Source organism: Chelmon rostratus, chromosome 14 (genome assembly GCF_017976325.1).
Source record: "Chelmon rostratus isolate fCheRos1 chromosome 14, fCheRos1.pri, whole genome shotgun sequence".
Lineage (NCBI taxonomy): Eukaryota > Metazoa > Chordata > Actinopteri > Chaetodontiformes > Chaetodontidae > Chelmon > Chelmon rostratus.
Genome location: NC_055671.1, coordinates 730,268 through 791,215, shown reverse-complemented (window position 1 = coordinate 791,215; position 60,948 = coordinate 730,268). Strand labels below are relative to the sequence as shown.

Below are 60,948 nucleotides of genomic sequence, written 5' to 3'. Positions count from 1 at the left end.
ACGGCGCCATTCATGCGGGAGGCAGACTTCACGCTGCCGCAGCCCACCACCTGTCCCACCGCTAAACTGGCCTCCTCCACCGAGCAGCTCACTGTGGGCAAAAGTTTGACAGCATGACGGCGAGTCAGCTTCTCAAACTCCGCACCACCCTCCACGACGGGCATACTGCCCAACAGAGCAGGTAGCCACGCTACCAAACACCACACACCTGATCTACAGTCAGATACACCTGAGATAAACCGTGTAAACCAATAATCAAGGTGAATAAACACCGAAAGCACAGAGAAAAAGGTAGAAAACTCACTCTCACCGAAGCACACGCCACAACTCCACACTCGACTCACTCCACCATCCACTCAGAGAGAGAGAGAGAGAGAGATAAAGAGAGGTTCGAGAATTGACAGAAATCACAGTTTTGACAGCTGTAATAGATTTATAGGTATAAGAAGTACATATGACATGGTATATGTCTATGTGATATATTTATGTATGTGATGTATTAACATATTAATAGCAGATAGTATATGAACATAGCACAGCACTAATGATCTAATAACAATGGTAGCAAAGCTAATAACAATAAAAGTTGCAGTGGATGTCCGGCAGGTGAGCTTAGTCGTCCAGGCTCAGCTGCTCTCCATCTGGACCTGCAAGACGAGAAAGCACAAAGACTCGGAAGAAGCCGAGTCAGTTACATGCCTTGATAGGACAGGAACGCATACAGATGGAGAGGGAGAGAAGAACAGAGGTTTGGGTGTCATTGGAAGTCCCTTGGCAGCCTAATCCTATGGCAGCATAACTAGGGGCTGGTCCAAGGCAAGCCTGAGCCAGCCCTAACTGTAAGCTTTATCAAAAGGAAAGTTTTGAGCCTGCTCTTAAATGTAGAGAGGGTGTTTGTCTGCCTCCCAGACAATAGCTGGAAGATGGTTCCACAGGAGAGGAGCTTGATAACTAAAGTCTCTGGCTCCCATTCTGGTTTTAGAGACTTTAGGAACCACCAGTAAGCCTGCATTCTGGGATTGCAATGTTCTACTGGTGTAATATGGTACTATGAGTTCTTTAAGATAAGATGGTGCCTGACCATTTAATGCTTTGTAGGTAAGAAGAAGGATTTTGAATTCTATTTGGGATTTTACAGGCAGCCAGTGCAGCATGGCTAATATCGGAGAAATATGGTCTCTTTTCCTGGTGTAGAGGCAGGGATGTATTTCTCACCTGTCACTATTTGTGTATGTGTGGGTGGGTGGAGCTATGGGTGTGGTTGTGTGTGTGTCACTGGGGTGAGTGATTGCCTGATGAATATCACCTGCACCTGCCTGTGAATTTGTTTGCTTGGAGAGAGGAGGCAGGGGCTGATATTTCTGTTGACCACCAAGTTTTACTGTCATATAGTCCAGTAATGTAAGTCCATCTGCATAGGCTGTATGTTGAAGGTAACCTGGAACTGAAAGGGTCAAATAAACAAGTCAAACTGCAGCAACGGCTCTGTATCTCCCTCCTTGGATTCAACGCGTCAGACACATCCCTGTATTCCCCTCTCTGTGACTAATTTAGTTTTGATAGTCACGCAACACCTGTTTTTTGTCAGAACATGTGTTGCAGCATTCTGGATTAGCTGGAGAGTATTTAGCAATGAATAGGGACAGCCTGATAGTAGGAAATTGCAGTAATCCAGCCTGGAAGTAACAAATGCGTGGACTAGTTTTTCTGCATCATTTTGAGACAGGAAGTGCCTGATTTTTACAATGTTACGTAGGCGGAAAAAGGCAGTCCATGAAATGTGTTTTACATGGGAGTCAAATGACATCCTGATCAAAGATGACTCCCAGATTTCTTACAGTGGTGCTGGGGGCCAGCGCTATGCTATCCATAGTTACTATCTCATCGGATAGTGAGTTTCTAAGGTGTTTAGGCCCAAATACGATAACTTCAGTTTTGTCTGAATTTAATAACAAAAAGGTGCAGGTCATCCAGGTCCTTATTTCCTTAAGACACACTTGGAGTTTAGAGGTTTCCTTCATTGATAAATATAGCTGAGTATCATCTGCATAACACTGAAAATATATGGAATGTTTCCTGATTATGTTGCCTAGAGGAAGCATATATAGAGTGAAAAGGATCGGTCCAAGCACAGAACCCTGCGGAACTCCATGACTTGCTTTAGTGTACACAGAGGAGTCATCATTAACCTGTACAAACTGAAATCGTTCTGAAAAGTTCTGTGCTATGGTGCACCCTCAATCCTGACTGGAAATCCTCAAATAAACTATTGTTATGTAGAAGGTTGCACAGCTGACTAGCAACTGCTTTAGAGAGAAAGAGTAGGTTAGATATAGGTCTATAGTTGGCTAAAACCCCTGGATAAAGAGTAGGCTTTTTGAGGAGAGGTTTTATTAGAACTACTTTAAAGGACTGTGGTACGTAGCCTGTTGACAGAGACAGGTTGATCATATCTAATAAAGAAGAGCCAGTTATGGGTAAAACATCTTCAAACAGCTTGGCCGGGATGGGATCTAAGATACAGGTTCATGATTTTGATGAGGAAATTGTTGAGATTGGTTTGTGAAGCTTGACAGGAGAAAAGCTGTCTAAAATTAAAAGAGGTTTAACAGCTACTGCTATGGTTTCTGTATTTGAAGATAACTCAGTGCCCACTGAAGTTCGTAGTTGCTGAATTCTGTCTCTAATAGTTAGAATTTTATCATTAAAGAAACTCATGAAGTCGCTACTACTGAGGCTTAAGGGAATACATGGTTCAATGGAATAATGACTGTCTGTCAGCCTGGCTACAGTGCTGAAGAGAAACCTGGGATTGTTTTTATTTTCCTCTATTAGTTGAGAGTAATAGGCCGCTCTGGCTGAAATACTTCTAGATAGGAGGAACGCCATTTTCTTTCAAGTTGTTGTGACGTTTGCTTCAATTTGCGGGTTTTGGGGGTATACCATGGAGCTCATTTCTTCTGTTTTTTTAATCTAAATTTTTTTTAATTTTTAAGGGGGGAATAGAGTCAGATAACTTGGAATATCTTTGATATTCATTTAACTGCACCATCATCAGCCCAAATTGAATTTTCTACCAGGCTACTGCAAAACTGCTGACATTAGCATCAGCCTCAGGTTTACTTTGTGTTAAATGCTACTTGGCAAGTTTTAGCACGCTAACATGCTAAACAAAGATGGAAAACATGGTAAAATTTACCAAGTCTGCCTATTAGTCACTATGTGGATATTAGCATGTTGACATTAGCATTTATCAAAAAGCACTCACAGAGCTGCTCGCATCTTGTTTTTCAGATATTTATAGGTTTTAAAATTGTATCTCGGGAAAATGCACTGTGTCACATTATATATCACTTTTATGATATAAAATAGCATATAAAGTGATTTCATCCATTTCTGAACAAAAAGAACAATCAAAGTGGATCCAAGTGCACAGATAATCCAAGTAGAAAAGTAGAATGAGACAAATTTTCAAAATGAAGGTCCACATTTTTACCAAAATAACTAGCCTCTTGCTAGTTATTTCTCTTTGGAGATGAATAAAGTATCTATCTATCTATCTATCTATCTATCTATCTATCTATCTATCTATCTATCTATCTATCTATCCATCCATCCATCCATCCATCCATCCATCCTGAGGGCACTAATAGCAAGACTAACTGAACTGATGAACACACTATCTCCTAGACTGAAACTGTTAAGGACACATTGCTTAAATTTTACCAATGGACAAACAATATGGTATGATGAGTATTTTGAATAACTAAGAAGTCTGGGGAATCTCATTCTATGGGCAACTGTGGTGCTCCACTAGACCTGTTAGATGAACTCAGGGCCGGAGACACGTCTACCAACTGCCTTACATTTTTCAGGTAACGGAGGTGGCTTGGAACCAATCAGACACTCAGAAACAATCTAGTTGGCGAGCTCCAGAGGTTACTGTTGGCATACTCTTTTCAAGCAAGTGTTGGGTCTGTGGTTAGACAACATAAGGCACTGGTTGGACCTGGACTCCACCCTGCAAACATAACCTAGGTGGCCAAGCAGCTGCAGCAGACACAACTTACTCAGGGATTGGGGGATGTTTCTATGCAATGCTCTTCATGCTCAACATGTGAACCACTGGCTGAATGACGGTCACTACACGTTTACATTTTTTCAAGTCTGTCTCAACACATAAGTCAGGTTTCTGTGTGAACATCGACAGTGTTTGCTTGCACTTATCATTGCTTTGGTTCATACCCTCCTGATAGGTGACCCTGATAGGTGACCCTGACTCACATGATGGTTGGGAGGAAAAAGCCCACCCCTTCACACCAGGACCCACACATTGTCGTCTATTGACCTGTTAACACCCTGGCCCATGTGACCTTAATGACTCACATGATAGCCAGAGGTCCATGACCCTGCAAGAGGATAAATACCTGAGACTTCCCACCAGTCAGTTAGAACTGAAGAATGAGAGGCGAAACATCTTCTAGAATCTCAAACAAGTTCAGCTGCCTTTTGGAAAAACCTTAAGAGTACCAGAAGGAATGATTACAGGAAAAAATGTTCAGTGTTCAAATAGGCACCTGACTATTGTTTTAAGACTGACTGGAACATGTCCTTTAAGTTCCAGAGCTTAGCACTGACCTGTGGTTGAAATGCTGCTTCCTATAGGTAAAACCTGATGGACAGACAGGTAACACATCTAAGACTCATTTCAAAACATAATTGTCAGTCACAAACAAGTTTAGAATATTGACAGCATTGCAAACACGGGGTTTCAGCTGCTTGACGTGAGTGATACCTCTGTCTTTTTCTAAAAGAGGAACCTTTGCATTGAAGTAGAGACCGCTCATCTCCCTGTGCAGGCCACTGCCACACAATGACCATGACCACCAGATCATATAAAAGCAGAAAACGCTCAAATGAATCAGAGATTTTGATGGTGAGAATCTGTACTTCGGCCATCTTTGGAGAGTTTATGCTAATTTACGCACAAATCTACGCTGGTAAAACCGGCAGTTGGTTGTTTTATTTGGACCTGTGAGCATCTCTGATATGGCGCATCTCAGGTGCGTCAAGTAAAATATGGGTAGACAGTTCCGGCAGGAAATGAAGACATATGTTTGTTTCAAAATAAATGTGCAACGTTTGTTTGAGGAACTGGAACATCCATGCATATGTGTGGAGGCTATCTGCTGATTTCTCCTCAGGGTAAGGGGTAGTGATGCCTCTCCCAGCATCCATGGAGTGAAAGTTACTTCAAAGTAGTTGGTATTATTATCTTAACAAAATTAATATTAATGAAGCTCTTTGTTATTTTAGTGTTGAATAATTTTGAAATTAGAGATTACTTGGATCCAGTAATATATTTTTTTTATCGTCAGTTTAGTAGAGCATATTTCTCTATTTGTTTATATGCAAAGGTTAAAAAAAGAGTTCATTGTGAAGTTGCCTGGTCCTAAGTGGCCTTTAGTAACCCAGTAGCCACATGGTCATGCGTGAGGAGCTCAGACAGCCATGACATGTATCATCTTTAAGTCACTAAAGTCATTTTTATACACTAATTTTCAGAGTGGTCTTTTGTTTTTGTCTTCCCACTCTATGGTTTAACTCTTCTTACTGCTACCTTATGTTTTTTACCTTCTGTTGATGAAGCCATGTGTCTGTACTTGAAAAGCGTGACTTTTCAGTATTATCATTTATCAAGAGAGGTGCTTCTGATATTTAGAAGCATTGACATAAATGGGGTGTGCAATAAACAGAAACAGCTGTCAATAGCGCCATAAACTGCAGTCATAGATCATAGAAGAGTTTGAACCACAACTGAAGGTTGGGATCTTCGCGAAGGTAGGGTTTCTTGCAGGACAGTTGTTTTAGCTTTTAGTTTGATTGTCTGTGAAGCTACTATGAATTATTGTTGATTCACGAAGGCTTTTAAATCAAAACCAAACACCGGAACTCCCGTGTCTGCTGATTCTTCCTGACTTGATCCTGGTGCGCATCTCAACGACCGGGAGCACCGATTGCTGAACGCTTCGGCCTTTTTCCCCGCTGCACCGTGAGCTGTGTTTTTCTGCGAGCGGCTGCAAAGGGGGGCGGTTTGCATTTGCGTCGCGGGTTAAAAGTGAAAGATTACATCGGTCAGTATTATGACAGACGGAGGTGACACACATCCAGAGGGAGCCGTGTTTGTTTTGTATGCCGAAATGAGGCAGGGGGTGGAGAGTCGCCACAGAGACGCTGGGCTCCGGCCAAACATCACCGCATTTTAGCACTTATTCGATGTTCTGGATTTGCATTGCATTGCATTTGCTGCATCGTTGATCCGCCGTATTTTTGCAAAGTGCATGGTGGAAAATGCAGCTTGTTTGAGGACACCCCCCCCCCTCTCCAGATACCCATTGCTGCCATGATAGGCAGAGGTCTCCTCTCGACCGAGGCTCGGCCGGCTGGTGAAGAGGCAGATTGATTTGGGACGGTGGGTTGCATCTGCGGATGTTATTCTGTCTGTGGAGCCTGTAAATACTATCCGCGCAAACACACCGTGATTCTTACTCAGGGAAAAAAAGAGAACGAAAACAACATGTCTTCTCGATCTGCATTACCGTCTGGAAACGACAGGAGTACTGGAGACCATGTAAGTGCAATTACAGCCTATAGCCTCCATTTGTGTGCATGCAAAATGCATCTTTGAAAAAGATCTCCTCAAAATGTGGCCTTTGGCAATCACTGCGTTTGTTCACAGTGTAAACGGGGGTCATAGATGGAGCTATTTTCCCTCATTAGGTGAAAGGACTCTGCAGGTGATAATCGACAGATAATTTAGCAGAGCGGGCTCTTTCAGAATGGGCTAACCTTGAGTGTCTGCGCAGAGAAAGAGCTGATGGCAGGCAAACAGCTCGGAATGAGTCCATCCGCATACGATAACACTCGGCGGATATGCGCAGAAAGCCTGAAAACCAGCCGTCACCTCTTATTATAAGGCTGTGGAGAGATAGTGATGTCACGTTATACTCGTTGCTGCTGCTGCCTGTATGTGCGTGTGTTTGTGTGTGTGCGCTCGCGCGTGTATTCCCCAGAGACTGGATGGGTGGGACGAGAGCAGAGAAGGCCAAAATAAATGTATAGAAAATATCTGGGTTGCTCGCATGAAGCGAGGGGATTACTGCGTAAAATGATGTGCAGTCTATTGCTGCGCAGCCTACAAAGCGCCCAACGCCAGAGCCAGTGGGTGTCAGACAGCGCCATACATTCAGTACAGGGGAAAACAGTGGCGGCCTGCTGGAAAGACACAAGCAAAGGGGATTTGTTCATGTGAGACAGACAGAAAATATCGGGTGTGCATATACATGTGCAATCTATCTATCTATCTATCTATCTATCTATCTATCTATCTATCTATCTATCTATCTATACACTCCTTCTTAATGTACATCAAAATGGTGACATGACTGACGTTGCATTATGTCATTTCTCTGCCCTAAACACTTCTGGCAAGCCCCCCCCCCCCCCCCCCCCTTGTTTGTTAGCACAGAGGGATGTTAAGCCAGTAGATGTGTGTGTGTGTGTGTGTGTGTGTTTGTGTGTTTGTGTGAGAATGTCTAACTGGATGTGCAGAAGTGTGTGAGTTTACGAGGTGCATGATTGATTATGAATGCAGATCCATTCCTTCCATTAGAACGGATCTCGATGTGCTGTCATCACTCTACAATCAAGCGATGACAGACGAGTGAATTGACTGGCTGAAATGTTGTGTTGCCATATTGGCACAGGTGAGGCTTGGCTTGATGTGCACCGTACAGTCGGTGGATTAATGTACTCCACTGCTTGCTGTGTATGCCTCCAGTGCTGTCGGTTGGGGCTTGTCTCGTCGGTGTCGAGATTGCAGAGAGGGGGTCCAAATTGGCTCTAGGTGGGGCGTGAGAACAGGAATTGAAGCATGCAAAGGAAGGAGTGTCTGAAGGTGGGGCTTAAGGTTGCGTGGTTGTGTGTGTGTGTGTGTGTGTGTGTGTGTGTGTGTGTGTGTGTGTGTGTCTGTGTGAAGCTGAGAGCAAGATGACATGCTGGGGGGATGGAAGTGTGATGCCTCAGGGCCTGGGACTGGCCAGGGACCACTGTGCCAGCATCTGCTCCCTTTTTTACTCTTTCCTGCTATATTCCTCTCTCCACTAGCTAGCCTTTCTCTGGTTGCTTCATTTTTTCTGCTCCCTTTCTATCAGAAATCCTGGTACGTATAGCTCCTGGTATTGCCTTTTGTTTTTTGTTTTCCTCCCCCCACCATGTATTCTTTGTCTTTTCTCCTCTGTATCGATGCTTTGTTTGTCACATGACAAGAAGCTGTTTCAAATTGTAATACATCCAGCTTTTGTTTGTGTAAATGCACATTATGGTCATCCCTTCTCTTCTGCTCTGACTTCCTGGCTGAAAATTATCTGTGACTCAAGCTTTTGACTCAATCATTACTGCACAACAATGCTGTGAGGCACTGGGGTCCAGAATCAAGGTGGTAACATGCAGCAGCAGCAGCAGCAGCAGCACTGCTCATAGTTTTCAGGCCTGTAAAATCTTCAGGGCTACCTCAGACTGCAGTGAACTCTGTCATATTCCAAGAAAACATCTTCCAGCAGTCGAGTAGCAGACTCCTAAAGAAGATGATACAAAACATAAAATGGAAACAAAATGTTCATGTGCTGGACAACAGCTATTAACCCAGGAATAAGGGTTGCGTAGTCACATGTAGCTTAGCTCAGCATCCCTCCTTTTTGAGTCTCTACAGGAAACATCTGGTGGAATGATTCTGGGCGGCTTATTGTAATCATGTTTACCTGTGCAGTGTATGTCAATGATACACACTCACCTGTGAAATATTTTAGCTGCTCAGTGACTTCACCAAATACAGCAGATTCTCAGTGTTAGCAATGACACAGCGCACGAGGGAGTTCAATGGACCTTTGCCTTAAAACAGTTTAGTTGCTGCTGAAAGCATCATATTGTCTGCTTATTCTTTGGCGAGCATAACCAGCTTGCAGAGACAATCTTGATTTTGCTTCTGGAAACCGTTTGCACTCCCTGGGTACAGGCAGTCCTGGAGTTCCTTTGCCAGCTTGCTGCTGCTGTTCTATGTGATTTTGGTGTTGTCACAGTGAATAACCCCCCCTCTACTTTTACTTGCAGCATGTGTCGCTGGGGGCCAGCCGCTCTGACAAGGCCACAAGCCAGTCCAGCCGCTCGCTGGGTGCCCGGTGCAGGAACTCCATCGCCTCCTGCTCCGACGAGCAGCCACACATTGGCAACTACCGTTTGCTCAAGACCATTGGAAAGGGAAACTTTGCTAAGGTCAAGCTAGCCCGCCACATCCTGACGGGCAAGGAGGTGAGACAGGGGGCAGCAGAGGTCCAGTGTAGGAGGGTAGGAGGAGGAAGAAAGGAGTTGGATGAGTAGATGATGAATGATTAAAAAAAAAATGGAATTTTAGTGGCTAAAAGGCAAAAGGCAGCTGATGCTGCTTTTGTGATACATCAACATTTTATTTTTCAACATAGTTTGAAAGAACTAAATCTTGTTATATCATGTTGTTATATCACTTTTAATATCTTAAAGATGCATATTTCTCTGTTCAGCACATTTTTTATGAGACAAACATTGTGCTAGTAGATGGCATGAAATATTCTGTGAAGCCATCATGACATCATTGAAGTTCACAGGTCCAGGTGATTGATTTCAATCCACTGTTCAGTTACTTTTAGAATGACAAGAATGAGACACTGAATACTAAATGATGGCACAAATGGGTACCACTTTATGATACGGTAAACTTTATAAAAGGTTTATATGTTGTAAGTAATAGCCTTTTAAATATTTAAGAAGTCTTTTCATTAAGCTTTATAGATCAGGTAGAAACCATTAAGAAAAACTTTTGGGATGCCAAGTTCTGTGACCACTTACTGTCTTCTTAATGGACCACCAAAATATATAACTGCATTATTAACAAAGAGAAAGGATGTGTTATTGTAAACAGCTTATGACTGATCTATAAAGCTTGATTATATGATTTATTAGTCAGAAAGCCATTGGTTCCAAGGTAAATACCATTTACAAAGCATACTTAATTAAAAGTGGTACTCAAACAGATATTATTTGTACTCTTTTGAGCTTGGACTCTACTGTAAAATGTGGTGGTGTTAATGATGTGTGGAGGCTGTACTAAGTCTAATTTTGATGTCTACTTCCTCATCAAATATATCATTCACGTCTCTTCCAGGTTGCAATAAAAATCATTGACAAAACTCAGTTGAACCCAACCAGCCTACAAAAGGTAAGTCTTTCCTCTTTATTCTGAATGTTTGTTTGTGGATGATTAAGTACATCTTGACCTCAGGTGCAAAAACGAGACACATGCTACACAGTTTAATACAGTCTGCCTGCATAAACAGTGGCCAGGCATAAGAAATGTGGATGAGTTGGTTACATGAAATTCAACAAAATACTGATATGCTGTTGGGGTCTTGGGGAGGTTCAAGTTTATCCTCAGCTGTTTCCTCCTCAGAGGGGGCAGGAATGAGAGAGCAGCTAATAGAGAGAGGGTGCATGGGATGTGATGCTGTTTGGCAGGTGCTAGGGACTGGATGGGAGCGAGAGAAGACCTCTGCTCCAGAGATCATCTCTTGTCTCTCTCTGGGCTAATCACTGCCCTGAGAGGGGGGGTGACTCATCTCGGTCACCCAACCCATTCTTTTTTTGTGTTTGTGTTCTTAATTTGTCTTCCCCGAACACATGTTGCTGTGGATAACGAAGAAAACTGCAATGCTTGTAGCTGTTTAATGGTTGCTGATGTTGAGTTTGGTGGCCATTTCATTGTGAGAGGTGTCTTTAGATAAGCTCAGGTGTATGACACAAAGAAGGCTTTTGATTGACTGGCGTCTTTTTTCATGCTGGTCAGTATGTTGAGTGCTGAGCCTGAATAGTGGACACTCAAGGTTTGTTGTGCATGAAGGTCAGAGACAGAGCAGTGCACACTTTGGTTTAACCGGCAATCAAGGGCAACCTCAGCATGGCGCAGACACACACTTGACTCTGGTTCAGGAGTGGCATACATCTGGAGCAGGAGACCTGGACTGGTAGATATCCAGACACAACATGGCTGACATGAAGGCCATTTGATCATGTGTCCATGTGTACCACATGCTCAGATATCCCCATGTTATCTTCCAACCACGCCAAGAGCTTTTCTGCCCTGTCATGTGTGCCTCATGCAGCTGCATCACACTAAGTCAGGTAAAGAACCATCACATGGTGAAGGAATACATGTGAATAAAAGCACAGAGAGACAAAAGATGCAGACAACCTGTCAATCAACTCACATTCTCCTATAATGCTGCTTGTATGCACATATAGGTCAACATGTCTCCCTCATTTAGCCTGTCCCTCCCTCTCTCTTATCTCTTTATACCTCCCTCAGCCTGCGTGAGCTCCTCTGCCTGTGGGCAAGAAGTGAACAGAGCAGAAGGATCAAATCAGGGATGAAATAATTGTTCCTTATATATGTGTGGTGTCTGTGCAATTTCATTTGACTGAAAAAGGACCGTATGTCTTGGTACATACATCAAAAAGACCAGCATTTCTTCACTTGAGATATTGATATGAGAATTAAAGTAGCAGGAGCATAGGGCCCGCTCGAATAGGGACTGCCTTAGTTATGTCATACATCCTTCTGGAAATGTTGTTCGCTCCCAGAATCTGTCACTTTACTGGTAACAACTTAAAAATGTCCAAGAGGATTTGCCCAGAGGAAATAGCAATTAAAGAAAATAATCCTTTCAATTATATTTAGTTTCTTTTCATTTGACTTCTTTTTTTCTCAATCCGTGTATTTACAATGCACCAAAAGCAATGACCTTGGGTGGTTACAATGTTATCAAGGCTTTAGTGCATAAATGAAAGTTCTCAGTGTTTTCTCTTCCAGTAGTTGTGGGGCTGTTGGCCTTTTGATCACAGGCTTTCTGTAATCCTGATCCTTTGACTCGTCATATTTGTGGTGCTTATATCATGACAGAGAATGGGTTTTCTGTACCTTACCTGGCGAGAATATCAAATGAAACTGTAATCCCAATTTTTATGTTATCCCATTTTCCTGCATTGTGCTTTTCTTGGACTGGACTGGCTGCTGTGAGAGACAATAGTGCAACATTTAGGACAGGACTGAGAAGAGAGGCAACGGATTGGCCACTCGTGGAGAGAATACTCTACAATTGGCCGGTTATGATAGCGGGCTTTTTTACATACCCGTGGGCAAGAGAAAATCCTTAGCAGTGAAGACATGAAAGAGCCCATATTAGCATAATCTGGACGGTAATGTATGTAGAGGGGAGAAGGAAAGAGGGAGATGTATTGTACAGGAGGGGGGAGGAAGGAAGGAAGGAAGAGGGAAGTAAAATCATAGATGAGAAAATCAAACCTCGGTGAAAAAACAGGAACAGCAGATTACAGGAGGAAGTTTTTACGCTGGCAGGAAACCTGGAACCAAAAAAAATAGTCAGTTAGAAATGACATTTTGTCACTTTTTAATAGTATGTTTTTTATGACACATCAAAGCTGAAACCTAAGTATTAATAAAATGTGTTGCTACATTTGTAATCAATGCCAGGAGCCTTGGTGCCACAGAGCACATGTGTCTATCCAGTCAGCTTTATTGTAGGACTGCTATTTATTTGCGGTCATTAACGATGACCAGGGTCGAGCATGTTGCCAGGGGATTGTTTATTGTTTTGATGGATCTGACTACTCAGCCCTGCCATGACGAGCAGGGAATTAAAGGGACGCCTGGATGATGAGATGCTTCAGCACTACGTATCCCAAGATTCCTTCTAACATAGTTGGAGAAGCTGGGAAAGAGCCTGGTCTTAATACATGGGTCGCTATGGCAACAGTGACGTTGGGGGCACTGCTAAAGGAGAAGACTGCTCGAGGAATTAAATGGAGGGAGACACATTGGAAAATAGGAGAGAGGGAGGTTTGAGAGAAGGATGGAAAAGCTTATCACACCATCTTTTTTTTCCAATTCAAGTTGACAGCGTAGAGAAGAGTCGCTGGTTTTCTGGATGGCTTTTTGTTGAGGGAGTGTACTGTTATATACATGAAACCAGGGGAGCTGGCACAAATTTAATCCCCTGCTCTGCTCTGACAAAGTGTACAAATATATCCCTCAGAGTAGACATCTCATACACAGTGAGAAGTGTTTCGGCAGAGAGTGGAAGTTGGTCTGTTGTTGGCTACAGATTCGACACTTTTAATGGTGAAGCGGTCTTGTTGGTTCGAGTCACTCTTGCAAATTCTCAAGTGATATTGTTTTTTTTAGGACAAAAGTATAAACTTGTCTTCTTGTACTGGCCGAACACTGATCTCTCAGGGGTTCTTTGTTTGAGTTCAGCTGCAGAATTGATTGCACATAGTGTGTTACAAACGCTATATGAAAAACAACCAAAGCAAGATGTTTAATGTAGCCTCCCTTCACCAATCTATGAAGTGATGTAGTAAAAGAGTACTTCACAAATTTAACATGGCACTCCTTTAAAATTCACAATCATTCACATTGCAATGAACAGTTTAAAAAACAGGGTCAAAATCCTCCTTCCTTGTCAAAAACCTTAAATTACCCATAATGCAACTCAGTGTCCAACAGTCAGGTCAGAGAATGAAGTGTATTAGGCTGGTATCGGCTGTGGCCTCTTTCCAAAAACCTCCAAGATTTTTTTCAGTAAATGTCATATGTTTGATACCACAGTGAAGAACTGTATGGATGTCAGATTCTGTACCACAGTTGAAATTGTTCTGCAGGTCTTTGAATGCTAAACTTTGAATTGAGAAAACAGATTAAAATTTCAAACCAATTTAAAAGCCTGATCTGCACATTTACTACAAACAGAACAACTCTGAGGATTCATAAGACACTTATCACTCCCTGTTTGTATGTCAGGAGGACATCTTCAGGTAAATTTAGTGCACAGATTGGTTTTTGGCCTCCAACATGTGATGATGAACATTTTGGTCCACATTTGAGATTCACTTGACATTTGTTTTTCAGTCAGAACTGTGAAAATAATAGATATTAAGAGATTAAAATAGCATGTTGACCAGTGGTCATTTGAGTCAATTTACCAGAAGTCATTACTTCAAATTTGAATAATAGGAATCAGTACAAACGTGATTCTAAGTTCTGCTGTTTCCATTGTAATAAGATTAAAATGAGAAGCCTGAGAAGGAAATGGAAAAATAAACCATACATACCATTTTCACATGACAGCTTGACAGCTAATGTGAACTCTGGGACCTAAAGACAGCGTCACAGGCCAGAAAATCCTGAAAAACCTCACCTCAACTGTATTTCTTGCCATGAAATTGTTGTCCTCATTGCTACACTTTAAAGCACAGGTTTACGGTGATGTGATTTTTGTGAAATTGTTAAACACTCAACGGATGCAACACAAGAGTTTTTATGTCTAATATGATCAGGTCATTAAAATTCTTCTTCTTGTTCCCAGCTTTTTCGGGAGGTGCGAATAATGAAGGGCTTAAATCACCCTAACATAGGTAAGGCACATACGTACATCTCAATGGGCTTCATGTTTGTGTCTGACTGTGCGTCTGTGCATGTGTGCTTTGCTTTCAATGTGTGTGACCAGACAAGTATAAAGCTTTGAATGAGCTTTGGAGCATTCATTGACCAAGCTGTAGCAAGCAACATTGCAGGCTTCATATAGAGGTCACGAGGTTGGATTTTCTAAAGCTGAAATGCCATATGGATCAAAACCCCCACAGCATTAGCAGTGGGTTCCTTGGTATTAAGACAGACAGGCAGACGGCTGTGCTATTATTTATAATGTGGGCAGGATTTGTTGATATATATTTGATTTTAATCTGATTCTGTTTTGGGCTACAGTGCAGCTGTTCGAGGTGATTGAGACTGATAAGACCCTTTACCTAATCATGGAGTACGCCAGTGGAGGTGAGTACACCAGCCGTCACGTCTAGGAATTGTTAATGAGTACAGATGGTGCAGAAGGTTCCTTGGTGGAACTGCATCTTGTGAATTCAGGTCGTAAAAGAAATTCTTGTGTGTAAAATTGCAAAGACTGGTACATTTGCATTTTTTTCCCTCTTTATCTGAAGTACAGTTTAAAGTAATAGTTTCTTAGTTTAGCATATTTGGACATACACGTATTTGGGTTGGGCGATTGATTCTAATTTCATATTGTCCAATTGTGGTCACTTGAGACTGGTATTAGGATGGGTTAATATGTGTTTTATGAAACAGTATGAACAGTTTATTAGAAATATTTAAACATTAAAAAAACTAGTTTGTAATTAAGGATTTGGAATTTACTTGTCACTTGCACTGATTCATGGGCCTCAGATATCACTCAATACAGCGTAGGGTACACATTCTAGAGATTATTTTCATAACATCTTAGTTCTGATAGATACCTCAGTATTGGCGTAGGAAAAATCAATTGTCAATTATTCCTTCGTCATTGATATGTGGTCCGATCACCAATCGGAACACAATATATATGTGGAGATTCCAGGAAGTCACTGTACCTGGCCCACAAATAATTTTCATGGCCATTAAAATGACAATAACTGTGTGCTGGCTGTAGCCTTTACAGCACAGATATGATATGACAGTGGTGTCAAACTAACCCTAACCCTAACCCAAAGCTATGTTAGCTCTCAGCTAAAGAGAAGTAATCGAGTGTTAAATAAAAATGTAGTCCTTAATGTGAAATTCAATGAATTGATTGGATGTTTTGGAGCTCTGTACTTTCACTAGATAATTGATTTAATCTTTGGCAATGCAAACACTCGGAAAGTGGGACCCTGTAGTCACCATAATATGACTGTGGACTCTCCTCTTAGGTGACCTAATAGCGTATGGACCCACAACATAAATATCTGAGCAGCCTCTGTGCAGTAATGATACTGCTGTTTAAACTGACTTTGAACACAGTCTCAGGAGTAACTGTGCAGGTAGCACACCATCTGATGCTGCTCTTGTTTGCTTTTTGCTTGGATTAGTCTCATTTATATTTCTATTTGTGTCTGTTTCTTGTCATCAAACCCTTTTTTCTTTGTTTTGGCCCGAACCGTATTGTTTGCTTACTGTGACCTTGGATAATGTCGCTGGCACAGTTTCAAACGTGGCTGTCTTTCAAGCCCATATTACTTTAAGTTGGGGGGAAAAGAGTTGTAGTGTTGTCTGAATGCCTGTGAAGACCAAACTGTCTTCATATACAGTGTATATAAGTGATCATACTATGGTATTCAACTACAGTTCGCTCTGTTCATACGAAATTTAGCAGGTACTCGAACATAATGGTGGGAAAACAGCATCTAAGGGACTGTACAAAAATTGTTGCCAGGGGTTGGGTTGGGTTCTAATGTGTTGTGAATCTGTCTGCTCTGATGAAAGGATGACACCAAATTTGTATAAGATGAATAGTGATAAACTGTATGGGGGTTCAACAGTTATGCATATGCACTCTGTATAGTCTGGAGTCTTGATTTGAAAATAAATGTCACAGTTGTGAAACTTTGAATGATCAGTTTTGTGTAAATGAGTACAGCTCTGAACATGTCATGTGACAGCTTAACCTAGAGTACCTCCAGATGTCATGACTGGCATGGATGCTAATGGCCAGATGTACTCAATTTCTATATCAGCACTATATAATCAAACAACAATAAGTCTATATTTTGCTTCTGGCTTTTTGACCTGACTGATCCATTTCTGCTGCGCACACTCATAGGTGAAGTGTTTGACTACCTCGTGTCTCATGGCAGAATGAAGGAGGTTGAAGCCAGAGCCAAATTTCGTCAGGTACAAATACACCGCCTTCTGATGACCACATTGTACCAATCATCATATTGTCAGTACTTCACTACTACTACTACTACTTCCTGCTTGTGTCTCCTTGTGTTCGCAGATTGTTTCCGCTGTCCACTACTGCCACACGAAGAACATTGTCCACAGAGATTTGAAGGTGAGAAAGCACAGAGGATGTTTTGGGCTGCTTTCAGAGATAGCGGATTAAGGCTAGTCCAAGACCAGGACATTTCTCTCACTGACAGATTACACTGAACAGAAAGTTATAATCTGGGACTAGTCTTAATCTGTGTCTGTGAAAAAGGGCCGTTAACATCTTAATCATACAGTAAATCACTGGAACTCTCCAGAGAGGCTGACTTTTTACCAAGCTGGGAAGGGTAGGAGGCAGTCAGAGCCTGTTCCTGTTCTAATAGATTATTACATTCCTAAAAACACGCAGTGACATACATACAGTATGAGTCATGTCCAGTATCTATGTTGTTGGACAACACACAAGTACCGACCCCCTCCCCATCTGTCTCTGATTTGCACTCTCTTTTTTCCCTTCACACAACTCCCATTCATGTGTCCTCCTACTTTCTCATTCCTCTTTTTCCTTCCCCCATGCAACTGTATTCTCCACTGCTCCCTCCAACATGTTGCTCTCTGTATACATCTTTTTTCTTCTCTCCCTCCCCGCTGCTGCCCATCCCTTCTCTTCTGCATCAATCTATGTATGTATGACTCAGGCAGAGAACCTTCTGCTGGACGCCGACGCCAACATCAAGATCGCCGACTTCGGCTTCAGCAACGAGTTCACGCTGGGTAACAAGCTGGACACGTTCTGTGGCTCCCCGCCCTACGCTGCCCCTGAGCTTTTCCAGGGCAAGAAATATGACGGGCCTGAGGTGGATGTCTGGAGTCTCGGAGTGATCCTCTACACACTAGTCAGCGGCTCTCTGCCCTTTGATGGGCAGAACCTAAAGGCAAGTGGATGGTGGGATGGACTGTCTGTCTGCCTTAGTCCATTTCCACAGGGTGTTATGGCAACAGTAATGGGTTTACATATATTGAAATGCATAGTTTCCAACAATCATCTGATTTAGACAACTGAAGCATGCAGTGCAGTTCTTAAATGCTTAAAAGAATCTTTCCTCAGATACACAGTGTTATGTGTTGTCACTATCTGGAATGTCAGTGCACCCCAGAAGACATTTTTCATAAAGGATGTGATTTTCTTTTTCAGTATTCGTCCTATAACTTGTGTATATATGATTTAATTGGCAGTTTTCTATGGTCTATGTCAAAAAGTAACCATTCTATTGTACTGTATGAAATTTTAAGAGTGCCTTGCTGAGCAGAAATTTGGGGCTGCGTGATTTGCTTTGCTTTAAACGTTATCTTATGCCGGGATAAGACTACACAGTTTTTTTTTAGTCATTGACGACAGTCACAGTGTCAGATCTAATTATCACAACGCCATAAACTCTTGCCGTGTCTTGGTTGGGTGACTGGCAAAACTGCAAGTATAACCCCGTCCAATCACAGCACGTCTCAGAGTTCTCAGAGTTCAGATGTAGTCAGGGAGGTGGGTGAAGCAACTGTCAATCAAACTGAAAGAAGCATCGTGTGTAATGCTGGCAGTCTTGTGTACCAAAAAAAAGAAAAGAAAAGAAAGAAAAAACAGCTATGGATGTGCTGTAACACTAAAAGCAAATGCAAAAGGTGGTTAACTTTGGCCCACTAGTTTATCATTTCTACATCTACTGGGTGTCATCCGGATAAAAATTAGGACTAGTACAACAAGTTTCACATGTCCCCCAATTAAAGTGATTTTATTTCCATAGTTATTTATTCTACAAGGAGCAGGCTTGGCTGTGTTGGCCGCATTAAACAGGCTACTCTAACGTTACATCTGGAATTAGTAATGTTAAGCATATTCCTGCTGGAAGGACAGGGGAAAATGTTATGACAGCATAGGCAGCTACTCGCCTGGCTGATGAAGTGCTTCAGCTATTTCTTGCCAACATTTTCTTTTTTGACTTGGACATGGTTCTCCCTCGAGGAAAAGTCACATAGGCAGGGGTACTGTTGCCACAGCTCAACGAACTTTTCCTCTCTTTCGTTGTTCCACCTGACAGCAGCAACCTCTGCATCCTTCCTTTTGCCATGGTTACCTGACTGCACTCTGGAGAGAGAGCACCTGATTGGTAAACGCTCAGGAACATGTCGTGGGAGATGTCACAGTAGGTGTGTCAAGACAAAACATTCTGACATGCTAGTCTTTTCGTTGGGGTTTCGTGGGGTATCGTGGGCCGCCCCAGACGCCGCATGACAAGTTGTTTAGCATGTTCTCGATCGGCAGTGATGCTGGTAATTGGTCGACCACAACAAAATTGTCTCGAAATCGGGCTAGATTCGTGTAGTCCAGGCAAGGGAGAACTACGGCCTGCGGGCCATATATAGCCCTTTGGGCTTTTTAATACGGCCCGTCGAATATTGGTACAAAATTGTCCAAATTATAGTAAAGACTGCATTTATTTTGCTGTTTCCTGCAATACCCGCGTTTCAGTTAATCCCACTACTATGGCGCACTCCTGACACAATTGACCTTAGCTGGAGTCTCAGAGGGTGGCAGCCAATTTACAGACTCAGCAAAATACTTTTCTCCGACAAGCTACAATTCAAGAGTCGAGCATCAGGCAAGTTATTTGCTAGCATTCAAATTAGCAAAGGCCAGCAAGCCTTTCTCCGAAGGGGAGTTTTTGAAAAAATGTATGGTAGAGACAGCAGGTCTCTTGTGTCCAGAGAGCAAAAACAAATTTGAAAAAATGAGTTTATCAATGAGGACTTAACCAGCAAGCTAAACAAAAAGGCTGAGTCATTTTCGCTATATTCATTAGCACTGGAAGAAAGTAACGACATAAAAGCCACTGCTCATCTTTTCAGAGGGATTAATGATAATTTTGAGATAACGGAGGAATTTTTGACCATGGGATCCCTAAAGGGGAAAACACAAGGAGAGGACTTGTATGACAGGGTGTCTGGTAACATCGAGAGGCTAAAACTAGCTTGCCAGTGTCACCATGGATGGATCGCCAAACTTAACAGGAAAAAATGTCAGACTGCCGAAAAGAATCCAGGATTAGATGGAAGAGGAAAAACCCTGAGCTGGATGTAATTTTCCTACACTGCATAATCCACGAGAAAGCCCTGCGTGAGTCTGTATCGCAGCTCGATCAAGTCATGAAGCCAGTTGTGAAACTCGTTAGCTTTATACGAGCAAGGGGACTTCAGTATCGTCAACAAACAAAAGTTCCTGAAGGAAACTGATGCTGATCACCAGGACTCTCATGTCTGCTGGTTAAGTTTGGGAAAACGAGTGTGGGAGTTCAAAGGGCAGATTAGCTAATTTTTGGAGTTAATAAGGAACGCTGATGATTTTCCTGAGCTTAGTGACACAGATTGGTTTTGTGATGTTGCTTTTGCTGTGGACATAATGATATACATGAATGACCTAAATGTGAAACTATAAGGGAAAGATCAAATTGTTCACGAAATGTACACAAATGTTACAGCCTTCAAAGTCAAGCTGACTTTATTCTCAAGACAATGTCAAACAAATCAGTCGCTCATTTCCTTACACTAGCAACACTGAAAGAGGGCCCTCAACACTTGAAGAAGTACAGGAAATCACTGGACAACCTGCATGGAGAATTCTGCCGTCGGTTCTCTGATTTTGAAAAAATGGACAAGTTCCTTCAGCTGGTGTCATGGCCCTTGTCACCGCAGGAGCTGCAATTGGAACTGATCGAGCGTCAAAGTGACTCCGTCTTAAAGAAGAAGTTCAACTCCTTTAAACTGGATGTGTTTTATGCTTCACTAAGCAAAGCCAAGTTTGGTTTGGCCTGGTGTAGTCTGATCCAGGCGCTGAGTGTGTGATAAATTCTGTTTACAGTAACTGGATGATAGAATTTGAGGCCAACATCAATCAACATTTGAAACCATAAAAATCGGATAACAATGCTTTGGCCAATGCATAGTCACATAACTTGAATAAATATTTTTGGTGAGGATTGTTTTGAAACCTGCATTAACTGATTGACTAGACGTGTTTGAATAGGCATGAGCATGAGCAGCATCCATTTGAAATAATGCTTCTGGCCATCTGATAAGGTCCAGTATTCACTCTCCTTGTATTTCTGTTTTGGTCTCCACCAGCTCCTGCAGTAAGTCTGGCTCTTAAGCTGATAAATGCTCTGCTCTGCTCTAACTTGTTTCTAGCTGTCTTTGTCTGCTGTTTGATGCTGAGCAGGTAGTGCACAGTGGGTTTATTAGAGTCTTTTCACTAGAAAACATGTTTAATCGAGCCATGACAGTGAACTAAAGCAGTAAAATCAAACAGTGTGCTGGAAGAGGTTAAAAAACTCTGCAGAGCTAAGTTGAAATGCAGAGTCAGACAGTAATTCTCTGTCAGCTCATCATTGCAAGCGACCGCCTTTCAGATTCCACACAGGTAATTGATCCTTTGCTAAAATAAAATATTGATTAGAGCAGCTTTAAAGAATTATGGCGAAGATATACATTACGTCATTGATTCCTAACCAACTAAAGCACATCTTTCTGTACTGTAATTTTTTGTTACTTGTCAGATGATATATTTGTCAATGAAATGTTTCTGCGACAAGCCAATTTATCAGTCAAGCTCTAAAACAAAGGCAGAGATAGCATTTTGTAGGCTATACACATACAGTAATGCTGGAATGAAAACGGTCTAACTTCAATGTACTGCAAGGTTTGTGGTTAGTGATTCCACAGGCCAAGGATAAGGCAGTTGAGTCGCAGATTGCTGTGTTCTAAATTATTCAATAAATGCCAACCACATACACAAGTCACACATAACAGACAGTACAGTATTACTTGTATCAACTCATGGATCTAACAGAAATTTCTCTGGCATTTTTGGCAACTAAATGTCCTCTAATCTTAATCTACTAATATTTCATCTGATCCAGTTTGTTTATGTACACAGACTGGGACATCAGGTGTTCAATAACCATTACTCTTTAAAGCCATTCGTGTGAGTCTGGACATGTAAAAATCAGCCAGTTCTGATCAGAAAAACTGGTCTCTGCGTATGTGTGGAACAGTGTAGAGGTACAGTATGTACAACGTGTTCTGTATGCGTCTAGGTGGGAGGGATTTTTATTTTTTGAGTTTGAATGGAGGAAACAGAGTTTGTCTGCATTGTCCCCAGAAAGGTGGTCCCTCTAATTGTTGTATTGGATCCTGAACTCACTGGTGACTGGTGGAGGCTTCACAGCTATCAGAACCAAGCTCCACTGATACCAATCACCAATACTGTTTGTAAAACATCTTATCAGTGCTGATTAATTGGCCAAACCAATTAATTAGTCAACCTCAAAAGCATCGAGTAGGTTTTTCAGAAAGACAATGTTTTTTGTATTTAAATCAAATAACAAATTTAATTTTATTAATGAATTGATTAATGTAATGTCATTGTATCCTGTAGTAGAACTGCTGCTAAAAAAATAAATTAAAACATAGTATTTTAATCCAAAATCCAGCAGATGGCAATGAATGCCCCCTGGAGCTCTACCAGAGAGTGGACACAAATGTGTATTTAACCCCTGTTATATCTGACTGCACCCCAGCATACTGCCTGCAGTGAGGGACCTGGGGATTTAAGTTTTTATGCAAAGACACCATCGCATCAGGCGGATCTTATCAGAGAACCTCAGCATGAAATACTTTCATGTAGTGATGTTGTAATTAAAGTAAACCAGAGTGATGATTGTAAGTGGGATGAGTCAGAAGTTACCCTTCTGAGTTCCTTTTCTTGTTTTGACCATGTTTGTCTCAAAAATAGATTTAATGGCATCTGAAGTAGGGCTGTCCAGTAGCTGAGTAGTTAAGACACAAACCATAGTGCAGTGTTCATGGTTTGATTGTGGCTGGAGTTTTTTGTGACATGTCATTCTGCTGTCTCTCCCCACTTTTCCTGTCTCTGTCTCTGGTGTCACTATCAAATAAAGGCAAAAATGGCAAAGGAATCATTAGAAAAACAACCGTATGAAGTCGTATGAAGTGTATATGTAACGTGATGGATGTTGCCAACAGGAGCTGAGGGAACGCGTGCTGAGGGGGAAATACCGTGTCCCCTTCTATATGTCCACAGACTGTGAGGGGATCCTTCGCCGATTCCTGGTGCTCAACCCCGCCAAACGCTGCACCCTAGAGGTGATACACAGACACAAAGCACTGAAGGCATAACTTAACCTCATGACAAAGTCACACACGGCTGAAGCCTCTCTATTTCTGCTTTTACAGCAAGTCATGAAGGACAAGTGGATAAATACAGGGTACGAGGGGGACGATCTGAAGCCCCATATAGAACCTGTTGAAGACTACAGTGATCCAGCCCGCATTGGTGAGTCAGCTGGGCCACTTTTGCTGCAGCTTGGCCTTTGGCCTCAGGGGTCTTCACCACAACAAACCAGGCCAATGGTCAAGACACAAGATGTTCTAAATCTCTGCTTCTTTTCTTACCTTTCATATTTGGTTGTGTTTGTGTTCCTCAGAGGTGATGGTGGGAATGGGTTTCACTCCAGAGGAAATCAAGGACTCTCTGCTCAATCAGAAGTACAATGAGGTCACCGCCACCTACTTGCTGCTGGGCCGCAAAGGCGATGTGAGTTATATAGGCCTTTACAATATTTATTTAAGCAATTTAGGTATTTAGCTACCTTACTAACCAGAGCAACTGGCCATGAATGAAATACCAGGCTGACCTTTTCCTTTATGACTAATTGTGCATGCTTGGTTGGGTATTGTTTAATATTTACCATACCTGTGCCAAATGTAGTTCTTTTTTGATACCTAACTTTGACAAACAAACATATTTTCCTCCAAAATCCCTTTTTAATAAAGCAAAATAAACCAAACTTTTGGTTAAACTAAATGCTTGTGTTTAATGTTGTCCCAAAACAGACAGTGCTTTGCAAGTAATGATTTAAATCAGAATATCTGGAGTATAAATCTCCACTCTGTCTTTCTGTATCTTCAGCCATCGCCATTCATCTGTGTTAGCTGCTGTAATTTCCTGTGACAACTCAACCATGCATCCTTTGAAATCTCTGTTTAACAGATTGCAAAAAATACAAAAGAGACAAAAGCCCTTATTTTTAATGAGTGATCAAATTGCTTACAAATATCTTCGGCTGTCATTGTACAGATGTGGAATAAAGATGTTCCTCATTCATTATACTTATAGTACAGTCAAACATGTCAAAAAGGATTAGTACATTATCACATTGTGTTTTATTTATTTTTTATGCAGCACCCTTAATTTTTGGGAATCAGGGTTGCACATATGATGTGTTGATGCCCCTCTGTTGTTTATTTTTGAATCTCTTTTCCATTCTCACTAGTAATGTTATTATATGGTGATTGTAATTTGAACTTAACCATCTCTTCACCATCACATCTCCGTCCTCTCAGAATCTCATCTCAGAAAATATTGCACTTCAATACTCAACCCGTCTTATCGGAATTCTGAATTCAAAGCTTTTTTTTCTTGGAAACTTATATTATAATCAATCATCCATCCTTTCTTCATGCTGTGATAACTCAACTTTTGAAACCCAATATTAGGCCACACGTTCTGACACCTTTCTATCGAATATCTCTGGGATATTAAAGGAGGGCACAGCTAGTAGCCTGTCCCTGAGGGTACGACCCAGCCCCATCACCAACGGGACCAACAAGCACTCCTCAGCCACTGGCTCCTCTTCCTCCTCCACCTCCTCCTCACATAGCAAGACCCAGCGCAGTGCCTCCACCTACCACAGGCAGCGACGACACAGTGACTTCTGTGAGTCTCTTCTCTAACTTCTTAATTCTTTCTCTGTCGAAGCCATACATTTATTGAAACCTCACATTTTTCATCTTAAATAAAAAGTAGTTGTAGTTCTGTCAGCTATTTAATCAACTGATAACAGCACCTGAATAGAGCCATCAAAAAGACTTGCTTTCAAGAGCTGTTACTTGTAATAAAGACAGGTACGGAGTTTAATAATAAAAAATGGTAACTTGCACTGTTTGCCTGAATGATGGAAAATATCTTCAACTGGAGTTTCATTACTCATTTGGGTTATGGCTGTGGGCTGTGACTAGCTGTGTGGATCAGCACTGCATATCCTGCTCTATATACAGAATATTCCTTATATGAGTCCTTGTGTGTCTGCGCTCTGCTGTCCTCCACAACAAAGGCGGGCCCTCCATGCCCGTCATGCACCCCAAACGGAGCCCGACCAGCACAGGTGACCGGGAGCTGCGGGAGGGACGAATGCCTTCACGTAAGGCTAGTTGCAGTGTGATGGGGAGCCACAGCCTCCCTCCCTCCAGCCCAATGGTCAGCAGCGCCAACAACCCCAACAAGTCTGAGATCCCAGACCGCCGCAAAGACATGACTGCCACCACGGTAAATGACAGACTACATCCTCAGGCATGGAGCAGACTGCAAAGCTCAAATGATATTCTTGTACATGCACAAGGTTTTTTAAATGAAGACCTAGCAGTGGCTGAAGGCATTATGTTTTCAGGTTTTCTGTGTGTCTGTATGTCTGTACGTATGTCCTTATGTCCCATTCTCGTGAATGTGATATCTTAGGAATACCTGGAGGCAAATTTGCCGCAACTCACTTGAACTCAACGATAAACTGAAGGTCAATGTGACCACGTACAATACATTTTTGCCATAACTCAATAATTCATACATGAATAATGGCAAATTTCACAGAAATGAAGAAGTGGTGATATTTTGTTCAAAGGTCAGCATTGCTGTGAAATCACAATGTCCTGCAAAAACACCTCTCTGGCCATTAGTCAACAGAAGAGAAGGGGAGATTGTGACCATATTTCACATTCGGTCAGACACTGAATTGATGACACTAATTACACTAATTAAAGATGTATTTGAAGGATTCATGTTTTACATTTTGTAGCTTCTTTGAGGCAACTTTTATATTTGAAGCACTGTAGTCGACCACAAGCTCATTGGTTCTGCTGATATTGAGTTTCAGGTGATTGTTGTTGAACCATGTGATGAAGCTCTCTATCAGGCCTCTGGACTCTGTGAACATCAGTCTATACAGCATGATAGGCAGCATGTTTCTCACTGGAAACTTACACTCATGCATGGCAATGTAGTGATAACATCCATTTCACCAAAAACAAACTTTACTCTGTTCTTTCTTTCTTTGGAGGCGCACAGTTCATCCTTAATAATTTGATTAATGTAGGTACATGTTTAACATATTATGCTATTTTGTATATTTTATGAGCAGCTTAGGTTATACATATACAAGGACTATAAATGGCTGTCGAAAACAATTTAACACAGAAAATGAGTCAAGTCGGTTTCCAACAACTTCAGGAATTAAACTGCTTCCAGTTTAAATCCAAATACAGATACTTTTGCAGAATAAACAGATAAAGATAGTAGCTTCATGTCACATCCCTATTAGTTTATAGCATTGACAGTGTGACTTTGTTAACAGGCATATTTTGAGACATGAGACATTGTCCTCATGTATACTGAATGTGGCCCTGTAACATATCGTTTCACTTCATATCAAAGTGACTAGGTGATATCTGCCTCTTACCTTGCTCCTCTCTCCCTGAAGAATAACATCCCTGGAAGCGCCATGACACGCAGGAATACATATGTGTGCACAGACCGCTCGGGCGCTGAGAGACATTCTCTTCTGCAGAACGGCAAAGACAACAGGTATCGCTTTGTGTTGGCGGTTTTAATATTCATATTTGTCCAGAATTTCAAATGGCAGTCAAAGCAGGTGCCAACTATTTGATGGAGCCACATAAAGATCATAAAGATCTGTTGTGAAAGCAATAACATTAATATACGCGAATCATACATTAACTTTAAAAGGCAGGTGCTGTATGCTCCTGTCATTTTTGCTGGAAATATTTACTTGAAGAGGTAGCAGTTGTCACCTTCAGCTGTTGTTAGGGGGATGTGTGAAAACTGAAATAGAACTTTCCAGTACATTTTGTGGCTTGGAGGCTTGCCTGCTCAGTTTGTAGAGTTCTACTAAGATTATGCCCAAATCTTCAGAATCAAACAAAACTGGACATACTTCTCCCATCTCGTTGCTGTAAAACCAGTGTTGTATAGAGATTCTGCTACTGATGCCAGTACCAGAGGAGAGTGGATGTGTGTGAAAGCTTTAAACTAGAATAATCCATGAATACTTCAGCTTTTTACTTAAAGGGTTCTTATCTAATAAAATTATGAATTGCACAATTTAAGCAAAAGATATGTAAGTGGGGAGTTCATGTAAATGAACTGTTCATTCAAAAAAGCCACTTCCCTTTTTCTCTGCAGCTCCCTGGGCCACCGCATGCCTGCAGCCTCTCCATCCACACTCAGCATCGCTGGGGCTGGAGCTGCCTCCGCCTCTTCCTCTTCGGACAGATGCCGCCTGACCCGTGGCTCAACAATCCGCAGCACCTTTCACGGGGGACAGCTGAGAGACCGTGGGCCCCCGGTGTATTCAGCACCACCCACTTCACCCACCTTGTCCCACCATGACGCCAGCCCTCTGCCACACGCCCGCACTAGGGCTACCTCCAACCTCTTCACCAAGCTGACCTCGAAACTCACTCGCAGGTAGATGCGCACCACATGTCACATATCACATCGGGAGAAGATAGACCACAAGCAGTCATCTGATGGACTGGAAAATGCTCCAATTTAAAACCCTTCAGTAACTGATGATGTAATCAGTATATACTGTAATTAAATAAGTGTGAAAATGCCACAAGAATAATTAAATATTTTTGGAAGATTGATACCAAATTATCAAATCTCAAATTATTCCTTGAACTGCAGATGTCATAAACTTGGCTGTAGATTCATATTTGGCATACAGACATGAGAGCTGTATTGATCTCCTTTTCTAACTCTGAGCAACAATAATAACCATGTGTTAAACTATTCCTTTAACTGCAGGTGTCATAAGTTTAAATAGGGGTGGCCATAGGAAACAGGGTACAAAGGAATTTCTTGTTTTTGGTTGCGTTTAATTTTTGCAATTTAGGATTTGAGGCATGTTCTGTTGTTGCAGTGAGTATAAATTGTTCTGTTGTAATTGAGCAACAGCTCAAATGTTGAATATGTCTTCAGAAGACAAGATTCACATGAAATCACATGGTAACCAAATATATAATATGAAGTCATGTAGTGGTGAAAGTTCTTCCTTTCAGCTTGAGCACAGCCTGGATATGGATCCATGCTTATCAGAACATTTTATTCACCCAGGCCTTTTGGCAAGCCCTTCTGTGGCCCTGGATTATCCTCTGCTCCCCTCTCCCTCCCGGTCGTCATAATCACACATGTCTAATCTTTTCAAACCTCAGCTTTATCCTTGCCAATCAGCTCCCACGCTGCGCTCTTTTCCACCATTTGCTCTCCTGTGATTCAATTATATTCTCTCTTACCCCACCCCCTGCTCTTACCCCATATTCTCTCTTTTTCTCCATCTTTATCTTCTTGTGCTTTCCCCTGTCATGGCATCAGGGTCAACCTTGACCCATCCAAGCGCCAGGGCTCAAACAAATCAGTCTCGGGTTGTACTCTGCCACAAGGATCAAAAACAGTTAGTAAGTTCCCATGTCTCTCGCTTCTTTTTGTCTGCCTGTGCTGCTACATCTGTCTGTGTGGTCACACAGGAATTTGCTGAAGTCCATGAATGCCTGCCTGACTTTTTCATACCCCTATCTATGAATTATGACTTTTCTGCATGACTTGTTCATCATCCTCATACTTTCAAGTTCCCACACACTTGGTTTCAAGCATGGTTGCAATCAAAGGAAGGTTCATTTGATTGTTTTTTAATTTCAGTTTCAGGATCAGTCTCATTGACAGTAGAGACTGGTTTTAACTAGTCTTTTATGGTCTATTTCTAATCTGCCCTTAGAAGTGGTGTTTCATGTTTTCATTTTGTATTTGTGATTAATGGGTTGAAAGTCATTAAATGTTTATTCCATGCATTGTTGGAAAGAATGGATGGGAATGTGTAGTGCTATGCACAAAAGTGATTTAAAGTCATGGACTGCATTTATACATGCATGCTTTAAACAATGTTAGTGAGAAAGTGGGAACGTGCAGAAAGGTGAGGCCACACCATTCTGCACATCACGTTCTTGTTGTTAACGCTTGCTTGGTCTCACTGTATGATATCCACTGCTAAATGCCATCTCATCTGAGAGTTGTGGGTTGGTCATAAGGCTTGTTGTACACTAGTGGATTGCCTCTTACCCTGCCTGTTTGTCCTACAGGGTCACAAATGAATCTGAGGGAATCAGGAGATTTGCGGTCACAAGGTCAGTACACCAGCTGCATTGACAGCACTTAAAAATAGCCGATTGTTTATTTCTATTTTCCCGGTCCATTGCTTGAGCATTTTTCTGATTTTTACCCTAGTTGCCATCTACCTGGGTATCAAAAAGCGTCCGAGCCCCGGGCCATCGGACGTGGCTGGGATCTGAGAGGTGGTGGGCGGCGGGACCCTGCGGAGGTGGTACTGGCTCTGCGGGAGGCGGCGCTTGGATGTGGCTGCCAGGTCCACCATGCCGGCCCCTTTCTGCTCTCCTGCACCCATGGTGTGGCAGGGGGCCGCGTGGCTTTCGAGGCCGAGGTGTGCCATCTTTCCACAGGCACCTCCGAGACTTCTAATGGGGTGCGCTACACGCGACTCTGGGGGGCACCGCTAGCTTTTCGGGACATTGCCACCCAAATCTCTAAGGACCTTGAACTTTGAACAGAGGGTGTGTTTGTGTACCAGTGTGTGTTTTTGTGTGAGTGAGTGTTGTGTGTGCGCAAAGGGAGGGTGGTGGAAATAAAAAATAGCAGAGAAGGGGCGAGGGGCTGGACCCGAGAGAAGACTTCTCCTTCTGTCTCTTTCATGACTACCCCCCCTGCACACGCACACATACACACACACACACAGATACACACACACCGGACCCATAAAGTCACACAGACTTGAAGCACCCTCTTCACCCAATCACCCCACCCAGCTCAGCCGACTTCTTCACTGAGCAACTGCACCCACTGGACCTGGATCAGATGGAATCTAGTTGAATATTTTTTATTGCTACTCTAGCCATAATGACTCTTTATTTTGTTATTTATTGCTCTGATCATTGTTTTTCTCCACTGTCACTTTCACCACTACAGAAAAAAATCATCTCTCGTGTATTGGACATCATTGACCAGCCAGTCCTTTTTAAAAATTGTTTTTATATGTCACCTTTGCGCACACCGTTTTTTTTCCCTTACCAATGACGTGATTATCTGTTGTCCTTTCATCACCTGGAAACAATAACATGCACAAATGTGGAGATGGTCCAACTCAGTGCTCAGATAAGCAGCCACAGAGGGTGGCATTGCTTTGATTCGTGTACATACAGCAGTGACGACTGCACTGGATTAAGGTCAGTGGGAGCAGGGTTGACAGGCCTTTGAAACAGCCAATCAGAGGCTGAGCTGGAATGCAAAAAGCCAATGACATCTTCCACTTCATAAACTAGTTGTCGACTCTCAATCACATTAGTTTCTCTGCATGGGACTAGCAGAAATTAGAAATGTAAATAATATTTATTGAGAAACAAACCTCTGGGTTAGCAAAAATTTTCTGCATACAGGACAAAGTAAACATTTTGGTGCAGTACTGTTATGCTCAATTTAACAGTCTACACCAATGTCAAAATGTTATCGATACAGCTGATTTGGTTAAATATTATAAGGGTACAATATTTTTCATACTATTGTTGTCATTGAATACTTTTTTCTATGCTGGCTCTCTAAAAAATGAATCAAGAGTCCTGAAAAGACTTAATGTGCACATGCTGCTTTCTGGTTGGCTGGATTCATTGTCTGTCAGCTCTGGTCACTGTCAATAACACTTGTTCATTCACAGCATTTGGATTTTCCAAAGTCTCTCCCTGTTTCATTCCTTGACCTTCAAAAGCATTGTACTGAAGACACAACAACAGACACATATACTTGAGAATAAGCCCTCAGCTGTTAAAATCTTTCAAGCAAGCGTAAGCAACGATCATGGTTTGTCATGAAAATCTTGAAATCTGTCAGTTGTCCTACCACAAAATAACAGAGATGCTGTACGTCTGGTTTATTTTCAGCGCAATGCAGTTCTTTGGTTATATTCTGTGCCATGTGATCTCACCTCAGCCATCATCTTAGTATGTTGATGGGAAGCACCAAAAGCAGATCAGCCAAGCAGCAAAACCTCTCAGATTCCACACCCACCTTGACACACACATAGATAAACATACACTTCCAAATGTCCATCCTCTTCTTTTGGTGGCACAGTCTATAAACTGGTCTGTCTATTAGTGATGACTGTGGACTGTGGAAATGGGGGGGAGTGTTGTGAATCTGGAAAGGCACAATGAAGGCAGTGTGTACAATGTTTTCTTTTCGTTAGTCCAGTTGCCTTTAAAGTGAACAACCCCCAGCGCCTTCATACAGTACATATTTAATGTATAAAAAAAAAGAGAGACAGAAAAAACTGAGTACTTTCTATTCTCCCTCCCTGTTTTTAGTGAATAACGTACTGTGATATTTACGTAGGCTACAGAGATCATGTTGTTTGGCTGCTGATTTACTGTTAATAATATCTCTCAGTTGTGGCTTTGCTCATGGTGACCCAAAACACCCTCTACCCACCCTCATTTCCTGTCCCACTGTCATAAACTCTCCAACTCCCTAAATTTAACAGGGACGCCAAACTTAGCTGTCCACCATCTTTGTATGTACCACCCACTTTTTCCTATCGTCACAATGAGCGTTTGGCTTTCCTCTGCTCTTTGTTTGTGACCCTGTTCTCTCGCAGGGAAGCACTCAGCCATCATCCACACTCTCACATTGTAGACCCACATATGACATCTTCTCAGTCCCGTTTGGTGTGTGCTCTTTCATGGAGCCTGACAGGGGAGATTGGTGTTGGCCTGTCCTCCTCCGCAAGGTGTGAAGCAGACACCAATATGGACACAGGAGTCTGTCCTTGTCCTATCCCTGGACGTTTCTCATTGTGGTGTATATTAGCATTAGGTAATATAGACCTCAATGCACTTTGCTTTGACTTGAATCAGCTCCTTCCAGTGTACCTGTATAGGTAATACCCAGAACTAGCCACTGGAGGGCGCCAATGTCTTAAATGTGAAACACTTCAATTTGTGGATATTTGCACAGGTACTTTATTTATTTTTTAGAATAATATCATTTAAAAAACGGGATTTATATCAGTCACTTGATGGCTGTATATAAAGTATATGAATATAGTATATATCTTAGAGCTCAAGGTTTATTTATAGCTAGAGCAAGGGAAGTAATTCTAGTTTAAAGCAATTTCTTTCAGTGACAATGGGAACAAAACCAACCTGCAATCCTGCATGACTTCAGAGTTTGGGTTTTAGGGGGAAAAAATTAAACATGATCCACGCCTAGAATTGAAAGCTTTGTGAACTGCAGATACGATCGTTTTTAGTCATGAATTGATACAAAGAAATGGTGCTAAATGTAGCACCAAGTCCTTCCCCATTTCACAAAAACAAACCGGAAGGCTTGGGTGAAACAGAGTGACTTCACACCACCTTGTTTGATAGAGGATAGGTTCAGTATACTAAAGAGAAGTGTTTAGATATTCTATAAAACATACCACAACGTACAGTCTGTAAGAAAAAGGTTCAGTTTAAGATCCTGCAAGGACACTTACATTGGGAAAAAAACTGTGCAGTACGGTTCTATTTTCTAACTTGAATTACACTGATCCCAGTAAGTCCCTGGCGTGTTGAAAGCCCTGGGTTGCATTCAAGCCATAGAAATGTTATATCACTGTCTCCTGATCGCAAATATGAATCAGGTTGTTTGCAAAACATTTCAGAGGAAATTACAAATGAAATGGACTAAATAGCAAATAACTTAGTGTAAAACAACTCACTGTTAGAATAAGATGGATGAACATGAACATGAATCTACTGTGAAAAGGCTTGAAAAGAGTTTTGTTGACCTGAGAGTTGATTGAACACATGTATACCTGCTCAGAGACAGTGTGTTGCTGGTCAGGTTTAGATGGTGAATGGTACAGTATTAGGACCCCAGGGGGCTCAGTATTTAACATGCACTGTCATTTCAAAACTGATTTTGGAAACAGTTGATGTTATATGCAAAAGAGACACATACAGTTTGACCTGTTTGAGTAAGTCTGAACTGCTCTGCTACTGTTTAACTCCTCCCTCAGAAACAAAGTGTAAACTGAGATTGAGTGGTTGTGGTATATAAGGAGAACTGGAGCTGAAGATTAATAAAATTCACTGATGTTGGCATTTTTTCCTTCATTTTGGTGTCTTGATTTTATAGTGTGATACACAATCTGAATAATTGTAATTGGATTTGATCATGTTACAAGGTGAGTATTAATATGTGAAAACTCTACCCTTTAAGATGCTCTTGGCCTTAATGTTTCTTTTATTTCCCGTTTGTTATGCTGCAACACAAAACACCAAAGATTCATTTCATTGTTTCGTGGGGCACTATTTTATTGAGCAGTATGAACAGTGTCAATAATTATTACTTTTTATAACAAAAAGTAGGTGATGCCACGTCTGCCAGGCGAGCCCAGCTCAGTGGAGGCTGATCCCAGGATGTTAGCAACCAACACTGGAGAACGTGAAAAAAAAGGGCAGAGAAAAGAAAAAAGCTGGAAGGAAGAAAAGGTGAGCAGAGTCAAGAGTCTCTAGGTGAGCAGCTGTTTCCTCTGCACACCCATCAGATGGCTCCATTGCACATGAATGGTCACAAGAAAAACATAAAATTGTTCCTCTTTACTTCTGGGCGGGGATCATGCTGTCGATGGCTTCTCCCTTCTCCAGCTTCTTCTCCATCTCGACCATCAGCTTGACACCATCAACCACCAGCTGGACCTGCTCCACCTCAGAGGATCCCAGACGGTCTGCATTGGAGATGTCAAACACACCACCCACGGAGGCAGTGTCCACACCACCTAAAGAGGAAAAAGGACAAGGGAGAAGGCACATATTATACAATGCACCTTCCAGTTCAAAATACTGTCGTCTTTGTAGAGATCTTAATTAAACTGCAGGTTGATCCACAGGCACACAAGCTAAAAATTGTATATATTGGTACCTGTGCCACGCTTCTGCAGACGCAGCCTGGTGAGGATCTCCTCGAACTTGGCATGTGTGCTCAGCTTGGGCAGCTTGACGTGGACGCCACCACGCAGACCGGTACCCAGGTTGGAGGGGCAGGTCAGGATGTAACCAAGATGCTCGTTCCACATGAAGCCGTGGTTGTGCTTCTTGAAGATCTCCTCAATCTGGCAGATAAAAAACAAGGAGAGTCAGAGGAATACCCAGAGGCAATCCACACTGCTTTCATTTTCATGGCTTGTGTTGAGCTATTATCAATGTGTACCTTCTGCAGCCCAACGCAGAAGCGCCTGAAGACCTCTCTCATGTTGCCACCCTTCTGCATGGAGATAACACGCAGGTGATCCTCCTCGTTCACCCAGACCAGGAAGCTCTTGTTGTCATTGTGCCTGGATGGAGTTGAATGAAAGGATCGACATACAGTAAAGCACACAGGCGATGCAAAGGTACAGATACTGCAAGTTTTGAACAATGTTTTCGCAGCTGGCCTGCTGACAACCATTGGTCATATTTACCAGATGCCTCTACCATCGGGCCAGTCACGGGCCATACCGGCGCAGGTCAGCAGGGGAGAGACGGGCTTGTCAAACAGGAAGTGATCAGCAATCAGCTGCTCCTGCTCGGCATCGGTCATAGACTTCAGGGGATAGTACTTTCCCTTGAACTCACCATCCAGACTGGTCAGGGCTGCAGAGACAAGTTAGGCTATTTAGTATTCTTCTCTGATGTGTAGTTCTTCATGGGGAAATAAGCAGCTTTTTTAACTGCTCTGTCACTTACTGTGATCATTTACAGCTAGCTAAATGAACAAGCAGAACAGGAGTGTGTTTCCTTGTTGGGTTCATCACTCTTTATTCTGGTTCTTATCCTTAAATGACGCTTTTCATTTCTTTGGAACAGATTATTGTTTGGGACAGGCCAAGCTCACTGTCCAACCCTATGCACACTCACGCATTCAAACTGTGAATAGCTTACCCTCAACGGACAACTTCTCAATATGTCTGCGCTCGCCACGGCTATTGTGGGGGGGCAGGGTGAATCCCTTGATGCTGCGGCCAGTGCGGACACGGCTGGACAGAACATAGTTGGGGTCCAGGTCGTCACCACCCTAATGAAGGAAAAAGTTTGATTACAAAGTGAAACCAAGATCACAAATGTATCATCTGATGACAAGTTCCTTGTGCAACTGTTTCTCCAGTGTTGTGTTCGGTTTAACATCTCAAAGTCAGTCTTAATACACTAAGTCTTATGTTCTCTCTAGTGATATCTACAGTGTTTTCTGTTCTTTTTTGAAAACTGGGGTACTGCACCTTCAGGTTCTCGAAGTTCAGGTCGGTCTTGTGTTTGTCAGTGGGCTTGTATCCACCATGACGGTCAGAGATGACTGGGTCAAGCAGATCTTTGAAGACCTCATAGGACTCCTCATCGCCAGCAACGCAGCCAACAGTCATGATGAAGGGGTGACCTGAAGGCAGGGAGCAATAGGAAAGCAGGAGTTGAGGATAGGAGGGAAGATGATCGGTGTTGTACAGACAAGCTTATGAGTTTAATTTAATTTGTGTCTTAAGGATTTTATGACATATAGAAACACTTCTGTGTCTAAATTTAAATATCTCTCTGTTCTCACCGGGGTTGTCAACACCAGTCTGGATGACATCATCCAGGGTGTAGCCACTGGGTGTCTGCTTGTCCCTCATCTTGCCATACAACTCCTTGGTCAGGACCTTGGCCATATGGTTGTTGTGCTTGGACAAGTCGGGGTACTCCTCCTCAACTTTGTAGTTGAGCTTGAAGTTGTTGTGGGTGTTTCCGAAAGGCATGATTGCTTTCTAACACTGAAAAAAAGAGGGACATACAGGATAAGAAAACCTAAACACAGGCTCAGGATGATCAAAAACCAGTTTATCCTAACCTAACACTTTCTGTGAAGGTGATTTGAATATTCTCAAAGAATTTTCAGCCTTTGGAGATATAGGATATCCTGCAAGACAGCTGCAGTGTTGGTGGTGTCGGCAGAGGAATCTTGGTAACAAATGACACTCAATTTTCAGAAGCTCAGATGTCCAGTTGAAATAGGTAGGGTGGAGTCGGGGGAAGAGCGTGTGTTGGCTGGGTATTTTTAGCATCAGTGCATCTGACTGTATACCCTTTCTTCAAAAAGTCCTCAGCATATAGAAGCATTTTAATTATCTTGGCACACACACTTCTGTACTCAACACACAAGTACACATAAAACACCTGCACCTTCTTTATATCACTGTTCACTCTACAAGTTCAAACACTTAAAGCTGTCACTTTGCCGAATTCCTGAGAGAAGCCAGACAAGCGGCAGAGGCCTCCCTCCAGTCCACTCCACCATGTTCCAACAATATCAATCTATTTACTTCTAATTGTCTATTGGCATATACATACCTTTTAGTAATTTGTGTAGTCTTGCCTTGATAGGCTGATCACATGAATTATACAAGATTTATGTGTGCAATGACGCACTTGTGAAATCACATGAAACATGATCTGTTGTGAACTGCAGTGTAGCGTTTTGGAAAAAGCTGTACTAAAATAGATAATTTTTGATGCAGTAGTCACTTTGCTAAGATCAAAGTCTTGTCTTGTTATCTTAAAGGCCATCTTAAAAGTGTGACTCTTAAATGGCTAAAATCAATTACTGGACATCCAGGGCCTTCAGGCTGTCTCTTACATGTCTCAAACTGTGAAGCACCTGTCCACATAAATCACTGTCCAAATGAGAGAACCATTTGCACAAAACCTGAATATATATAGCAATACAAGTTAACAATGCCACAGCAATGCAGCTACTGCTATGCTAAAACACCATGTTCATGCATATTTTCATTAATCAATTTAATTAATCTCACAAAATTCAATAACCTCTGATGCCTGGTAGGTCTCTTCTTTCCCAGAATACATCATATGTCACATGTTAATATGGATTCTAACGTCCCAGAATTGTTGTGCATTCATCTTTTGATTTTTTCATGAACTTCAAAACAGCCAAAAAGATTTTTTGCTTTTTTAAATGTTTGGATCGCTCTCCGAATCCACACATGCCTCCAAATATCTGCTCCTCCTTCTTTAACTTTACAAAACTAATAATCTCTGTGATATTTCTTTACCTGCACACCAGACAAGAACAGAGGTAACAGTCCTTGGGATCAGATCCTGTTCACCACAGCCAAAATAGGGGTCACCCAACTCTGGAGGTCTTTGCTCCCTGTTTATATACCGGCAGACGCTCAACCATTGGCTTGGCCATTTTAGTGCCTTCTGTGGCCTCATTGGCCAGTCCTCTGTACTGATACTCTGAACAGTTTATGAAAGGGATGCATTTACATCTCAGTCATCCAAGATGGGTACTGCAGCTGTACCCACACCCCCCTCGTCTTTCTCACCACCCCCAACCCACTGCCCATACATAGCGCCAGTTGGACCTCGGTTGTATCTGAATGGGGAGGGGGGTGTCACAAGGGTGGGTGAGGGGCAACGTTGAGGGAAGTTGGAGCAACAGAAAAAAGCTGAGCTTAACTTTTGCCAAGCATGCAGTGGAGATGAGGGGTCCTTGTGTCAGGCATGGAGGTTGGAAAGATTTGGTATTCTTTTTGCTTATTAAATGGCAGCCTGGTAGAAATGCTGTCCAAAGAAGAATCATCAGATAAGAGTCACAGTTATCTCCGACTGATAGGAGGAATGCTGAGTAAGCTAATCCACCCAAAAATACCATAGAGATAAATCCACACATTTCAGACACAGAACAAAACAAAACCTTTTCTGTTGTATTGAATAGCATTAGACTGTGCATTTACTATTGCTGTGCTCACCCACTCTGTCCTGACTCCCACTGACCAGCAGAGGAAAGTACTTCAAAGCAGCCAAGACTCAGTCCAGCTCTAATTGATTTGCCAATTATCCAACATTGAATCTTTGATGGGAATACTGGCTGTCAGATGTTGAGGATGACAGATGGTGCCATTTTTGACATTAGCTTCGTTAGCCCTCTTCTTTGATGCTGTGCTGTCTTGAATGTTTCACACTATTTTACCCTTGCGTATGCTCTGCAGCTGCTTTGTGCATTGCTTCAATACAGTTTTGTCTAGGAAAATTGAAAGAATGTTTTATTCCATAAGGGTTTCTGTTTTTGTCTTGGTCAATGGCTTCCAGTCAAGCTGAGGATTACTATATTAAAGCGGCACTTTGTGATCCAAATGTAAACAAAAGCGGCCCCCACTACCAAAAAGTCTGGAACTTTGTTGTCTCCGTCACTTCCATTCACAGGTCTTTTATACTAGAGTTAGATAAACACAATAACTAAATCTAAGTTCTTAATTCTTTTCTTTTCTTAAAGGTAATGATAGTTAACAGTGCAGAAAAGCAGGCCTATATTTTGTGTTATGATTAGCTGCTAAAATTTGCATACAATTTTTATAAAACTGTTCATTATTCAGACTAACTTTCCACTTACATGAGATAATTCAACTCAACTCTACTTTTTCTCTTTGACCCAGGTGTGAGACAGGGAGCCATACCTGCCAGATTTTCTAGACATGCCACCCTTTGCATGAACATTACACTAGCTGGCCTGTACCCAAAGTAAAAGTTAAATACAATAAACAAACTCATCAAGTCCACATCCTGCTACACCGGAGAGGAGGTTAGTGATGACATCACTGGCGTTATCATACTGCATGTAGAAAAGAGTGTTGCGCTGAAATACAGACAACAATTCAAACAGGAATCCATAGGAGTGTTATCACAGGCGCTGTTCCAAGAGGGGGGCATCCCAACAAGCAATACTGTCTGTGGGATGTCCCAGCTGTCCCTGACTGACAGCTGACTGCCTCACACCTGCTTCTTCCAGTCCCCAGTATCATTATCACCCCTGTCTGTACAACCAGCTCTGAGGACACCCCCCCAGATATCCAATCACACTTCAAGCCTACACTTCAGCTCTTCTGCTGCATATATGTTCTCTAACACTTCCACTTCTTTCTGCTTCTTCTGCTTTTGTATATGTAAATGTAGGCAAGTGGAGGGTCAGCTAGTCACAGTGCCCTTGTCCTGAATTGAAACCACGTCTCCTGTTACACAGCTGTCTGCTGCCCGTCCTTCTCCAAGTAGGAGGCCACCAAATTAGTCTCTGTGCAGGTTTCTGCTATCACTATCTACTATATTATCATCACCACATAGCATCCAACACTCTTTTTGTCTTGTATGTCTATGTGTATATTATTGAAGCATACTGTAGATGCCTGGATTTTGCCCCAGAAGACACCCACACATTTTAGTTAGATTTCTGCAATATTCACAATAGGTCTGGCTAACTCCAGAAGGAAGTAATATCACATGCAAAAGAGACACCGGATAGATTGGCTATCTGCTGATGTTCTACCAACAGCAATTAAATAATGATAGTCCAGAACAGTTATGCAACAGGGTGGTGATATGATGACATGCCTTCTCTTCATGTCGGCCACAGAGGTCCTCAAACTTCACAAGATACCAAAAACCCTCATCAAGCCACTGTATTCATTCAGAGGTGATTTTTCTGAAACCTAAGAGTGTTGAACTTGAGCAGTTTTTGTCTTCAGAGTATGTCGGAGGAAGTGAGCATTAGTTCGTAGCCTTGCAGAGCACTTTCATGAAACATATACAGCTTGACCCTTGGAAAGGAATCCATGCCAGCTGCACTGACCTGTGTCAGAATAGCACAGTGTCAAGCTTCAGCTGCGTGCAGTGCTACACTCTTATGTATTAGGTGAGAGCAAATTATGTCACAATGGTCAGGATGGAGAAAATTCATCATTTCAGTATCTCTGCCACTAGTAGTGAGTAGTGAGGTCTCATAATGAAAACAAGTATGAAAAAAAGTAATGTGTGTATGTGCTTGGCAACCAAATACAATGACATAGCAAGCCTCTATAAATAAGACCTTTATTTAAAGCTTCCCTCCCACGTTAAATTCAACACCTGCCTGTGGAGAGCTAGTTGGAAAATGCAGATCATGGACACAACATAAAATTGAAGGGAATGTATTTGTTCTTAAAGATTTGAGTGTACAAATAAAAGAATCTACTGCCTGCCTAAAGCCTGAAAACACTGACTGATTGCTAACAAAAAACTATATTGCGATCATTTTGAATGATGATTCTGCAGATAATAAATCGGCTCTGTTGGATATTGCGCAAGCCAAAGTTTCTTTGCAGGTCTCTGGAGGTTTATTTGTTGCAGTGCCTGTTGGAGTGTAGGCGGTTGGTCTCCATTGAAACGAAAGCAGCCAGGGTCACGTGTACATAGTGTGGTCAGGGGGACGCTATAATTAAACCATGCTTGCCGGTCCAACTGCACCCTATCAAACAGGAGCCCCGGCCCAGCCAGGACCCTGATTCAATTTCACCGAGTCAGTTCACTATCCATCTCAGATTTGACCAGACATCTCCTAGCTTTGGATAAACCCTCCACAAAAGGGAAAACCATTTACGGACCATTGCTTTCCTTATTGAAATTGATCTTCACATGTAACCAATGTGGTCAGTTCAATGCTGCACAAGAAGCTGCAAATAATGATTATTTTCAGCAAATTAATTGATCTGTGAGCTGCCAAATGAGTTAAAATAACAAAATGCTGTTTTTCCTCTTCAAAACTTGAGCAATTTCATTATTTTCACACTATCATGATGTATAATATGAATACCCATGTTAAAGCTTTGTATCAGACTAAAAACGCTTGTAAACTCTGTTCTATAAAGAAAACAGAGTTAAACAGAGGCTTTTGTCCTCCACCTCATCCCTTTACCACAGCATTAAGAAGTGAGCCATGGTGGTGGTTAGTGAATAGGTACATATGGCCTTCTCAGGATTAACTGAACCAAAACACATGAACACCATGTGGTCTATTTGGAGAATGTTTATTTAAGCATGCCAAATACTACATGTATCAGTGCATCTGAATGAATAAAGCGCCTGCATTCCAGAGGCTTGGAGTACAGTGTGTGATCACAGATCATTGCACATGTGTCACAACTGACACGCTCAACTGTGCAATGTAACATACATCTGCACCTGGCTCAGTGCCATAACCCTGGGGAAAATATGCTATATATAGTGTGCAAGTTTCACTTTTATAGGTTTGTCCTCGGTTTGTGTTACACACGTTTGCTTTCAGATTTATTAATTCTTTTATTGTATACATGAGTGATTTCTCATTGAACGGATGGTTTGTTTTAATAAGTTTTTTTTATTGGAGCTTTTAAATTAAAAAAAACGCTTCATTCTACGATCTTTCATCAGAGCTTCCCTGCCTGTTAAATTCTGTGGTACTTCATATTCCCTAGTTAATAATGCAAGTCAAACATTTTAACCCTAAAAGCCTGGTCACAACAGCATTTAACAATTTACATTTTCAGGGCGCTCTCAATTCATTCCAGTGGAATCACCATGGCTTCTTTCGAGTTGTTGCATTGACTTCAGTTTTGTCGAACACTGACCTGCAAATCTACGCCACTGACCAATGGCAAGCCATCTTGGCAGTGCTGACCAGAGTCACAGAGTCCAAAATGGAGGAAGCTGGCTTTTTAGCTGTGCTGGACTGTTCACTTTTATTTAACCAACTCTGTCGGAGTAAAACTATTCCTCAATGAACAATAGTCTACACACAGTTATAAGACACGAGCCAAGTGATACATATACATCTTCTGAATAAACTGTGTGATGGTGGTGTAACCAAGCTAAGACAAAAAGTTTGCTAAGAGATCGTTAGCTTCATTTCCACTCTTCACGAACTCATTAAACAAAATGATGGACAGTGGTGAGCAGAATGCCATCTTGTATGATTCTTAAAGCTCATCTCAGGATAAGTTATTTGAGAAGACATTATATTTTCACAGTCGATGCAGTAGACCAGGCCGGTCAAACTGATTCCATAAAGGGCTGCTGCAGGTTTTCGTTCCAACCAAGGAGGAGCACACCAGGCTGGAATCAATTGATCAGCTGATCTCAGTCTTCAGCTGGTTGGAAGGAAAACCTGCAGCCACACGACCCTTTATGGAATCAGTTTGACATGCCTGCAGTAGACTGACCTTCATGTGTAAAATCAGTGGCCTGTCCCTTTAACCAGGGTTAAAGCAGTAATATTATTAGAGGGGATTCATCTTCATCCAGTATGACCAGAGCTACTGTTTCTAGCTTTCCATCCCTCCTGTAAGACTAAAACTGTTTGTCTAGCAGCTTCACCTCTTTGAGCTGATTAACTCATGAATTATCAGGCAGCCAGAGTTCACCCCTAACACACAGAGGTCAGTAAACCCACAATGACAGGTGTCAACTATATATGGCCATAAGCAAGTGGGGATGATATTACAGCCTATACGTCTGCACTGAAGAGCTCTAACTGTTCATTGTTCTAAGCAATGGTGCTACTATGTTTTTTTAAACGACTTTGAGCAATTAAGAAATGTTCTTTAAAACAATGAAAACTAGCTCTGTTACCACCACTCAGCCAGAGTCAGACTGTAGAGGGTTTAAGACATCAACATGTTTTGAAACATTTGTCCATCCAGTCACACATGTCTAATAATTGGCAGCTGTGATCATATTACTGAAATTCTGTTGCATAATCTTACAATATGCTGGCCTACTTTCCCGCACAGCCTGTGGCCTCAGTTAAAGAGCAATCATTTTGACCATAAAGCTTTGGCACTGCATTTAAATTTATTACAGCCACGCTTTTCTTCCATTAAAAATAGCTATTTATTTTATAAATGTATCATTTATTTATTTATCATTTTGAAACCATATTATTCCAGTCCAGTGTGTTGCCATGCAGCAGTTTACTCTTCAGACACAGCGTCTGCTGCCCCCTGTAGCTTCTCTGGCTCTCTGCCAACCATAACCCCTTTCAACTGATGAACAGCATCAGTTTGCCTTCCTAGCGTGTAAAGCATACACAGCATCCGAGAAAATGGACAAGCATCAGCACACAACATGTATTCACTCTGAGCAAATTCTCAAATGTGCTTCAGGGTTAGCTTAGCAACACACCTGAATTTAGCAAAATAAAATAGATATTGAAAAATAGTTTAAAAAAGTTAAATTGTTTGTGGTCAATATAAGGTTAAGTATTTCGGCGGTTTGTTTTGACACGGTGGCATCCAGTACACTGGAATGCAAAACACACACTGGAGGGTATCATCACAATCCACGTTAGGTTAAATTTCTGTAAGTTCTTTGTAAATGTTTCTTTCTTGTCAATAAATTTAAAGGATCATTAAAAAGTCAAAGGTTCACTCAAGTGTGTTTCAGTATTTTGTTTACCTGTCATTGGCTGTGACAGATACACTTTGGATTTCTCATTCTCATCAAGTCATTTTCTATTTCCAGGTGTTATATTTATTTAGTTTTTTTTACAAGATAGAAGTAACATCGTTCTTTGACAGACAGAAGTTAACATTTTTCAGTGTTGTTCAGTGGACTTTGACTTATAAGACAACTTCATATCACACCCTATTTAGCGTTTAAGTAATTAAATAAACGCTTTATAATAAATATGGTTGTAAGCAGAAATATATATTAATGTATTTGTTGACAATTTTAACTCCTCCTGTGGCCATTAATAAGTGGAGGCTGTAATAAACAAATAATGAATAACAATAAAACACAGTTGTAATAATCTACAATATTATATAATATTGTTGACAAACTACTGTACATATATGTATATGTATCTGCTTACACCTACATTAGTGTGTGTTTACATACTGCTTATAAATACTAATACTGTTACTCATCGTGCCCTCTAAGGTTTTATTGTTATGTGTCCATGCTGTAGTATTTTAAAGGGGCACTCCACTAATTTTACACATAAAGGTCAAACATCATGCATAGCACTACTCACTTTTATGACTTCTGAGGGTATGGGGTTTGTTTCTCTGTCTGAAAAAAATTAGTTGGGCTTCAAATATTGGACAGAAGACTTATATTAGAAACTGGGATCAGGGAGTTTAAAAGATGGTGTATTAAACAGGCAGGGAATGTCGACTGAAATATACTTTCAAGATGCACTATAGAAAATTAAGAATCAAGTGTTTTTGGAGCTTTACTCAAAGCAGCGACTAAATGTCAAAATATGTTGATCACTGCTCCTCCAATTTTCACCATTCTCTTTGAAACTGTCTCTCTCATGTCCTCCAGCTTTATGGAAGTACAACAATAAATCCCTGGAATGCCCATTTAATTTGTCTGCTTACTTTGTGAGCCTCAGTAGGTTTCTGTTGACTGAATGTAATGGCGTCAGGATGCTTAATGTGGTACAGATAAAGTATATTCTAGCATTTCCCTAGCTGCTGCAGCAAAAGCTCTTATGTTGAGGATACAAAAAACATTTCTGCTAATTCTAGAAAATGCAATCCATCTGTTCTGTCCTCCAAACCCTAAGTCAATATATCTGCCTGGGTACTGTATTAAAGCTGAGTTTACTGCTGACTGCCCTCATATACTGCTAGAATCCACAAGGTGGAGACATTTTTAAAGTATCTCCTGTTTAAGTATTGACCCTGCTCTTCTATGCAAACCTGTACCTCACCAGCAGGCAGCTACAGCTTTCTACAGCCACAGTACATAATAACCAGATGTATTAAACATACATATGTAGCAGAAGAAACATGAGAAATTGTGCAAAGTTAAAAGAAATACAAGCATTTGACATGAATCCATCCTGTGGTTAAACAAACCAAGACAATTGCTCAAATGTGGTTGCATTAGTTTCAGTAAAAAACATTTTACTATTTTCTACTTTTCGATTAATGTGTATTTCTCATTTAAACAAAACTTACTATAAATCAATTTAAGTTTCATTTCTAAAGAACAGGAAAAAGAAGAGCTTAAAGAGTAAAGTTAAAAAAAGGTTTTAAAAGTTATTTAATAAAAGTTATTTTATATAATATATATATATATAATATATAAAAGGTGGACTTCAAACATAGCCTCAATAATCAAAAAAGGTGCAACAGAGGATGTACTTCCTGCGTCAGCTCAGAAAGTTGTCTGCCTTTGCAGCAGCTGTTCTCTACACAGGAAAAAAACAGTCTGTTCTATGTACATCAGTCATCATCTGGTTTAGGTCCACCACCAAACAGGGCAAGAACAGACTTCAACAGACTATAAGGACTGCTGAGAAACTCAGAAACTTTCACACCTCCAGACTGAGGAAACAGGCAGGAACATCATTGCAGACCGCTCACTGCCTGGACACAATTCTGACTTCTCCCCTCTGGTAGGCGCTAGAGATCACTGAACACCAAAACAACCAGACACAAAATCGTTTCTTCCAACAAGCCGTCGCCCTGATGAACAGTTAGCAAGTCATCCAGTGTCACCAGTCCTCTGACACCAAAACATCCACTGACTGGCTATTTATCATCCAGTAATGGACAGTTTCTAACAAGTACATTCGCCACTCACTGTTGCTGTCAACATAAATACCTGCACACTGTGCCTCATCATTCTTTTGTTTATTGTTTATTTTAGATTTTTTGAACGACCTAACTTATTGTTCTGCCTCTTCTGTTTTGTTTTTGTCCTCATTGAGCTGCATGTCTTTTTACCTATGCAAGTACACTGAGTGCAATGTTTAAACTGCCGTGTCAAAGTCCTTGTATGTGAACACATACTTGGCCAATAAAGCCAATTCTGATTTTGATTCTGAGGCATGATTTGTTCAGTTCAACAGGTGAAGCTGGAAATACCCTAATGAACACTAAATGTACTCTTTCAATTTAAAAAAGTATAACAAATGTTATTCAAATACACTTGTTATTATATACTGTACTGCACACACACACACACACACACAGACACATATATATGATAACAAAAGTCTTAATATACTGTAATATACTGATGTACATAGAACAGACTGTTTACGTAGTACTTTTTTCTTACAGTAGCTTGACGTTTCAAAGTAATTGCAATTGTTTCTTAAGTTTCAAAGTAACTGATGACACATCATAGAAAAGCACATCTATATCTATACGTATCCTGCTGCAGCTGCATACATATATTGACATTGATATATTAGAAATAATTAATCAATTAATTAATGCAAAAGAAATACCCTTACATTTTTAAAAGTATAACAAAATGTATTAAAAGACATTTGATACAGTTACAGTTAGGGTAGCTACATTTCAGCCTATTTTCTTACAATAACGTGAGTGTGAATGTCAAATCAAAATAATTGCAATTGTTGCAAAGTTTTGATTCATTAGTAATAACAAAATACTTAACTCCTAAATTGTCCCAGGACTGAGCAGAAAAGCCAGTACAACGGTGGCAAATGCAATTTTGTTTGTGGTCAGAAGCATCTGATATTTCATTTGAAACATGAAACAGCAATGTGTTTTTTTTTTAAGATCTGTCAAAATGTCTAATGAGAAGTGAAATGTTAAATAAGGAACCTGGGATGTGATAAGATAAGGCATTAAGTGTGTATGTGTGTACACATTATTAGAACCTCAGCCTTTTTTGTCAAATCTCTTACTAAACCATCTCTAGATGTATTTATAGAAGATACTGGTCCAGTCAAACTTACAATGAGGAAAAGCGTCAAACATTTTTTAAGAGGGCAAGAAGAGAGGTTTCTTTGTTGCTTGTTGCCAGGGGCCTTTCATATCAACCTACATTTACACTACTTTAAGGATTAAAGCAAAGGATAACAACAAAGGAATACATGAAATGAGGTAACTGGTTTGAACTCTGCCGCTTTTGTAAACTCAAGTGACCACTGTGTTTGCTTAAAAAAAAAGAAAGAAAAAGAATGCAAGTTGAAAAATCTGATTCTTTGATGACGTTAAACACAACTACATTGGATGTTTATGTGTGCCCCAAAATACAGATATGAGCTTGATAAACTGCTGAGTAATATTTTTAGCGTGTTTTTCCCACAGAGGCACACATAGTGGTCCTGTTAGAAAGAGTCTTTGGCTTTGTGATGTTCATTGTGGGATTACGCTAACCCTAACCCTAACCCTTCAGTTTGTGTGGTACCATTTACTGCACTCTGTTTGTCTTATTTCTCTCAGGCTTGAGTAAAACTGCAGACTTGATGATTAAAGCCTATAATAATGACATATTAATTTTTATAAGTTTAGAAAGTTAAACTAAACCAATGTGATCACAGAAACACACTACAAATACACAGCTGGCTAAAATACCGGTAAGTATGTGCTTCAACATACATTCACAACTGGAAACACTCACGTGGATCACCACTGGAAGCTGTATTGGCTATAGCCTACCAACATTTGGTTGGCTGATTGTAGAAAAGCACAGCACTGCATGTGTACATGACAAGGATGTCTTTGGTAGTTTATCGATGCTTGTCAGTTTCTACTGGACATGTAGGTCCCTAGCTGTAGCGCAGACTCTGTCTCTGACCTGGTGTGTCTCTGCAGATGTAGCAGGCATAGGAACATCCTCTTTTCTTTGCTGGATGTACAAACAGGATAAAAACCGGGTTGTCATCCTCTTCTTACTGACAATCCAGACCACAAACTGCTGTCTAGCATACTTGTTTTATGTCATTTATTTCTTCTTGTTCCTCATATTATTATTATTGCATCAACTTGAATTAGAAACACCATCAAACCCTGGGACTTTAAGAGGTAAGGGAGCCCCGCCTTTTATGCCATATTGCAACACCGCGGAGTGGCGACAGTCACAGAGAATAAGGCTCCTCACAGACTTCCTGGAAGGGTGGAACAGTGCACATTACGCAGTGTTTGGCCACACCATGTCTGCCGCTGAATGGAAGAAGAGGTGCGAGGCTGAGTGGGGTCTGCAGGACGCACCGATGCCTGACAGCCTGGACTGGAAGTCCGTGTATGAGGCCAAACCGCTCGGGAGAAACTTACTGCGGAACCCCGCGCCACACGGTACCTCAGACTGTCAGGAACATGTTCAGTCCTGATTCAGAGACAGGTTTAAGTCGCGGCACTGATCCGAGTACAATAGTACTAATGGGGCTGGAGTTCAGTGCTGATAGAGATGTTAGTATAAGATATAGCCTATTTCTTACAATAATTTGAGTGTGGATGAGTCAGAGCAACTGAAATAGTTTGTTACGTTTCCAAGTTCACTTTTGATTCATTAGTAATCACAAAATACGTTACTCCTAAATGCCTGAAGTGGTTTGTGCAGTCTGACCAGTTGTTTGAGGAAGTACAACGCAAGACTACACTTATGTCCTCATTGCTGATTTGCAGTGTTTAGTATTGTACATTTGTGTACACTCATCAGTGTAACACCTTTATCTGCTCAAATAAACCAGAGTTTAGAGAGCCACACTAAAGGAACAGACTTTAACATAGAGATCGGAAAAGTGGCAAATAGTGTCACAGATCTGGAAAAGTATTAGTTAACTCTTATATATACAGTTTCCATCACTTGTCATGAATGTACCATATCAAGTTTAGTTAGCTCTATTCCTCATGTTAAAATGTGAAATAATTGATTTTAAGGGTTAATTCATCCAAAACACAAGGATTAATTTTTGCACCAGCCCCTTTGAGTCATGCACATCATTTTGGTTTTGTTTGCCAAGGCTCTGAGATTTATCCCAGGACCGAGCAGACACCCGGCACATGCTTCTGCTCAGATGCTTCATCTAATGTTTTATTTGAAATGTGTACATGAGAAGTGAAATGTGAAAAAAGTAACTGGGATGTGATAAGAAAAAGCGTGTGTGTGTGTGTAAATTATTAGCACCTCAGCCTTTTTTTATCAAATCTCTTACTAAGCCATAGTAATTATTATATTATAGACTGGTAAATGGACTGTATTTTTAGAGCACTTTTCTAGTCTGACAACCACTCAAAGCCCTTTTATTCACCCATACATGGACACATACACACACATTCATACAATGGGGTTGGGCCACCTGCTCATTATAGCCTTTTAGACATTCACACACACTCACACACTGATGGCACAGCATTGGGAGCAATTCAGAGTTCAGTATCTTCCTCAAGGATACTTCGACATGTAGACTACTGAGGTCTGGGATCAAACCACTGACTTTCTGATAAGTGGGAAGAACCAGCTCTCCTGACCAGTCTGTTCAGTCTATCTCTGTCCCTCTCAGAGCTTCCACAGCCCCAGCAGGCCACAAGATTGCAGATCGAACCTAAGAGTAAAAAAAAAGCTTTGAACAGTGTCCTACATACTCCAAAGGACCTCAGTTTTCTCAGCAGATAAAGATGACTATGGCCCTTTTTGTACAGTACATCTGTGTTGTTTGTCCAGTCCAGTTTGTGGTTGAGGTGAACCCAGGCATTTGTATTTGTCCACAATCTCAATGTCCAAACCCTTGATGTTCAGCGGTGTAGTCTGTGGAAGTCTATCACCGTCTCCTTTGTCTTGCTGGTGTTAATGTGCAGGTGGTTCAGTCCACACCAGTTGACAAAAGTGGTGATGACCTCCCTACATGTTTTTTTTACCTGTATTTGTGTATCATAGTGGGATTACACTGTCTTCGGTTGGTGTGGTACCAGTTACAGTGCTCCTTTTGTCCTATTTCTCTCAGGCTTGAGCAAGGACACCCCTCCACCTGAACCTGAGCTGTCTGAAGTGCCAACACGTGGACCTCCACGTTTTCAACCTGATGGTGAGAGACAGGAGTGATCAGCATATCTGGCAGCAAATGAAAACAAAGGAAAGAAATGTAGTTATCTTGGATCAGGTTAAATGTTTCTCCTAATGCATAGGTGACTTCAGCGGCTGGACCACAAGCACAGAAGTCCTCCCCTATGATAGCAGTAGCATCCCAGCAGGTGCTGTTGTCTGTGAATTGCCTCAATACAGGTGGGATTTACTGGACATCAGATGTTTGCTATACAGCTAGTTCTAACTGGGTTTACCAGCGAGCATATACTTGCACCTACAATGGGTTAGATAGAATGGCGCATATATGGTCAGGGTACAACTGAGACAAGACTATCCCACATAATGAGCCTGTGGTAAAAGTGACTTTTGTCCTCAGCTGGTTCTCCATGGAGCAGACTGTGGACCTGAAGGCAGAGGGGCTGTGGGAAGAGCTGCTGGATGATTTTCAGCCTGAAATAGTCATTCAAGACTGGTGAGTAAATGTGCATCCCCACCCCACAGCCCTTATAACAGCTCTTTTGTGATTACTTATCACTGTGGCCTTATCAGCTCGATGAGTGCACATGTAGATGACGTCATGTACAGTACATTTTTCACAGTCTGTGCATTTGTACATATGTCAGTGTTACATGGACAGGTGTTTGGTGTGTGTTAGTGTAGATCAGGGGTGGGCAACCCACGGCTGCGGAGCCGCATGCAGCTCTTTCATCCCTCTGATGCAGTGATTAATGAGCATGTAATTAAAATGTATTTTATTTTAGTTCATTCGTTTTGAAACAAATCGCTCGTGCTCACAGATGACAGCTTACCCTGCATAAAGATGCAGGTGATGGTGCACAGCGCTGATGTGTAGACATTGTGCGCTGAGGTTCAGGAGCAGAAATCAACATTAACCACGTTTGATTAATATTTTAGTTGTCTATTATTGAGCATATATTCATATTTTTTCATTGTTCAGTGGAATCCTTTTATTATTCAGGTTGACAGCAGACAGCACGCGCCAGTAAAAGGCTGCCGGTGGAGAATTTAAGTTTGGTGTTTTTTTCATAAATACAAGAAGGACTCCAACAGACATTGAGAATTTTACTTGAAAGTACCTTCAACCCAACATCTTTTTGTCGGACTTCAAAATGTTGTTGTTGCATGCAGAAATGTCATTTCGTTTCTCTGCAGTCGTTCAGTGATTTCATAAATGCAACACATTATAGTTTGTTTGTACATAGCATAAAGGCAAAAAAAAAAAAAAAAACGTTATATGCAGCGTTATTTTATTTGACATGGCAAAAGGGTTTTGTGGCTCCCAGTGTTTTGGCTCTTTTAGTGGTAAAGGTTGCCGACCCCTGGTGTAGATGATATGCAGAAAACTGCCTTTGACTAATGAATGTGTTTTGGCTTTGCATCAGAGAGAAAATCCCTTTTAACAGTACATTAAGATAATTAATCAGATGTTCAGAATCAATAAAGCAGTATACTGTATAATCAGAACAGAACTATGAATAGAACTTTTTGATGTACTAATTTCCTCAAAATCTCCAGAAAGATCGTTGGTCAAGCCATTTGGTACAGATTGAAAAGAAAATACGACTTTCTTCCAAGGAAAGGTTCAATAATGATACATTACCTTGATAAAATTCCAAAGCTACATATTATTATGATTTCTTCTTCTCACTGTCTAATTACCTGTCATTTTGCCAGGTATGAGGAGAGTCAGCTGCATGAGTCCATCTACCAGCTGCATGTGAAGTTACTGGGTGCAGACAAAATCACTGTGATCTCAGAGCACACTGTCCACCCCACTGAGGACCTCAGCACTTACTCACACACCTGGAAGGAGGTGAGTTACTGAGTTTCCTGTTAGGTGCAGTAATCTGGCTGCTTGAAGGGCCAGGATTCTATTTCTTCTTCATCATCTCTCTGTTGGCCTGCAGGTGTCATATGTGTTCTCTGGCTATGGGCCCGGGGTGAGATATGTCCACTTCCTGCACAGACTGAAGAACAATTTCACAGTTGAGTTCTTCCCCACACTGTTCACCGGCAGCTCAGTGATTGTCAAGCCAACCAAAACCAGCTCCTAGGCTGAATCCTTCTGAAAACTGCAGTGTAAACATGCAGTTGGAGCTGTCACACTCAACATGCTCAATACATACTGTATCAGCTTTCAGGCTAGTTATCATAGGTTGGATTTTAATGCACCTAGGAACATTACAAAGTGTTCAATCATAAAACTTTTTAATTTACTTTTTATGCTGATTGTTAGGCTCCATTTTAAGTTGTTTTGCTTTTGCATTTGGTGTGAACTGGTTTGTGCAGTAATAAAACACACTTTTCTCATTTCACAGTTTCTTATTTCTTTCAAGCAGTGAAACCTCTGTCGGAAAATACTATAAACATCATACTACATATTTACTATTTTGTGGCATATTTTGTCTAATGTAAGCGGTGGGTTCTTGACTCTGCGGATAGTTCACACTTCATGTTACTATGAAGGATGATCCTGATGCAAAACAGAAATTAGGAGTGCCTATGCTCAGGAATTAGACAACGAGCAACTTTGCATGTTTTATTTTCATAAATTTCAGAGATCTTAAGATTTATGTTAAGATTTTAAGATTTAAGATGATAAGATTTTGGTGACAGCCAGTCTTGCATATCCACCCAGAGAGTCCCAGAGTCCACACAGTGAAAGAACAGATGATCAGTGGTTTCCATTTCAGTATTACTAAAGCTGCAATTATTGTGATCAACATTAAATCTCAATACTAGCAGTTCATTAGATGGAAATATGTTATTTGATACTTTGAAATGGACTTCCTTAGTTTTAGGGCTTACAGGTTAAGTGATATATTTGGTTCTTCATCTCTTAATGTCTGACATTGATAATAGTTGGATAGAGTTTCTGTTTAGATGACTTGGACACAGAATATTGGTCAGGTGATTACATGCCAGTTTGTCTGAATTCCTTCTAGCCAAAAAAATCTTGACTGTTAAATTGATGGACTAATAGCTTACTGTCACAGGGATGGCTCTGATCACTTTATCAAACTGAGCATGTGTCCAAGCTAAGTTGTATTTCAAACAGAAATTCTCGTAAGATAACCAGTTAGAACCCTGATCGTCACTTCAGTGGGTCATAGACCAGATATTATTTTCTGTCCAGTGCTGTAAATAAAGAGATTTGTTGCTGGACAGTACATATCTGTTGTTCCAGATGGGAGTTAGATGTTCGATGTTTGAGGTGGCGTGAAAGTTACTCAATACCACCCATTTTTATGAATAAAGCTTTGGAGAGACAATACCAAATACAATTTTCATTCAAAAGGAAAGATTTGAGCCATTTTAATTTTCATAGAGCGTTTAAGTATTCAATTGCTTGTAAACCACATCTTTGAGTAAAGATAAATGCATCTTGCTAAGGATCCATGTTAGAGATAAGATAGGTAAAGATAAGATATACTAAGGTGTTGCAGGCAGCAAGCAATAAAAAATAGAAAAATACAAAATAGAAAGTTGACTTTATATTTGTACATTTTATACAAAAAGACTATAAAAACATATTGCCAGTGGAAAATATTAAACAATTGCACAAGGTTTTTGAACAACGGCACATGCAAACTGAGAATTGCACATCAATTGCACAGTAGATGTATATAAAAATATAAATATATATATGTGTATATATGCATAGTTTTGGTACTTAAGGAAAATAAAAGAATGTAAGAGTGCACAAGGTATTGCATGTATGTGATAGCAGAAGTTTAAACAACAGTATTGCAAGAAACATGAAATGTGTGTGGACACAGTGCTACAGTGTTCCACATACATTATCTACATTAACTGGCTTTCTACACTGTGTGCACAATTGTTAGGCAAGTGAGTATTTTGATCATGAATATTTTCCAACTCCTGCTTCCTTGGGGGTAGATAATCATATATTGTTCTTACTTATTTTCAATAAAACTACAAAAGAAATTCCTAAAATTAATCAGGACATTTGTCTAAACATTCTGACAAAGAAAAAAAATTCCAATTATGTTTGTGGCATTACCTAGCAGCTTTTGAAATGAACGTATCCCCTGAGATACATTAGGGGTAGAAATTTTGCTTCAAACTGGAAGCCATGTTAATAATTACTGCAGTACCAGATATTATCATGCACAGCTGTGCCTATTAAAATATTATAACTGTAGTTTACTTAAAAAAAAAAATCAGACATACACCGGAAAGAGCACATTTGGCACAGGCCAGGGTCCAGCCAGAGAACTTGGAGTTGGAGCCAATGTTGTCATTCAACTCTGCAAGACCATCAAGAACCCATCAGAGTGTGTTGTCTACACTCATTGTGCACCTGAAGGAGTCCCTTGGTTTGTGACGTCTGGGAACCATCTGCAAGAACAGGCTTAAAGGACGCACACTTGAGGATGGCCATGCTCTGCTGAGGCAAGGAAGGGGTAGCTATGACTACAGGGTGGATAATGAGGCACAACTGTTTTAATATGGTCTGACAACAAAGTTGTCACCTTTGCTAGCTCCTGTGCTGAGCCCTCTCAAGGAAGTCAGGCGTTTCTCCAGAGAGAAGAGTTGCTGTACCCTGTCCAAACCTTGTGTCACAGTACAATGTCCACATGGTTGGAGTTGATCTTGCTGACGTGATGGTGGCCTTGCACCGTACCCCTGCAAAATCCCAACGGTGGTACCTGTGCCTCTTTTGGCAAATATATATAGCCATCAACAATGGATGGCTGCGGTATCGCCAAGATGCCAAAAGCATTGGTGTGCAAAAGCACAAACAGCTCAAGGAATTCAGGCTGGAGGTTGCAGATGCCCTTATCCACAGTGGATTGTTGTTGGTTGTTTTGCCTATGATCTCAGGCTCTAGTCTGTGCATCTTTCAGAAGATAGCGCCAGTGTGTGTGGCTGGCCATCTGTCTCTGCCAATACTGTGTGTGTTTGTGCTGTTTCTGTCACTTGTCACTCATCATGTCAACTGGTGTACGATCGCCAAACCCTGCTAAATATACGACTTTATACCAAAGATCTGGTGAAATTGGATTATGGTGGACATAAAACTTTGCCCCGTCTCTATCGGGGATCCCGGCTCACCTTTGCTGCGCCCTAGCTCCATCTCTCCGGCGTAAGTGCCCCCGTCGCCGAGGTAAACGCAGCGGTCAGCTGGTGAGACTGAAGGCCTGTATGGCTCATTTTTCTACGGCTTCCTGGACCCCCGTTTGGAGCGATGCCTCGCACTTTTATTTCCTGTCGACTCCAGGCTGGTACCTGTTGTCGGCCCGGATGAGATGTTCCGGTCCCTGCTCGCCCCGTCCCCGCCGGCGAGGTGAATCTGTGTAACCTGCGGCCTCTGAGCCAGGCTCCCCAGACAGCTGACGCCGCAGAACTACTGGCTCCTGCCAGGATTGGCCTGGTAAATGCTAAATCACTAGCGAATAAAACTTTTGTTCTTAAGGATTTCTTCACATCTCGAGGATTGGACTTTCTCTGTGTGACTGAGACCTGGCTGAGTATTGGTTAGTCCAGCGTTTTCACTGAACTTTTGCGAACTGCTGATATTTTAACTCCCGTGTGCTGTCCTGATAAGCCAATGGCAAAGGACTTTTTAAGCCTCATTGACTCTTTTAATCTTGCGCAGTCTGTGTCTGGTCCCACACAAGAACGCGGACACACACTCAATCTTGTTTTATCCTTTGGTTTGCCTGTTTTTAACTTAGAAGTTTGTGACGCAGTATTTTCTGATCATATGCCTGTATTATTTGAGGTTGCTCTTGTCTGTAATACAGTTAAACCTTGCGCTGCTGCCCGACGCTGTCGCATCATTAACCCCTCCACTGCTGCTCAGTTCTCGGCCGTTTTCAGTCAGATTCACAACTGTGTCACTGAGTGTTTGAACAATGATACAGAGGAGCTCAGCTCTTGGTTTCATTGGTTTCCACGTGCCAAACCGTTTTAGACACCGTGGCTCCGTTAAAAACCAGGCAGTCCAGGACTAAATCTGAACCCTGGCTGAATGACACAACTCGTACTGTCAGACGCGAGTGCCGTAGTGCTGAGCTAAGTGGAAAAGGGACAAACTGCAGGTGTCATTTCAAATGTTAAGGGACTCCTGGTGTCATTATCAGAAAACTGTGCAAGATGCGAAAAGGAAATATTTTTCTGAGATTATTCTTTCGAACTGTCATAAGCCTCGTGTCTTGTTTAAGACCATTAGTCAGTGGTCTCAATGCCCCTCAAACTGTCTGTATTGAGTCCTCCCCTGCTGTGTGTGAAAATTTTCTTCACTTTTTCATTGACAAGGTTGCCTCTACTAGGGCTTTAATCTCATCCCCTGCATATGACTCTTCAGTCTGTGTGCCCTGCTCTGCTGTCTTTGACAGGTTTGAGCCTCTAACTCGGTCGTCATTACAGAAGACTGTTGGTCAGTTGAAGGCCTCAGGTTCCCCAGATGATGTGGTCCCTACCCAACTATTTAAAGAGGTTCTCCCCGCTATGGGGTCCTCTGTTCATTCCTCAATAGCAGTTTGTCCTCAGGTGTGGTCCCTGAAAATTTCAAACATGCAGTAGTGCAGCCTATGATTAAAAAACCAGGACTAGACACTTCTGTTCTTGCAAATTATAGGCCTATCTCTAAATTGCCTTTTATCTCAAAAATCCTCGAGAAGATAGTTTGCAGACAACTAATGGCATTTCTGGAAGAACACAAAATTCTTGAGGCTTCCAATCCAGTTTTAAAACCCTGCACAGCACTGAATCAGCTCTTCTAAGAGTTTTTAATGATATCTTTTTAGCCACTGACTCTGGTGACTGTGTTATTCTTGTGCTTTTAGATGTGACTGCTGCATTTGACACAGTAGACCATGAACTTTTAATCTCTCGTTTAAAACAGTGGGTGGGAATCAGGGGCACAGCACTCGAGTGGTTCAGGTCATACCTAGCTGATTGAACTTTCTGTGTCATCCTTGGTGACTCTGTGTCCTCCTCTGCTTGTCTCACATGTGGGGTCCCACAGGACTCAGTCTTAGGTCCTCTTCTTTTCTCTCCATACTTGCTCCCATTGGGCTCCATACTTAGGAAGCATGGAATTTCCTTCCACTGTTATGCAGATGACAGTCAGATTCAAAGACAGAGGTGATGGTTTTTGGTGGCACCAGTGGGCCCCCATTTGTAAATCTGGGTTCTTTGTCCCAGTATATTAAGACCACCGTCACAAACCTTGGATTCAAAATGGACATGGATCTCAAGCTTGACTATCAGATTAGCTCTGTTGTTAAATCGAGCTTCTTCCAATTGAGGCAGCTGGCCAAAATTAAATCAGTTATTTCCAGGCAGCACTTTGAGACAGTAATCCACGCCTTTGTGACCACTAGGTTGGATTACTGTAACGCACTTTATGTGGGGGTTAGTGGGTCTTCCATTGCCTGTCTTCAGATGGTGCAAAATGTTGCTGCACGTCTTTTAACTGGCACATGCAAACGCGAGCACATTTCCCCAATTTTAGCCTCACTACACTGGCTGCCAATACCTTTTAGGATACATTTTAAAATTCTTTTATTTACTTTTAAATCCCTCAATGGCCTCGCCCCGCCCTACCTCTCTGAGCTGCTGCAGCCTTATTCACCCCACTGCTCTCTCAGGTCAGCTGATCAACTGCTCCTGAGTGTACCAAAACTAGGTGCAAGCTCAGAGGTGACCGTGACTTTGCTGTAGCAGCTCCTAAACTTTGGAACGATCTGCCTCTCCATATCAGACAGGCCTCCTCTCTGTCTGTTTTTAAATCCCATCTGAAAACCCATCTTTTCTCCTTGGCTTTTGACACCTTGAGATGTTGAATGTATTTATTATTTTATTCCATTTTTTATTCATTGTTTTATTGTTATTTATTTCATTGTTTACTGGTACAACTGTTTTATGTCTTTTAATCTATTCTTGTATTTTATTCTTTCATTTTGTTTATATTAATTTTTTCTGTACAGCACTTTGGTCCGCCGTGGTTGTTTTTTAAAGTGCTTTACAAATAAAGTTGGATTGGATCAAGTGGATCACTTACCAGCATTCACAGACAAGGGAAGGTGCAGGTGCTTTGCCCAGAAGGTCAGACAACAATCTACTGCACAAAATGTGGTGTTCACCACCAGGAAAAACCCATGCAACTGCTTCCAAGCGTTCCATAAAAAATGATAAGATATATATGCGTTCATTGTGAAAATGAAATTGCTGTGTTGTTTTTTATGTAATCTTCATATGGATGGGCCAGTGGCTTAATCAGCGAGGGGCACAGAGCTCCACCGTGACTCAGATGCCAGCGAGGTGGAGGTGGGGTACTGGTATGGGCTGGTATTATTAAAGATGAGCTAGTTGGACCTTTTCAGGTATAGGATGGACTCAAAATCAACTCCCAAACCTACTGCCAGTTTTTAGAAGACACTTACTTCAAGCAGTGGTACAGGAAAAAGTCTGCATCTTTCAAGAAGGCCATTTCTATGCAGGACAATGCTCCATTGCATGCATCAAAGTATTGCACTGCATGGCTAGCCAGTAAAGGCCTTAACGATGAAAGAATAATAACATATCTGCCTTCCTCACCTGACCTAAACCCTATTAAGAACTTTTGTGCCCTGCATAAATGGGAGATTTCCGGTGAAGGAAAACAGGACACCTCTCTGGACAGTGTCTGGGAGGCTGTAGTTGCTGCTGCACAAAAAGTTGATCGTCAACAGATCAAGAAACTGACAGACTCCATGAATGGAAGGCTTGTGACTGTTATTGAAAAGAAGAGTGGCTTTTTTATATATTGTCAGAAATGTTTATTTATAAATTTTGAGTTGTTTATTATTCTCACTTTAACTGATGAAAATAAACAAGATGGGACAATTTTCGTTTTTCATTTAGTTACATAATAATTGTGCACACTAATAGTTGCCCAATAATTGTGCACACACAGACATTCTCCTAAGAATGCTAAAACCTCACTTTTACTTTCTTTAATATTCAGGTTTGAGGTTTATTAATATTTTCAATTGACCAAGAGCACTGTAGTTGTTCAATAATATGATTAATCATCAAAAGTTAACTTGCCTAATAATTGTGCACACAGTGTATGTTGCAGCTGTGCCAATATTGCGGTGGTGCTAACACAGATATTGTTCTTTTGGCAATGTGTGATTTTTCTATATTTTCATCTTAGAACCATGACAGGCTAGTACAAATTAGTTCATTAATTAATGGTATTTTCAATGAATTTTGAACAGACCAAAAAAAAGGCAAAAAAAGAGAGACTCAACTGTGGATTTATCACATTAATAATTTCACACATGCACACCCTATCACTGAATCTTATCCAGTTTTTTTTTCTGGTTCATCAAATCCCCGTAAGTCTAATGTGTAAAGTGTCAGTCATATTTAAAAACTGTTACGATCGCAAAACAGTGAAACACATTTCTCTACAACTTCCTGTTTTCTGTACAAACAATACCAAATGTTGACAGCAGTGAATTCTTTAAACCTGACTTTTGTGAACTGATGCATTCCAAAGGAAACATAATCACATACACTTTTTATACACAATTCATAACTTGGGCCCTATGAAATCAAGTTAAATTTTTTCCAGATTCTGTTTTATTTTTCCCAGTTTTTGTGTTTTCGTTTAAATTTTTCAGAATTCTGTCTTTTATGATTGAAGCACATTCCGGTATTTGTGTTGTGAAATATGCGCTACCAACTACGTAGTTGCCAATTCCATTTCAAGTTGGTTTGTGCTTGATAGAAATCTCTCCAAGCATGCAATACTAGCTTACTCCTCTCCCCTCCTTTTAAGTGTGCTAATGTATTTGGCATATTTAGTGACTTGTCATACAAACATCAGTTTGCTGTGTTTTTCCCAAGCAGATGCAATGGGACAGATTTTAAATGGAATTTGGTAACTATCGACATCTGACTTGCAATGGATGCAGCATAAGAAGGATATTTAACACCAGAAAGTCATTAATACTCATTTTACAAACAAGTTATATAAAGGAAAAAGCTCTCAGTCTGGTGAAATGCAGAATCATTTGCCAAAGTGTCAAGCATAGCAAAATATATGTGCTGAGATGGTGCTCAAAAGGGCAAATAAAAACAAAAACCTTTTCCCATATTGATGTTCCAAAAACAGTAATTGTGACATGTAGGTGCTTAACACTAATTTGCCTGCATTATATCAATATGGGTATACACGAGGGGATATTGCCACAAATAGCACTTACATTCTTATTTTGTAGAAAAGAACTGCACAACCATCAGTTACTTAAAAAGCAGAATCCATTATATTTGACAGTGTCAGGCCGGGACTCAGAACAGGACTCAGACGCAGAGATGTTACTCACAGATATTTATTCAGGCAACCAAGTAACCTCTTCGCTTAGTGTCAAACAAATGCTATGAGACTTATACTATAAAGGGTATCACTATCGATATATATCTAGGTATATAAATAAACAAGAAAACAGAAAACGCTCTAAATGAGGCTAATAAACAATTCTCTTCAACTATGAACTGTGGTATAGTGCAATACACACCCCGTCCAGCGGTGGCACTGTACTACTGTCTGATGTAATGTGTAACCTTGAACTATTATTCAGAATGATGCACGCCTCTGGTGGTTGTGAGCAAGAACACAGGTATTCGTGTTTGTGTGGACCTACGTGAACCAAACAGGGCTGTAGTGATAGACAGTCATGCTCTGCCACACATCGAGGAAGTCTTCACAGAGCTCCGTGGTGCTACAATGTTCTCCACAATTGACCTTCATTGACCATGCATACCACCAAGTGCAGTTACATCCAAGCAGCAGAGACCTTACAGTGTTTATAACGCCAGATGGACTTTTTTGTTTCACATGAGTGCGTTATGGGCTGGCCTCAGCACCCGGTGCGTTCCAACGCATGATGTCTCAGATCCTGGCTGGTCAAAAAGGTGTGCAGTGCTAGCTCGACGACATTGTCTGTGGGGAGACGCCTGAAGTGCATGACGCCAGATTGAACGCTGTTCTTTACTGCCTACAGGAGAGTGGACTGAAGCTCAATGCTGCAAAATGCCACTTCAGAAAGACAGAGTTGTCCTTCCTTGGGCACCTCATCTCT

The 60,948-nt window shown here is 41.3% G+C and overlaps 3 protein-coding genes across 3 annotated transcripts; 2 read left to right on the top strand and 1 right to left on the bottom strand.

The window, feature by feature from the left end:
- Nucleotides 1-6,515: 6,515 nt before the first annotated feature.
- Nucleotides 6,516-29,550, top strand: mark4a (MAP/microtubule affinity-regulating kinase 4a). Its single transcript, XM_041951725.1, has 18 exons — nt 6,516-6,631; nt 9,169-9,366; nt 10,256-10,309; nt 14,532-14,580; nt 14,930-14,995; nt 16,797-16,867; nt 16,974-17,030; nt 17,605-17,841; nt 22,997-23,116; nt 23,207-23,306; nt 23,458-23,567; nt 24,578-24,749; nt 25,147-25,358; nt 26,563-26,666; nt 27,285-27,569; nt 28,479-28,561; nt 29,240-29,284; nt 29,385-29,550. The coding sequence occupies exons 1-18, from the start codon at nt 6,578-6,580 to the stop codon at nt 29,447-29,449; spliced, it is 2,082 nt and encodes a 693-aa protein (XP_041807659.1). The 5' UTR covers nt 6,516-6,577; the 3' UTR covers nt 29,450-29,550.
- A 3,952-nt stretch (nt 29,551-33,502) lies between these two features.
- ckma (creatine kinase, muscle a) lies at nt 33,503-37,363 on the bottom strand. The gene is made up of 8 exons (XM_041951651.1): nt 37,288-37,363; nt 35,781-35,988; nt 35,464-35,618; nt 35,129-35,261; nt 34,669-34,840; nt 34,419-34,542; nt 34,131-34,320; nt 33,503-33,987 (listed from the first exon to the last, which is right to left on the bottom strand). Exons 2-8 carry the CDS (start codon nt 35,971-35,973, stop codon nt 33,809-33,811), a joined length of 1,146 nt encoding a protein of 381 aa, XP_041807585.1. The 5' UTR covers nt 35,974-35,988; nt 37,288-37,363; the 3' UTR covers nt 33,503-33,808.
- Nucleotides 37,364-47,881: 10,518 nt separating this feature from the next.
- On the top strand, nt 47,882-52,153 carry LOC121617389 (F-box only protein 50-like). Its single transcript, XM_041952556.1, has 6 exons — nt 47,882-48,093; nt 49,743-49,823; nt 49,924-50,020; nt 50,199-50,294; nt 51,518-51,656; nt 51,751-52,153. Exons 1-6 carry the CDS (start codon nt 47,952-47,954, stop codon nt 51,895-51,897), a joined length of 702 nt encoding a protein of 233 aa, XP_041808490.1. The 5' UTR covers nt 47,882-47,951; the 3' UTR covers nt 51,898-52,153.
- The last annotated feature ends 8,795 nt before the right edge of the window (nt 52,154-60,948 follow it).

Bases quoted from the DNA above. Each gene is read 5' to 3' on its own strand.
- mark4a (XM_041951725.1), top strand. From the start codon at position 6,578: ATGTCTTCTCGATCTGCATTACCGTCTGGAAACGACAGGAGTACTGGA. The intron at 10,310-14,531 runs GTAAGTCTTTCC...TCTTGTTCCCAG, and splicing joins ACCCAACCAGCCTACAAAAG to CTTTTTCGGGAGGTGCGAAT. The intron at 29,285-29,384 runs GTCAGTACACCA...TTTTTACCCTAG, and splicing joins AGGAGATTTGCGGTCACAAG to TTGCCATCTACCTGGGTATC.
- ckma (XM_041951651.1), bottom strand. From the start codon at position 35,973: ATGCCTTTCGGAAACACCCACAACAACTTCAAGCTCAACTACAAAGTT. The intron at 34,841-35,128 runs GTAAGCTATTCA...TTGTCTCTGCAG, and splicing joins TGAGAAGTTGTCCGTTGAGG to CCCTGACCAGTCTGGATGGT. The intron at 34,543-34,668 runs GTAAATATGACC...AACTCCATCCAG, and splicing joins CCCGATGGTAGAGGCATCTG to GCACAATGACAACAAGAGCT.
- LOC121617389 (XM_041952556.1), top strand. From the start codon at position 47,952: ATGTCTGCCGCTGAATGGAAGAAGAGGTGCGAGGCTGAGTGGGGTCTG. The intron at 50,021-50,198 runs GTGGGATTTACT...TTTTGTCCTCAG, and splicing joins TGTGAATTGCCTCAATACAG to CTGGTTCTCCATGGAGCAGA. The intron at 51,657-51,750 runs GTGAGTTACTGA...GTTGGCCTGCAG, and splicing joins ACTCACACACCTGGAAGGAG to GTGTCATATGTGTTCTCTGG.